General features: G+C 52.2%; 1 protein-coding gene across 1 annotated transcript; it reads right to left on the bottom strand.

The window, feature by feature from the left end:
- Positions 1-26,209: 26,209 nt before the first annotated feature.
- SMAD6 (SMAD family member 6) lies at positions 26,210-64,839 on the bottom strand. The gene is made up of 4 exons (XM_064389334.1): positions 63,262-64,839; positions 60,602-60,658; positions 58,852-58,929; positions 26,210-27,168 (listed from the first exon to the last, which is right to left on the bottom strand). Exons 1-4 carry the CDS (start codon positions 64,016-64,018, stop codon positions 26,627-26,629), a joined length of 1,434 nt encoding a protein of 477 aa, XP_064245404.1. The 5' UTR covers positions 64,019-64,839; the 3' UTR covers positions 26,210-26,626.
- Between the last annotated feature and the right edge of the window lie 6,325 nt (positions 64,840-71,164).

The following is a 71,164-nucleotide window of genomic DNA, read 5'->3' as shown; positions in this document are numbered from 1 at the left end:
AGCCAGTGAGAACAGACAACCCAGCTCTTGTTGCTCCAACACCCAGAATAGAGGGAAATTATAATCCCAGAGATAATAAAGAGGCTTTATTCCAGCTGTCAGTCAATCTGCCTCCACTCCTCGCCTGCCCTCCGGAGAATACTTTTAAAGGCCACAGCCTTGTAGGTGATGATGTTTTATTACATCTCAAAAAGAAAGAGGGCAAAAGGAAAAAAAAAAAAAAGACCAACACACAGAGGAATGCAGTTTCATTTGCAGTTTCCTGAAACCTGAGCAGAAAGTTTATAAAAACTTTGGGCTGTGTTTGGAGTTAGGAAGCAGAATGAGAAATCGCTCTCCTTTTCCTCTTTCTGTTTGCTGAGCAGCACCACCAATCCCACAACCTTCCCTCCACTTCTCCCTGTTTTTCCCCCAGCAGCATCAAAGTTCCAAGCCTGGCTCTGTTGGCTTGGACCTAAATCAGCAAGTGAGGGGCTGAACAAGATCCTTCTTGTAGTTCACACACCCTCATTAAAAAAAAAAAAAAAACAAAAAAAAAAAAAAAAAAAAAAAAACCAAAAAAAACCACGGGATTAAGAAAGAAATTTGATTCCCACTTCCTAAGTCTGAATTGTCTGAAAACTGCTGTTCCATGAGGTAAAAAAAAAAGAGAAAAGGAAAGCAGAACCCACCCCCCACCCCCCTTAACCTCTGAACATCAAAACAAACAAAAGATGTTTTCCCTAAAAAGCAGGGGCTGGTGGAAAGGGAGGCAGGAGCACTTCCCTACATCCACCCAAATTCCCCTCAGCACATCACCCCCATTCCATGGCTACACCAAGAGGAGCATCCCCCTCCCCAGCCCAGCCCAGCTCCACGATGCTGCCAAGCATGACAAACAGCAGAAAAAGGCCAAACGGCCTCTTCCTTCCATCACTTCTTCCACTGGTGGCCAGCAGCAGCAGAGAGAGGAAACCAGGCTGGGTTATTGCACAAGGAGGCTGAAAGAAGTTTACAAAAGCAGCTTTATTGTACTATTTCCCAATTTTAAGACCTAAACTCTGCATCCTTCACATTCTTTTTGATAGAGCTTTTTTTAAAGTGTGGTTTTAAAGCAAATGCTTTGGAGGCAGCGCTGGAGTAGGGCCAGAGAGGCTGTGCTGGGGTGAGCACATGAAGGACCTGTGATATTTTGTTTTGGGGAGGAATGTCACACTTCTCCTTCAGGCCAGGAGCACTTCATTCTGGAGACTGATCTGGCCAAGGAGGCAGAGCTACTCAGGAAAATTAATTTACTATTTCTTGTTGCTAAGCCTGGAAGGCCAGATCAGCAGTAGCCACGAGCCCAGAGCTGGCCCAGTGCCACCTGCTCCAGCAGCCAATCTTTTAGATAACAAGTCAAACTCAAAGATGCCAAAACGCCAACTTTGGGAAACATTAGCTTGGAAATCTTTGGTTTTCCACTCCAGCAAGTCACCAGCACTGGGACAAGTTGCTGTGCCCCAGGGCACATGCAGTTCACTGACCCTTGTGGGGGATTTATGGCCTCAAGTCCCATAGCACCCCTGAAACCCCAATTTCTGGTGCTGCATGACCTCAGCCAGGGCCACATGAAATCCCAGCCAGCCTATTCCAGCAGGTGCCTTTGGATTTTGTCCCATTTTGCCACATATTCATGACCACTTTACATAGAGAGAGCTAAGAGACTTTAATGACTCCATGATCACTTAGTCCACAACCCATCCTTGTGGTTTAAAAAAAATCTGAAAATAATCAAGAAACTGTGTGCCACAAATGTCCAATCCAAGGAACTTAATGATCCCTGTAAGAAAAATGTCTTTTCACTTCCTTTCCCTGCAGGAAGGTGCATCAGGCTGGCTCAGAACCCACTCCTTGGCACCAGTCCCACCAGCCTGGGCTCATCTTTGCTTTCCAGCTTCCTCAGGTTACACCCAATTTCCTCCCACTTTCCCACCCTTGCCAGAGGAAAAGCTGGGCCTGGTGCTCAGGTTTCTGAGGGACATCATAGTTTTAACTCCGAGGAAGCCAGGCCAAGCTCAGCTGGAGAGCTCCTGGACACTGGAGAAGCAGAGGCAGAGCTAAGCCAGGCTGGGTAATTGCAACACAACCTCCTTCAAATCACCCCCTGAAGCACCACCTCAGAAAAGTCAGGATGCACCAAAATGTCCATGTGCCCAAACACCCACAAGAGGCTCCAGGAACATCCAGTTTTTCACACTGGGGGACCTGAACTCCATGAAAACTCTTGGAGCTGCTCACAGTCCCTCTTTCCACAGGGGTTGAAAACCTCCAGCTGGTTTTGAGTAGGACCAGCCAAAATCAGATATCCATGGGGGAAAAGCAGCATCCATTTCTCAAAGTCCATATTTTTTTATTACCACCCTAACACCCAACCCACCAATGCAAGGAGCAACAGGGAAATGAAACATTTCCATCTCCTCCCCCAAAGGCTGCACTACCCTTGGCCCCCGTGTTGACTCCTGGGGATTTTCCAAGTGTTTTACCATGTAGGGTTGGAAAGGCACTCAACCAGTGCCGTGTGCCTCGGATTGCTGCTTTCAGATGGACCACAGCTGTCTCCAGGAAACGAGGCAAAACCCAGCGTGTCTTAAATGAAAAGTGTTTCTGACATGACAATATATTTTGCTTTTAATTCGTTTTTCGTCTCAGATTATGAGTTGCCAAAAGTTCTGCTGCCTGAACAGGTCCAACCAGCTTTCCCTGCATACCTCTCCTGAAACCAGCTCGGAATGGGAATGGTAATTATGTGTTGAGGGCAGAGGAGATCATTAAAATAAATGACTTGGATTCTGAAGCCTATAAACTGTCCTCCTCTGCAATTAAAGTAATTTCATATTTCAGTTCACTTTGTCACCTTGTCTATCTTTCCCCAAGTTGTAAATTAAGCTCAGGAAAGTTCATTAAAAGCCTGTGAAGTTCTCTGTAATAAATGGGATTTAGCATTGGCAGGAGGAGCAGATACAATGCACGAGTCACGAGTCTGGGGGCTGCAAGTCCCCTTGCTCTCGGCAGCTGGCACAAGGGCCACCAAGCTGCTGGCACTGGCCCCTGGCCTCACCTGAAACTGCCTCACTTGCCCCAGGAACATGGTAGAGAATGTTAATCTGCACCACCCAGCTCCATCTCAGAGCAGGGATTCACCCCATCCTCCACCCACAGGGTCACAGGAGCAGCTTGCACCATAAACAGCATGGAAACTGCATGGACATCTCTCCAATCTCATCACTGGAATGGGGGACCCGGCAACACTGAAAGGCATTAGGATGCACAATGGCATTAATGATGGATGGCTGCACTGCTTCAGTGAAGCCTGAGAGAGGGTTTGAGCAGGATAACGAGAACCTCAAAGCACCAACTAAAATGGCATCTGTCACCGGCCCTGTCCATAGCAAGGGGCTGGAACTGGATCATCTTTAAGACCCATCCCAGGATGCTATTTCTGCTGGCTTTGTGTGAGAGCTGGTTGAGGCCACAAAGGTTTCCCAAAAGGCCACAAAGGTGACCCAAAAGGCCCAGGTTCTCCAAGCTGGATCCCAAAGCTCCCACAGCGGCCCTGACTGCCTGGAGGAGGAGCGGAGGCCTCGGCCCTCATCTGCCCGCGCTGTGGAAGCCCAGAGTAAACATTTGACATGCCCTGGCTCGGCTCATTCATGCCACCACAACACATCCCTTATTGTCCGCCGCACAAGCCGCGCTGTGTTGGCTTTGCCCGGCCTTTCCAGGAGCCCCCGGTGCCAGGCCGCCCCGGGGCCGCATTCCCGGCCTCAGCGGCGCTTTGTCATGGCGGGCCCGAGCGGGCCGTGCCACAGCCCCGCCGTGCCACAGCCCGGCCGTCGCCACCGCGGCACGGCCCCGCGTGGGCAGCGGCCACGGGGGTGCCCAGACCCCGCCGGCCCTGGGGAAGAAATGCCCACGGGTCTGAATGCAATCAGCAGCCGCGGGCTGGCAGCGTGTCCCTGGCATTTATTGTTCCAGCACAAGGGTTCTTTGGGGAGAGGAGCTCTGCGGAGAGATTAGATCGGTTCCCTGCTCTGCTCGGAGACAAAACTGGCCCTGGCGCCGCCTTTGTGTGCTCCGGCCCCCACAGCAGGGAAAATGAGCCCATAGTTTGCAAACTGTGGGCTCATTCTCCCCATGGGTGACAGCCAGGCTGCGGCTCTGGGGTGGCACCGAGCAGTCATGGCTCAGCCAGAGCAAGGGTGACAGCAGTGGTGGCATCTGAACCATCTGGGAATCCCTCCCTGGGAGAGGGCACAGGATCCTGGGAGAAGGCTGCAGCCTCAGGGGGACACTGATTCAGAGGATCATCAAGATTTAATTACTTTGGAGCAGTCACAAAGGTGATGGAGCTTGGTAGCTCCTACTCAGTACATCAAAACTTCTCCCTTGTTCTGGGTCACTAACAAGGCAGTGATAAATAATTTCAGCCATTTCTTTTCTGTAAAACAAGCGTATCACTGACCTCCTCCATGGAGAGCCATCACAAAATCCACTTGAGAGCTATTTTTTGGCTCTACCCCCAGATGACCCTGTATTTAGCACACGCTGATGGAATAGAGCACACATCATCTGGGACACACCAGCCCAACTCCAGGCCTCTGCAGGGCCCACAGAGGCAGAAGGACACGAGATGAGACCAAGAGCAGCAGGCCCAGAGAGCAGAGCCCTGCCAGGAGCCTGCAAGATCCATCTTGCTGCCACCTACCCCACCACTTATTTTCTCCTTTCATGGTTTTGCCATTAAAAGCAATTACAGCCCAGTCATATTCACAGGGCACCCCGATGAATTCATCAAAGCCGGGGCTCCACACAAGCCCAGCTCAAAGCCACTTCCCTGGGTTCCTGGGGTGAGCACGGGGAGCTTGGATGTCTGCAGAACAAAAGCCCTGCACACAGAATTCCTGCCCGACTTGAAGGGCAGCCCCGGGTGCTGATACAGTCTCAAACGCAGTAATTATTGCTGGCTTTGAAGCCTAACGTGTGCAGAGTGCACTTTCCACACCTATTTCACCCAAACGACAGCACTTACCTCATCCCCGGCGTACCTGCTCCTCCGGAGCCCTTTGTAGTCCTGCCAGGGCCTCTCATTTCTGCTCTCAAGTGCTGCTGCTGCCTCTGGAACAGGAGACAGGGACTTTATGCAGGGGAAAATGCAAAATGAAAAAAGCCTGCCCTGAATTACAGCTTGCATCTCCATGAGAAAGCCTTTATTATATTATTTCGACCTGCTTGATGACGGGAAATTAAAGGATTAAGTTTCCAAATGGGTGTCTATTGCTCACAACTCCCACATGTCCAGCCCCGGCTCATCCTTGACCTGGCACCCTGAAGGACCTTTCACTCCCAGGCCTTCTCCCATGTCTTCTCCAACCAAACCCTCTGTTTGCTTTGTCAGTGCCACTCAGACAAATCCAACCCAATTCCTTGAGGAGATGAAGACCTCTTGCCATTTTACCACGGAAGAGGCAGATCCAGAGCAAAGCCGTAAATCCAAGGTGGGCTTTCCCAACATCAGCCTTGCAAGACAGCAACCAGACACAGAAACCCCCCCTGCCAAATCCCTGAGGCGATAAGGAAGGTAAACTAACTCGGAGATAACATCAGAAAGCCCAAATAGCTCCGAGCTGGTGAAGAAGCAAAGCCTGTTTGCCCAAGAAAATGCTCCAAGGATATCCTAAAGATGGCCTCAGCCACGTGGAGCTGAGTGTCAGCAGTGGAGATGAGCTCTGCAGGGCAGGCACAGAGCACCGGGCAGCCAGAGCAGGGCTCAGCAGCCTCTGCTCAGCAGCACAACCCAAATTCCTTTCCTAGAGCCTGCTCAGGGCCAGCTGATCCCACCACACTCTGCTCATCCCCACCCAGAGCACGTCCACACACACGGGGTGGCCTCAGCAGACAAGGTACAAGAGATAAAAGTTCCTTCATCAGATAAAACTGGACAGATAAGTTTGGTGTATCTCGTTCTCCAGGAGCTGGAAGAGTCCTTCACAAAAGACTTGGCACCCACGCACAGCCAGTGCCACCAGAAAGGGCAGGAGGTGACACAAAGACCCTCGGGGAAGGAGAATTTTGGGATTCTGGTTAAAAAAAGAGCACCACCACTGCCCAGCTGGTGCTGGCAGAGGAGCTGCAGTGCCCGCCTGGCACGGGGCTCAGTGCAGTGAGCAATGCTGTGTCTGTAAAGCTCTGACAGCGTGGGGGTGACAAAGGAACAGCACAACCCCTGCAAGTATCTCAGATTTTTTTCTGGCCCAGGGAGCCCTGGTTAAGGAATAAATCCCACAAGGGTTTTCCTTATCCAGGCTGATGTCTGGCAGAGCTGAGAGGTGCCCAAACACTGGGGCTGCACCAGCTACTCTGATTGTGAGCACAGCAAATGTGCCAGGGCAGCTGTGCTTAGGGGGCTGAGACCCAGGACCCTGCAGGGCTCAGCCCCCTAAGCACACAGGGAGAGCACAACACTCTTTCCAAAAACAAGAAAGGGAATTTGGGGGAAAAGCACGTAAATCCCTATTTAAATGGAAAGCACTCCATACAGTTTGTTGTTTTTTCTTTTTTTTTTTTCCCCTACACTGGGTTTTTTGAAGATATTCAGAAGAGCAAAATAAATTGGGATAGAAGGGACCTTAAAACTCTTCTCATTCCAAACCCTGCTATGGGCAGGGACACCTTCCCTGAGCCCAGATTGTTCCAAGCCCCACCAACTCCCACAAATTATAAAGAAGAAAACAAAACAGATGCTTTTCGTTACCATCATCTGTCCCCAGCATTAACAGCTGCTGGCACATTAATGAGCCTAATTAACAGAAATGCTGCCCATCCACCACTATTTGGCTCTACATTTTCAAGTCCTCATTGATTGGATTTTAGAGCATATCTAAAACCCCTCCTAAGCCCATACACCAAGAAAAGTGTCTTATTCCAAGTAGAAAAATAGCCCTGAGGCACAGGTTGGTTTAACATTTTAGGGATGGCACCTTGAGCTCTCAGAAGTCATCCCTGCTCCCCAAACCAGCTCCCATCCCTGCAGCTCCCACCCACACTGACCAAAAAGCCCTCTGGGTGTCTATCAGTACAATTTCAGCCTTGATTACAGAGCATTATTAAGTAACACTATTGTTCCCTGACAAACCTGGCGAGTTATTTATTAGGGAAGGATTTGGCAAATTGAGCCAACTGCCAAAGCTTTGATAAACTGAATGATTCAGCCTCCAGACCACTCCATTCTTTGAACACTTTCAGTTATGAATTTCTCCCACCCCATCAGGGCAGAAATGCCTTTCCCCCTCAGCCAGTGCTGGGATGATGATGGCATTCCTGAGTGGAATCCCTGGCGGTTGATGCAGTCAGCATCCCATGAGGAATCCTGCAGTAACTGTCAGGAAGACAAGTGGAAAAGGCTGGATTTCCCTCCCTGCACTGCCCAGGACAGGGTGGACCCTGATGGGCAGCTCTGCTTCCACACAAGGAGCTGCTCTCGCTGCCAACAGCTAATTCCTAAGCAAATTCTTTTCAAATGTTAATTACAGTCCAACATGCTTGAATTTTACTGACCCCATCAAATTTGACAGGCAACTTCTCATGTTACCCAGAGCCACTTAAAAGCAAAATCAAGCTGAATATATCTTCAGGCTAAAATATTTGTTAGTCTAAAACCCTGCAAGCTTCAACCATAACCTTGCAATTTCCCTTGCATGTATCTCTGTTGATAACAGGTTCAGGACAGCAATTACTGGGCTTGTAAACACAGGCAAATCTCAGGTCTCAGGGCCAAAGGCTGGAACCAGAGCATGTCTGGTGCTCAGAACACCGGGAACTGATTGTGCTCAGCGACACACAGACAAAGGATTTCCCTCCTAGATCAAGGCAAAGTACAGGGTAAGAAGTTGCCTGAAGATCAGGCAGTAACATTTTTAAGAGGTTGCTCTTGGAATCAAATCTTTGCTCTTTTAGGAGCCAAACCCCCACAGGGTCAGGCACCTTCCCTCGAGGGCATGGAAGGGGCAGACAGAGCATCCTTTTGGGGCTGTATTTTTTAAACAAAATTTGCCCTCTAGCCACCTGCCCATTTAACCACCAGCATCTCACTGGGCTGTGAAGATTCCATAGGACAAATCTGCAGGAAATACAGAGGGTAACCAGGACCTAACAGTTCTTCTGAGATTTAGATCCATTAGACTGCCCCAGAGAGAGAGAGCAGGTGCTCCAGGGACACTCCAGTGCTGTACAAACAGGACAAGAAGCCTGTCCCAGCCTGACAGCAGCGGGTGGCCCAGTCCAAACTGGTCCAGATGGGCCCTTCCCATTCCTCAGCACTGGCCACACAGGCAGCTCTCCCACCACAACCCCCAGCATCACCCTACAAACCCCAAAACGCCCCCAGGAGCGTCCACATTTGACACTCCTCCCACCTGCCAAACTGAGTGCCAGAATTTCCCCTCCTCCTTTCCCCGTCTGTGGAAGAAGCTGCTCTGTGCAACCCCCCCAAAACCACCCCATGACCCCGAGGCTCACCCAGAGCTCCCCACACTTTGGAGTTCCTCCAAAGCCTCTCTCCTGCTCAGGGTGCCAGATCAAACCCCAAAATCCCAGCTGCAGACATGCCCTGTGTTTCACCCACATCTTTCACCCTTCCACAGGACAAAGGGTTCTGCTGCTCCCCCAAACCCCCACGATTCTGACAGATGCAATAAATCCCTGTCCAGTAAATCTGCCCCAGAGCAGCCCTGCAGCTGAAGTGAAGTGACAATTCCTCATGGAAATCCACAGCTGACAGAGGTTTGGGAGCAAACAGGACATGACATCCCTGGAAGCAGCTCCTCTGACTGCCAGCTGCAGATCCCTCCATTCCCAGTTCTCATCACTGGGGTTCATGTGAGGTCAGCCATGAGCTGCTGCCCCATTCCCAAGGCTCTCCCACCCCGAGGGCAGCACAGGGAAGCTTTTCCTGCTGCCATCCATCCCCACTTCTCTTCACTCCCATCTTCTCAGAGGTAAGAGCTGCAGGTAGCTGCCATGACCTTCATCAGGCAGGTTCCTCCTGATGATGGGCAGAGCCCCAGCAAAGTTCCCGATCCCAGAGCCCAGGAATGCCCCTCTCCCAAAGGGAAAAGCACCAGCTTTTGTGACATGGAGATTATTTTTCCCCCCAGCATTCCCAGAGGCTGGCGACCAACATCTGTCAGGGCCTGTGGAATCCCACCAGCTCCAGGCTCTGCAGCACAGCTCCAGCCAGGGCTCCCACCTCACCCTCCCCATCTCATCAGGAAGAATTCAAACCATCTGCAAAGGCACTGGCTGTGTGCTAATGGCAACTGGCAGAACACGTTCCTGTTTTATCTCAAAGGCTTCTGCTCTCAATGTGAGGCGTTGGATCCACCACCAGAGCTTCCCACCAGGCTTCCTGCACTGCCTGTCACTGCACAGAAAAGCTTTTCCCACCAAAAAGGCAGCCCAGCCCCTCCTCTGCACACCCCCAGGCAGGCTTTGCTCTGCCCCCTCCACAGGGAGACGTTTGGAAGCATCAGGCACTCACTGCTTCACTTTCTGATCTCCCCAAAATCTAATCCCAGCCTAAAATCCCTCCAGGCCCCAAAGGACAACTGATGACTTCAGCCCACACTGATTTAAATAAGTTATTGCAACTTGCACACGGAGGCGTGGCCTGAAAATGGCATTTTTGGCTTTCTGACAGGAAAAGGGAAATGCAAACCATGAGATGCCTTTTTTTGAAGCTTGATAGGAACAAATTTGGGAGTGGTTTATCAGACATATGCACGGCACGTGGCCTCTGGGTTTTCCCCTGGCTGAATCCTTTCTTGAGGTTTCTGGTTCGGGCTGAGCAGCCTTTGAAGCTGCTGGCTGAGGCTGCTCAGCAGGAGGAAACGTTCAGGACCCAGAACCTGGGGGAGCTGAACCCTTTCTGTCAGAGGAAGCCACATCAGACACATCCCAAATGCCACTTCCATCATCCCTCAGCCCTTCAGCACAGGATGTCTCTGCCACCAGCGCTGTCCTTGTGGCAGAGTGCCTCTCTGGGCACTCAGTGTCTTTATCCAAGCCTCCCCAAGGAGAGCAGGATTTCCTAGAGCTCATTTCCAAAAGGTTTTTCAATGCTGACCACAAGTGAAACAGGCCAAGAACTCTCCAGATTAATTCTGGCTGGTTTAAGTGTTCACTTAAGGAGAAATAATAAAGTTTCCAGTTTCCAAGCTCACCTACTGCCCCCATCACTTACTGAGCTAAACGTAAAGAAAAAAAATTTTAAAAAATCAAGATTTCAAGCCCAGCTCAGGTGTGACCCCACCTCTCCTGCCCACAACCCAAGAGCTCCATCAAAGCAGAGTGATGGGCAATAACCACGGTGCTTGTCACCAACCCTGCCCTGAGCCACATCAACCCCCTGCCCCATTTATTCCATACCCACTCTGCAATCAAACACCTTCAGGCACTCCTGCTACTCAAGGGTTAAAATATTTGCTGCTCACACACCTGATGAGGTTAAGACAGAGGCTTTGGTGCTGATTAATCATTAGCAGTTTCCTCAGCATTATTTCAAAAAACATTCACACCCAAGCAGCTGCTCTAAGAGCTTTTGTGGTGCTTTAAGTAGCGAACATCACAGGTGCAAAAGCAGCTTTTTTAGGATAATTTAAACCGTGTTAAACCCCCTGCAGGGCCACCTCAGGTGCAGCAAAATTCAGCTGAGATAATGCACCTTGCAGCATGTGGCTGTTTGCTCCAGGAGGGATTTTGCACATGGATTCTCATGGTGATTTCTGCATAAAAATGCTGGGAAATGATTTTTTTTTTAATTGATGTTGTTATTAATTGCTGGGAAATGTTATTGTTATCAATAACAATATATTATATTGTTATATATATTACATATGTTGTTATATAAAGTTATATATATAGTTATATACATAGTATCAATAAGAAATGATATTGTCAAATTGATATTATCAATTTGACAATTTATACTGGCTGCAAAGTTGGGTGTAGCCTCCATCCTGGCAGGGATGGTTCTAAAAAAAGGGCACTTTGCCCCTCCAATGCCACAGGCTGCACACCAGGACAGAGCTGGAACATTTACCTGTCCCTACAGGCATGGGGAAAAGGAGGTGACTGATCTTATGAAATCTGCTAATTAATGTTTGTGATGATTCCCAGATGAGAGTCCCTAATTATTTCACAGCACACCCAGTTCCTTATCAAGGGACCTGCTCATAACCCCACAGCCCAAAACACTTCTCTGGTTTTTTCCAGCCCTTTTCCAACCAAACTTGGGAGTTCCCAGGCTGGTGCAGTGCAGAACAGGACTCAGCCAAGGCCTTGAAGAACAAGTCAGGGTTTTAAAGCCCAGCCTAGGCAGGAAGGTATGAAGAGAGCTGGGACACAACTCTCCATGAAGAGAGCTGGGACACATAACCTGGCTGATCCCATCCAAACCCACCAAACTCCTGCACAGCCCTTTTATTTCCAGTGCCACTGATTAAAATTGTGACAAGTAAGGTTAAATTCAATTCACTAAGCCTGGGTAGTCTCCAGTTTTCTCCTTGAGCTACCCAAGCACAGGGAAAACTGAGGCCAACTCATCATTTCACAGAATGACCAGGCTGGAAGAGACCTTCCAAACTGAGTCCAACCCATGCCCCAACATCTCAACCAAACCATGCCACAGTGCCACATCCAGTCCCTTTTTATCCCCAGCCAGCTGCAGCCTGCTGGGACTGGCAGCAATTCCACTGTGGTGCCTGCCCTGGCATCCCTGGAAAACCTGCCAGCTCCAACCCCAGCAGAGCCTGGAGCAGCTCAGCTCCAGAGGGCCCCAGCAAGGACAGAGCCCATCCCTGCCTGGCATCTGCTGCAACTGCCAAGGGAGGAGGGCAGAGAGCAGGATCCTGCACAGGGAGCATCACAGTGGGCTCCCAACCTGCTCCATGCTCTGGGGACACCCTGGGATGGACACCTTGGAATGGACAGAGCACCAGGTGATTTTGAGGGGAAGGTGGTTGCTCAGGTGAAGTTCCTCATTCCCCATTAATTTTTCTGGCACTGCTCAGCACACCTCTCCCTCTGCTCTTGGGAAAAAGGCAGCATCAGATTTTCCAGCAGGACAAGCGTGGTGTGGAACGTTTTCTTTCAGCAATGTGCTAAAGAAGTGCAAAGGGTCACGGGAGCTCTGGGATGACATCAGCCTCTTTACTATTAATCCTGTGTTGAATATTATCCAGGAGAGAGTAATTTTTAATGGGGCCCCGGTTCTTCTTGTTTAAACTTGCACATACCTGAGCTACTTTTAGGCCTAAACCCGCTGAAAAGAAAATAATGCAGCTTGGCTTTAGTGCAAGCAAGAGAAGTGCTAATTCCACCTTCTTTTATCTCCACATTTACTCAGTAGTACAGAGTAAATAGACCGAAATGGAGATTGTTACGTTAAGGCACACCTAATAATACTACACCATCCTTAATGCCAATTAACTCTGGGGCCTTTCAACATTCACTCACTCAGAGCACCCTTCAGATAACACAGCTGATAGAGGAGGTGAAAAAACTGGTGTGATCAGCAGCAGTGGGGAAAGCTGAGCTTCCAGGAGCAGAATGAAAGCCTTTCTCCTGGCAGCACACAGAATTTTTTGTCCTGCAGGTCTCCAGGGCTTTATCAATCTCTAATCCATTTCCAGCCCCTCCATGATGTTATTAAATACAAGAGATGAGCCCCAAGCTGCAGGAGAGGAATTCAGGAACCCAGTTTTGGTGCTAATCCCAGATTTACAAATAAAGCTGGGTGTAAAGGAGCTGAGCAGCTGCGCTAGGCTTGCCCAGAGGGTCACACAATCACAGCCTGGGTTGGGGTGGAGGGCACCTCAGGAATCAGCTCATTCCACTCCCCTGCCATGGGCAGGGACATCTTCCTCTGCCCCAGGCCCTGTCCAGCCTGGCAGTGAGCAAAGGGGGGAGTCAGGCATCCTGTCCCCAGCACAGCCCAGAGTTCTCTCATTCCACAGGAGCAGAAACTGCCCAAGGAGCCACAAGCCTTTGTGTGAGCAAAGCACCCAACTGCAGCCCGTGTGAAGGACACCACAAATGGGTTTTCCCTGCCAGGGTGGAGGCTACACCCAACTTTGCAGCCCATTTGTTTGCAATGTACCCACACAGCTCTCTGAAGGTGCCCCAGAAAAGCCTCCAGGAAGTGTAAAGTTGCATTAATGATCCAAAGAGGTTCTAAAGAAAAATCCTTTTAAAATCATCTGTCTGCTAAAAATGGCAGAGTCTCCCATGGAATTCAGCTCCAGAGCTGATGCCCAGTGACACAGCTGGACACCAGCAGAGGAGACTCTTGGCTCTCAGGTCCCCATGGCTCCTTCCAGACATTCCTGCCCCCAGATCAGCCCAGGATGCCCAGACTGAGCAAGAGGAACCCCCAGCCAAGTGGGGCAATCCGAGCTGGCAAGCAGGAGGCTGCAGGGCCTGAATGCTCCTCAGTCACAGAGGGAGTTTTTAATTTTCATGCTCTAAATTAAGTCATCATTGGTTATTCCTGAGATGGAAGGTATGATCTCCCTTTCTAAATATACACCTGGAAGGCTGCCAGGGGAGCACAGCCTCCAAAACCAACAGGCAAGCCAGCCTGGAGGAGAGGAGAAACCCTTGGAGACCTCGGGAGCTGCTGGAAAAGTTTTCCACAGCAGGGAGAGGAAACCTTGGTTGGATTGTGGATCAGGAGAGCCCGTGGTCCTGCTCAGAGGAGCAGGGAGGAGCTGAGGAGGCAGAGCAGCCCTGAAGCTCAAAGGGGCTGCAGAGCCCTGGTTGTGTGGTGGTGTTTGCCAATGGCTGGACCCTGGGGGCAGAGGGCTCCTGGCACGGTGGGATGGTCCTGAGGAGGGCAGGAGGAGCTGGAGCTGCTCTGGATGAGCTCAGCTCCTTTCAGAACTGCTCAGGGCAAGGCCACAGCTGGTGCTGGCTCCCCAGGGGGACAGGAGGTGTCTGACAGGCTCCAGGCTGTGACAGAACCCACGGCAGGATGACCCAGGATCCTCCCAAGGGTGGGATGTTCCAGGAGCCACATCCCGGGATCCACCACACCAGGGCAAGGCAGTGCTGTGGGCACTGCAGGAGTGCACAAAACACAACTCCCAAATTCTTCCTTGCTCATCAAGCCCAAAGAGTGACGATTAATTAGGGCAATGATCACTAATGACACCACCCTACAAGAACGCTTAAATTCTAAATATCACCTTCATTTTACAGCTCCTTAAAAAGAAGGGACTTGCCTGAAACCAGATTTAGGATTTGGACCATAGCCCATTATTTCCCAGTTTACCAAACTGGGGCATGGCTCACTCCAGATTTCAGCAGCTCCCCTTCTTCTGTGCTGCCAAAAAAATTCTCCTCCACACTTGAAAATGAATTAATGTAATGAAGAATACATCCACATTTCCATTTTAAAAATGATTCTCCCAAATGATGGCTGGGTGTATAAAAGACTGCCCCAAACCCAGGTAAGAGACAGGCCCACTCCTGCTCCCTGCTAACGGGGTGCTAAATTATCCCAATTACCGGGGCTGCAGTGTCACATCTTTAGCTCTGTAACAAGCAGCAAAATCTTGGCACGGCTTTTGGCCAAAGGCAATTGCTTATCAAAGCCAGTGCCAGAGAAGAATGATTACTATTTCCTAATGCATCAGAGGAATGCTGCAGTGGGATGCAGAGCTTCATTAGCCGGAGACAAGCCCATTGTGGCGGGGTGGCTTCCACCGTGGCAGGGAGGTCTGCGGGAAGGGGCTCCTGTTGGAAGGAGAGGAGCAGAGCCCAGCCAGGGCCACTGGGGCGTGTAAATTCACTCCCTGCTCCTTCTGATCTCTTTAGAAAGCTCGGGGGCTTGTGTTCCCCGTGCTGAATTCAGAGAGAGGCCAGCAGCAGCACGGAGAGGATTTCTGAGGGGAGGATTTATGGAATTATGGAATCCTTTAGGCTGGAAAAGACCCCTAAGGTCAAGTCCAACCATTAACAAACACCACCAAAAGCAGCCTGGCTGCAGGAGGAGCCAGCCCAGCTGGGATGGGGGTCCCAAGGGCCGCTGTCTCCAGCATCAAGCTCATCCCCACCTGAAAAAGGAGGGATAAAGGTCTGCTACCCCTGAGCAACACCCAGACCTTTGCAGGATACACAGCACACCGATTTCTCCTGTTTGGAGGGCCAGGAGCACATCAGGATTGCTCTAAGAGCCCCAGATTTAGGTTAGACTTGTCTGGAAGTCCTGCAGCAACAGCCCTGCATCCCAATCCTGCTGGAACCTGGATGAGCAGAGCCTGCACTGAAGGGGAAAATAACACGGGGGGAGGAAGAAAGTCAGCTGAACTTTGTTTAACCCCACAACGAGTGCAAAGGGATTTCTTATTTTCTTCCCTCTGGTTTGTCCATCCCTAATTAGTATCTCAGAGAAAGCCATGTCGGAGTTGTGTAACCCCAGCAGAGTGGGGAGGCTCGGCCAGGACTGCCTGGGGCTGCAGAAATTCAGAGTTTTTGCTCTGTCCTCCCAGGCCAGACCACGGGGTGTGCCAGGGACCGAACTGCCAGACATCACAGCACTCTCTGGCCCAAAAAGTCCTCAAAGAGTGACCAAAATTGGAATGTCTGGAGGCTGGAGCTCCCTGGCCCGAAGCCAGCACTGGGAACATGCTGGATTGGACCAGGCAGGAGGGATAAGGACTTCACCACCCAAAAACTGGCCCATAAAAGATATAAGTGCAGCTCCCAGTGGGGATAATTCCCCCACGTTTGGTCCATTTAATCTCAAGGGTGAGGAGCTCAGCTCTGGAGTTGCAGTGGGAAGGATGCAAGCCCCTGCCCATCCCAAACCCCAGGGCCAGCAGCTGTCCCAGGGGATGCAAATATCAACTATCAATGACTGAAAATCAGGATTTCTCACCCCACTGGGTATTTATGGGTACTTCCCAGGAGCTCTGAGGCAGGAAATTGTGGACACTGCCTGGAAAACTCAAGGAAGGCCGAAGTTGGATTTTAAGGTCTGTTTCCTGGCACTGGGTGTGTCAGGAATATTCATAACAGCTAATTCACACCAAAAATCCCAGCCTTGCCATTAGATACCCACAATAGAAATCATGTCTAAGAGCTCAGCCAGGCCAGGGAACAAAATCAGTGCTAAAGGATCCATTATCCAGCCAAGAGAGTTAAATGAAACCACCGTGACTTCCTAACAAGCCAAAATATGGGACTGCTCACACAGAAACCTTTGATCCTGGAGGACAACAAGTGCTTAAAAGGAATCTCATCCATTCACCCATTCCTCCCACTCAGGGGCTACCAAACCTGGCCAGGACATTCCTTTGTGGAGAGATGAAGATTTTACACCAGATGTTGGAGGCTGAGCTGCAGAGCCCCAGAGAGCCTGGCTCAGCAGGACTTGGTGCTGCCTGGAAGGTTCCAGGGGTGTCCCTAACCCACATCACCCCCAGAGCACAGCCACCACAGCTGGCTGCTCCAGGAGCCACCAACAGCCAGAGGAGGGGGCTCCTTGGGAGGGATTTACTCCAAAGGAGACACATCCTCCCTGATAATGTGTTCCAGCTTCCTTTTCCCTGTTCACATCTGGGCTGTGTTTCTAGGTAGCCAATTTAGCTCTGTGGTTCCACACATGGCACAGCAGCATCTCCCTCCCCGCTCAGAGAAAACCCTTCCTCTGCTGAGAAACAACCCCCAGCAGCTCCCAAAGCTCGACGAGGAGTGGCCAACATGAAGAAACAACAGAGCAGGGGGGAGGAAAAAAGAATAAAACACAGAATAAAGCGGTGTGACAGCTCTGGAAAAAACCAAGCAGAAAGGATCCCGTTTGTATAAGATATTCCGAGAGCCGGTGTCAGTCCATCATGGTTTGTATTAAACCCAGATGGAGATCATCTCCTCTTCAAAGAGAAGTGGCTGTAGTTGTTACAGTCGGCCAGCTGGTTCTGAGCTCCCCTTTTCCCTGCAGTGTAATATATCCCGTGCTCGTTGGAGCTCACGTCCCATGGAATATCTGTGCAATTTGTAACCAGCACACAATGCGGCTCAGCTGTAATTCCATAAATCACCCCGCAGCCTCCGTTTAAGAATAAATCTTCTGATGGCTCTGCCTTGCAAAGGACCGAGCAAAGGTTTGAAAGGGTTTGGTTTTTTTTTTTTTTTCCTCGCCTTTCAAAGGGGAAAAGAGATCCAAAGACATTTGCAAAATCCACAAGGGGTCAGTGTCTTGGCAGAAATCCTCCTCCAGCGCCGAGGAACACAGGCATGGCCCCAGCTCCAGGATGTTTTTAATACTCCGAGACAAGGGAAGGATTTGTGGGGGCAGGGGGTTGATTTTGATGTTTCTCCCTGCCTCCTTTTTTAATGAAAAAAAAACAACTCAAGCAGCAATTCTGCTTTGCTGCACTGTTTTTCTGCTTGGGCACGAGTGACCTCTGAGGAGTGGGCGAGCCCTGGGGGGGGATGCTGACCTTGGACCTGCCCTGCTGGGGCCAGGCAGGGAGGGGGCTCAGCCCCAGCAGCTTTCCCAGGGCTCAGGAACATCCCCTGTGGGGCCAGGGTGGTGCCACAAAGGGACAGTGGGATCACAGCCCCTCCGTGGCCAGCTCAGGGCTCTCCCTGGTGCTCCCAGGGTGGTGGTGTCACCCCCACCGTGCCTGGGGACATCAGCCAGGCAGGTGAGGCTGCACAGCAAAGGCAGAAGGGTCAGCAACACCCCAAAGCTCAGCCCAAACCCACATCCCACCATGGGGCTGGTGTTGCACTGAACCTGTGCACACACAAAGCCTCAGAGCCCTAAACAAAACCCAGTCCCCAAATCCTTCCCTCTCCTGATGCCAAAAGGAGGTGAAAGGAGGGATGGAAACTACAGCATTTTCAAGGTCCTTTTCAACCCATCCTGGAAGGGCACAGAGCATTTCCCAGCCCTCTCTAAACAATGGCCCCAGAGGTGTTTCTACAATAAATAAAGAACATGTCCAGTGCTGCTGCTGAAGTTCATTCATGACCACATAAGAAGTAGGCTGAGCTTCCCAAGCCCATCTGCTGCATTTTCCTGCCCACACAGAGGATTCAGAACTGTTTTCTGATTTCCCCCTGACTCAGGGGCTGCTGCTCCAAGAGGTGATGCCCAGGGGCCTCACAAGCCTTGACCTGGTCTCCCTTTCTCAGGTGTGTGGCACAGAGCAGCCCAAAGCCACAGGAGGGGTCTAGGTTGGTGAGAGAGGAAGGATTGCCCAAGTCTTACTCAAGGAGCAGCTCTGACCTCCCACCCTCCCTCCACACACCACCACTTACTTATCTCAGAGGAAACATTTCACAACATCACATTAAAAAAATTCTTTTACATTTAATAAACCAAAGTTTATGATCGTTAAGCTGCTATCAAAAGCCTTCTGGAAATCTCATCTCAGCTTGACTAATTTCAGGCTAAAAAGCTCCAACCACATTGGTTAACTCCAAAAATCAGCACAAACCTTCTTTCATCTTGCTTGATCCCAGCTCACGTGCACATTTTTGTGAGAGGTTTCCTAAGCAGGAATTCAAGGCTATCAAGGTTTTTTTAAAGGGAAAAGCAAAGCTGAGCTCAGTTCCCATCAGGACACCCCACATGAAGCCACCTCAAGTGCAGGGAGGCTCCTGCCCGAGTTCCTACAGCTGCACTGCAATCCCAAGGTTACTGATCCCAGCAGCAGCAAAACTCCTGCACTGAACCCCAGCTGGGCAATAGCTCCAATTTCAGGGACTGATAAATCTGGGAAGCAGAGAGGAAGAAAGTTCTGCCATCACGTTGCCACAGATGGAGGGCGATGTCAGATGTTCCCTCCAGCCTTTCTGGAGAGCAGAGCTTGGATCCTACCAGGGATTTCTCTGCCAACACAACCAGCTGGAGGAGGGGAGGATTTGCCCTCGTGAAACAGCTGAGGCCACGAGCAGAGGGGATCTCGTGCAGCAGAAACACAACTCAGCAGGGACTTTCCTGGGGGAGGCTCAGAAAAGCAGAACAGCCTCTGTGACCACCCTCATGGACCTGCACCTTCAGATCCAGCAGCAAAGCTCACACCCAGAAATCCACACCTCTGGCAGCTCCCAGAAGCAATAATGGGTTAATTATGGACTTGCCAAAGCTATTTTAAACTGCTGCTGTGACAGAAGAGCTGCAGAAGCTTCCCTGGGCTGATGGTCCCACTCCATCCCCACCATGAGAGCTGCACCAAGGGCTGGCTCAGAGTCCTCAGAAGAAAGAGAAAAACATGCTGAATTCCCCAGCATTTGAATCACAGAAGTGTTTGCCAAGAATGGGCCTCCCTCCTTCCAGTTTCATAATTCCTCAACGCTCTCAGCCCCGCTCAGACCCCGTTTGGGTAATAATTAACTGTTCCCAGCACAGCTCCAGCTTGGCACACAGGCCTTCAAAATTCACAGCACTGAGGAGTTTATTTCTGTTAATTACACTGTTTTGGAAGGAGAAGAGGAAGGAAAGCAATTTTCAGGGACGTGTGGGGGTTTTCTTCTCACCCTTCCCCCCGGCATCCTTCGGGAGAAGGCGCTTCACACCCACCCCGGAGCTTCCCCAGAAAAGGGCTGTGGTTTCCATCCTGCATCCCCAGAGCGAGCACAGATCCTTGCTGCCAGCCCTGCTCCACACGCAGCCTCAGGGGGTGGTGGTGGTTCAGTTCCCTTCCTGGAGGGCTTTGTGCCACCAGCCTGGAGAGCCTCGTGTCCCAAATGCCACCCATGACCCACCCAGTGCTGGGAGCATCAGAGAAGGACAAGGACAGAGGATGGTGGATGGATGAGACCAGCAGGGACCAAGCTGAATCTTCTCCCTCCAAAACCTGTGAGGGGAGCCCTGGGGACTCCTCCCATCCCTGTTCTCTCCCACTGCCCATGCTTGTCCCCGGGATGCCAGGCTGGAGGGCACACCCTGGGGACAGAGCCAGGCTGTGACCTGCTGCCACCATGACTGACTCACACAGGTCATCAAAAATGTTTTGTGGCCACTTCATTTGGTTCCTGCCCCACCTTGGGGTGCAGACACACTGGGGGACCCAGCAAGTGCCACTGTCTCCTGCCCCACAATCACACATCCTATGGCAATGGAAAACCCATCCTGGGAAGAGGCAAGAGGTCAAATACACTTTATTATAAAAAATAAGATTAAAAATCAATCAATAAAGAAATTTCTGTGAGTGCTTAATAGGAGAGAACAACCTCCTTTCCTCTTCCCTGTGGCACAGGTTGGTGCCCACTCTCTGTCAGCACAGTGGAGTCCCTGGACAGTCCCACCACCCCTGGCACGAGGCCACCAGCTTGTCACCCAAGGCAAACTGGCAGCTGGAGGGTGCTGAGGCTCCCAGCACTGCCAGGGCTGTGGAAGGAAGGAGCTGGGAAGCACCAGCCTCTGAGGAAACTGCTGGCAGCAGTTTGAGAGCAGCAAGGAAACCCTGAGCTCTGGGGCTCCCCTCTGGCCACAGCACAGGGAGATGCCACCAGCCCATGGCACTCCCAGTGCCAGCCCCTCCCACAGATGTGATCATACCAAGCACAATCCCATAAACAGCATCCAGATGTGCTTTGGGAGGCTCCATAAACCTTCTTGATCTCCTGACAATGGTGCCCAGAAGGATTTGGAAAGCTGACAGAAGGCTTTGAAGTTTTTTATGTGATGTGCTTTGGACATCCACAGCAACAGCTCCACGGTCCCCATCCCAGCAGGCTGAGCACCCTTCCCACATCCCCAGGTGCTGCTGGGGCAGGAAACACCAGCCTGACATTGGCTGGATTCAGGAATTGGGGAGCCTGGAGGCTGCTCCACCCTTCATCTCCACCCCGGGGGTCTGGAAACCACTCTGGCATCACCCGAGGAAAGCAGCACTTAGGACACTTCCTCTGCTTCCCTGTCCAGGCTGAAAACATTGTGGGAAAAATTATTCCCAGGGAGAAATTTGGTATCTGCAAGCCTGGCAGTGAGCAGAAAGCAAGAGGTGGGAAAAGCAGAGGAGCAGCTCTTCCCAAATCCAGAGGGGAGCCGGGAGGTGTGTGCATTTCCAGTCAAGTTTCCTATGGAAACTTCCCCAAGGTCCATTTGCAGCTCTGTCCCCCTCAGCCCCGTGTCAGGGCTGGAGGAAGGCTCTGAGAGTCACATTTCCCCAAGAAATTCCGGGAAAACCACTCCAGCTTTTAATGAGAAGACTTCCCCCCCCCCCCCGCTCTCTTCCATAGCCAAGCTAATAAAAATGGAAAGCACTAAGAAATTCCAGCAGAGGGGAGGTGCAAAGGGAAGATCCCACTCATTTAAACCTATCCTAAGCAGAAGATAATTAGGCACATATATCCCATAAAGAATAGCAACAGTATATGCAATTATTGGGAATGCACACTTTAAGAGCATTTGCCAAAAATGCCTGCTTTTATTAAAAAGGAATGGTTTCACAAAGGCCCAACTGTAAGAAAGGTTGTAATTTGCCCAAATAAAACTTAATTTGATCCATGAAATAGCTGTGGTTTATTGTGTAATATATGTGCTATGTGTTTTAATTTAATAGAATCCAATATAATTGTAAGCCAGTTGAGTTTCGGAGCAATTTTGGGTTGTTCCCACAGTGTGCAGAGCACAGATGCCACTTTGTGCATCACACCAGCACATCCATAAAGCAGGAATATAGGAAGGATTATCCACAAAGCAGCAAGTAATGCTTCATCACGCTCCAGACAGAAAATAAGACCTTTGAGGGGAGCAGAAGGAGTTATTCACAGGAAATAAGTCGGGATGCTCTGCACTCAGCCAGGCTCCTGGATGCAGTTTTGGGGTGTAGGTATCACCCAGTGATGCCATGGGCCCCCCTGCAGAGCCCCCAGCCCACCCCAGCTGAGGGCAGATGGAGGTGAATCTTTATTTTTGCTTTCTAGGAAGGTCTGCTGGACACTCACAAGAGCAGATCCTGCTCTCCCCACCAGGCAGCTCCTGCTCCCAAAGCTCAGGACACACTGAGGGGAAGTACAGCACCTCCCCAGCACAGCTCTGCAGCATTTCCCACCTCCCATTTCCTCCAAAGCTGAGCTTAAACCAGCCAGGGAGCAGCACATTCACCACCAGCCTCCCCCAAGCCCCCTGCCATGCCCTGCACCGGCTCCCCTCAGCCCTGTGCCCTCACCAGCTCCCTCCATAAGGCATTGGGATGGATAACAGAGAAACATTTGATTTTTTTTGTCCTGGTGTTTGTCAGGGAAAGCCCCACAACCCCCCTCTGGCTCATCCCACACCCCTGAGAGGCAGCAGCAGCTCCATCCTCTGAGCCAGCACCACCCTGGGCAGCTGTTAAAGCTCTTCCTCCACATCAGTGCCACCCCAGAGCAGGCAGAGCCCCAGCCTGGAGCACCCAGGGCTTTGGGAAGCACAGGTTTGTGTGCGAGCAGCTCTGCTAAATGCATTAACCCACATCCCAAAGAGCTGGAGACCTTCCACCGCTCACAGCCCACGAAGCCAAGCAGCATCACACCCCAAACCAAACCTCAGCTCCCTTCTCTGCACCAACAGGGATTTTTGTCTTTTCCCTTGGTAGCCCACACAGAGCCCTGAATTTGAATTCCAGCTATGAATTAGGCACTGAACAAGCCCCTCCACTTTCACTGTGGAGATAAAGCCCTGAAAAGGAGGATTATGGCCCAAAGACTGGCAGCCCCCATAAAACTGTGGCTAGACCTGTGCCACAAAGGGTCTCAGCCTCTCTTTTTAAGTAGAGTTGAGAGTGGATGAATTTAGCAATAATTTCTTTTCCATTCTGGCTGCTGAAAAGCATTTCTCAGTCATAGCAGCAATGCAGTCAAGCACTGGGATGATGAATGTCTGCTCACAGGAGGAGCAGCAGCCTCTGGGACCCACCAGCAGCAACTGGCTGCTCCTCCCCAGCCCAGTGCACACTTTAAAACCCATTATTGCTGAATTAAGAGGATCCTGTCAAATAAACACAGTCCACACACCAAAGCCTGCAAGGACTCAGGTCCAATATGAGAACTACTAATTCAGGGCTTCCACTGGAGTGGACTTGGGGCACACTTGTAACTCCAGGAGAATCCAGCCGATGCCTCCAGCCAAGCCTTGGCACTCACAGGAAAAACTGTCCAGTGAATTTCACTGCTCAGCCTTCAGCTCAGAAGGTGTCCCTGTCCCCCCAGCCCTCAGGGGAGGCACAGCACCCACGCCAGGCTGTGCTGCAGCATGGAGAGCCCACTGCTCCCTGCCAGGGCTGCGCTGGGGCGGCTCCACCTGAGCAGCCGCTGCCTTGAGGACACCTGGAGGGTGACAGTCACACGCTGAGGCACCAAACCCACCCAAAACAGCCCCATCCTGCAGTAAAACCATCCTCTCCCACCCTCAAACCAGAGGGGCTCGGGGCAGTGCCCAGCCGGCCCCTCAGCACCAGGACAAAGCTGTGTTTGCCCCGGGATCCCTGCCCGGGCCTGAGGGTGCTGCACACCCAGCCTGGGCACCACAACAGCAGAGGCTCTGCGTGTTCCAGCACTGCTACAGGGAAAAAACCCCTCATTTCCCCACCGCCCTGCCCAAAACAAGCCCCTGGTGATCCATAACCACAGGGGTGAGCCAAGAGCCTCCTCAGACAAAGCTGAGCAGCTCCAGCTCAAAAGGAGCCACCGAGGCCCACAGAGCAGCCCAAGCACAGGCAGCACCCTCCTGTGAGGGGGCTCCTCAATTTCTACCCTTAAAATGTTCCAACACCACACAGACCCAACAACAGGGAACATTCCACTTACCTTGGGTGGTAGGAGAACACAATTCCTGCAGGAAAAAAGGAAAATCCCACTCAGAGAAGCTCAGGAGGCTGCTCAGAAAGGAACAAAGCTGTGACCATCCTGCTTTTATAGGGCTGGGGCAACCAGCAGCAGCTGTGGGAGCTGCACAGCAGAACCCCATCAGCTCCTCTCCCAGCCCCAACCGTGCCCAGCTGCTCCTGCAAACCTGGCAGGAATTACCCCCTCTTTGCCCACGGGAGTGCCCTCCACCACAGCCACCCCCGGGGACAATTCCCGGTCCGAGCCTGCTGCAGGGAAGGCTCCAGCTGAGCTCTGAGAGGGTCCAGTGTGCAGCTCAATGGCTTTGAAGTCCTAAAGCTCCTCTGAAGAGTTCTAACTTTCAATGATTATAAGGTACTAAAGGGGCAAAACGACACAGAAAAGGATACTTGATGTCTTATTTTGTTGCCTCACCATAAAATCCTTTTTTATTCCCTTTAAAGCCCCGCTGTCAACTGAAATAAAACTCCAGATTTATTCCTGGGGAAGCGAATGAGTAATGAAAAAAAGGAGAATTAAGCACCATCAGTGGATTGCACAAGGGAAAGCCCAGACTTAACCCTCAAATCCATCCATGGTGCTGTTTTGTCCAAAATTATGGATGAAGGGGGTAGAAAGTGGAAAATGGTGGCACTGCTGCATGAGGAGAACAGGGAGCAAAGGTGTGAATGTGGTGGTGGGAAATGCTGGGGAAAAGTAAAGGAAACAGGGAAAGCAATTTTTGCTAGTGCTTCCCAGGTAAAATGAGGACAGTATTGAGAAAAATCTCTTTTAAAAGCCCCCAAAACATAAAAATGGCCTCTTGATAGACTGTGTGAAAGCGATACAGCAAGAGAGGTGGGTGGTTTGGCAGGACCCACCAAACCTAAGCCAAAGGGATAAAAAAACCCCTGCAAAGCTCTTGAAAGCTGCTTTAAATGAGAGTGACATGTTTTGACACTGTTCCCTAAGAATGGCTGTAACACAAACAAAAATTAATGATGTCAAGTATTAATACTGATGCTGCAGGAATTCAACCAATGTGGTCCCAATTAAACATCAAATATGGTTATAATTTGAAAAATGACTGCGGGAATGTCATTGCAACATTCCCTGCTCAGATCTCTCCAGCATCCACCCAGGTTCCTGTGCTCCCCTGTGGGATGCAGCCCCCACCTTCCTCCATCCCTGGAAGTGTCCAGGGCCAGGCTGGACGGGGCTTGGAGCACCCTGGGGTGGTGGAAGGTGTGCAACAAGATGAGATTTCAGGTCTCCTCCAACCCAAACCATTGCAGGATTCCACAATTCTGATTCCCCATCCTCACTCGTGGCTGTGGCAGGAACATCTGGGCCAGGTGCCAAAATGCAGGACCCTGACGTGCACCAGGAGGGCTTTTGAGTGGTCAATTTTACTCTTTAAAGGTCTCATTGCATCTTTTTCTCTGCAAATATGAAGGTGACAGAAACATCCTCTGCAACCTTCAAAGCTTCCCAGTCACTGGGCTCCAGAGGCTGGGGTTTTATGGAAATCAAAGGCACAGATTGGAACTGCAGCAGAACTCCAGGACTTGGCAGAGCTGCTCCCTGGCAATAAATAACTTCCCTGACCAAGCAAAGCCCGTGTCCAACCTGCCCCTGCCAGGCCCAGCACAAGTCAGAGCAAAGGAGCTGATTTTATCCAGGATTTCCAGGCAGAGTAAATCAGCCGAGACAGGCACATCTGACCAGGACATTTTTTTGGCTGCAGCTGCTCCTCAGAGTAAATATATTCTTCCCAAACACTCCTGGATCATTTATTGCCTGGATGACACACTGGGAGATCCACAGGACAAAGCTGCTCATGGCTCCTCCGAGGCACTGGAGACGTTCCCAAAATCCAGGCCATGCTCCAGTGGAGGATCCACCCAACCATGAGTTGTCCAAAACCTCCATTTGTTTCTCAACCATCAAACACGTCTGGGACGTGCAGGGCTCACAGACAACCCCTGGGAAAGGCCAAAAATCCAAACTGGTCCTGCTGGGCAGCTTTGTGGCCATGCAATATTCTGCTTTTCTCCAAGACCTACTGATTAGCACTGCTGATGATTAATCTGCACAACGTGGACGTGCACCCTCATCCTCACCATGTTCTGTGTTACCACAGGTCAGACAGCCCTGAGTGAGAAGAGCTAGAGATCTTCCTCTCACCTCCTCCCAGGGCTCCCTGCCTCGCTCACCCTCCTCTTGGAGCCAGCTGCAGCCTTCCAACTCATTTATTGCTTTTCCAGGGTCCTGGCTGAGATGGGAGACAGCAGCTGCCCCCCGGAACCCCCCTGACTGCTGCCAACTTCAGCTGGGGGGGGGAAGAAAAAAGACAAATCCCCCCCCATAATGCGAATACTTTATTATCAATGAGTGACTGGTATTAGCTTTTTGTCTGGGTATTAATAATATTTCAAAAAACCATACATCAAAATTAGGGCTTTCTCCTATTTTTGCTGTATAATTTTTGTTGTTTTTTTTTCTTTTTTTTAAAAATCTGTATTGAAAGAATTATATAAGCCAAAGTGCATTTTCTGTTTTTTGTCCATATACACATTGCACCATACATAAATAATTACATTGTAAAAATGACTCCATAATTACAAGTATAATATATATTTTCATATAATATATAAAACTTTATATTAAATCTAGGTAGATGATATTTGGGATAGTCTGTGTCTTTTTTTTTTTTTTCTTTTTTTTTTCTTTTTGTGTGTGTGTGTTTTGCTGTTGCTGCTTTCCTTTCGTGGGAGGCTGACCGTTACCGGTTGTTGCTGAGTAAGATCTCCAGCCAACACGGACACGACGTGATGAACTGTCTGGAATAACAGGGCCCCCAGCCCTTGGCGAAGCTGATCCGGACGCTGTTGGGGTCGTAGGGCCCGTCTGCATAATCCAGCTCGGCCGTGTGCTGCAGCAGGCAGGACTTCTCGTAGTCAAACACCTTGATGGAGTAGCCCGGCATCACCTTGCGCACGATCAGAGTCCTACAGTTGGGGATGTCCAGTGTCGGGGAGTTGACGAAGATGGGATGCTCGCTGCGGTTGTAGGCCCACACCCCGTCCGGTTCCTTGCTCAGTAAAATCCCGTAGCCGATTTTACTTCGAGTCCTTCTCACAGTCTCGCTCCTGTTGTCCAGGTTTAGCTGTCCGAGGCAGAAGCCGTTTCCTTGAGGTAGGTCGTAGAAGATACTGACAGACTGTTCGTACACTGTGTAGAGGCGGCCCACGCGCGTCCGGTGCTCCCAGTAGGCCACGTTGCACCAATGGCTCCTCTTCACGGCATCGGGCGACGTGCTGGCGTCTGTGGGGACAGAGAGCGAGTCAGGAGTGCTGGGATCACCTGGGAAACCACAGCGCTGGAGCCTGGGAAACAGCTCCTCCCACCCATCAGCTCTGCTCAGCGAGAGCTTGAACTTGTGCTCAACCCAGCCCTTGTGTCCAACACAAACTTCATGTTCAACCCAAAGACGGTGCTCAACCCAAAACTTGTGTTCAGCACAAATTTTATGGTCTTCCCAAAATTGGTGTTCAACCCAGAGATGGTGCTCAACCCAAAACTTGTGTTCAGCACAAATTTCATGCTCTTCCCAAATCTGTGTTCAACCCAAAGATGGCGTTCAACCCAAAACTTGCGTTCAAAACAAACTTTGTGTTCAACCCCATATTTGCGTTCAACCCAAACTCGTATTTAACCCAAAATTTGCGTTCACTTCCAAAGTTCTGTTTAACCCAAAGTTTGTGCTCAGCCCTGAAATGTGTGCTCAACCCAAAGTCCATCTTCAACCCAAAGCCTGTGCTCAACCCAAATCTTCAATTACATCAAATGCCAGCAAGACTGGCAGCTCAAGCCCAGGCTGGAGACAGGACACCCACCATCTCCATGAGCTCAGCATATCTCCCTCTCCAATTTAATGTCCAACCCTGCATCCACAGCTGGGCCCTCAGGATATCTGCATTCCTCCCACTGGATCTGGCATGGACGCTGTCCTGCTATCCTGAGCCTGGTGGCCCCCCAGCACCCCTGTGCTCCTGCAGCCCCACCTTCCAAGCCCAACTTGTGCCCAGCTGACCCCAGGGATGTCCAGGACGTGCCTGGATGAGTGACCCGCCAGGGTCTCCTCCGTGTAATATTCTCTGACAGCGACGCTGATGTTCCCACGGGGAACATGAAATCTGAGGAAGTGTTTCATGCCAAGGGGGAGTAGCTGCTATGAACTATACATGTCCTTCTGAAAACCCGCTGGAGCTCTCTCCAGACAATGAGAGACGTCTCTTCTTTCTAGGAATTACACTCAGGGAAGACGGGAGGGACGCGGGCTGCCAGAAATCTGTTTAATCTATGATGCCTCCAGAATTTATGATCTCTCCAGAAGGAAGACAGGAAAAAGAAGGAGCCCCAAAGAGGGTGAATTAACCACTTGCTGAACATCATTCCTGCTCCTACCTCACCGGTTAACGGAAAACCGCCGTGGAATTTCCAGCAAGGAGCTCTGCTCCGGGCCAGCATTAAGCTCCCTGACAGTCCCTCACGTGCCCGCGGCCTGCTGACCCCGGTGCCTCCGTGCCATCATGTCCCATTAACTCGCCCGCGGGGTGATGCCATTATTTTGCTCCAGAGCCCCCATTGACACACCGGATTTCAGGCACGGCCCTCCAGCCCCGCTTCTTTTCAGGCTCAAATTACCCCGGAGGAGACCGGGCTCCCCTCCCCATTAACCAGCTTTGAATTAAGCGGCTTTGTTGGAGTTTAACTGGAGTTGTAACTATACAAATTTCAGGGGAGGGCTGTGGGGGAGGAGGTGGCGGGGCAGGCGGGGAGGCAGCAGGATGCCCTTTGCTGTGGGCAGTGCTCATCAGCCTGAAGCAGCCCCTCCACCCACCACAGGTCACATTTTGGGGGACCATGTCAGTCTCTTCCCCTTCACCCACCACAGGTCACAATTTGGGGGGGGGACCATGTCAGTCTCTTCCCCTTCACCCACCACAGGTCACAATTTGGGGGGGGGACCATGTCAGTCTCTTCCCCTTCACCCACCACAGGTCACAATTTGGGGGGGGACCATGTCAGTTTTTCCCCCTTCACCCACCACAGGTCACATTTTTGAGGGGACCATGTCAGTTTTTCCCCCTTCACGCACCACAGGCCACATTTTGGGGACACCATCTCAGTCTCTTCCCCTTCACTGACCACAGATCACAGTTTTGGGGGAAACATGTCTGTTTTTCCCCCTTCAAGCACCACAGGTCACATTTTGGGGGACACCATCTCAGTCCATCCCCCTGCCATCAATTGGGACAACTTCCACTAAACCAGGGTGCTAAGAGGCCCATCCATCTTCCACAGCATCCAGCTTCCACAGTCACTTTTCCCCTGGGACATCCTACAGATGCTCCCAATGCCTTCCCAAAGCTCTCCCCAAACACTGAACTTTGCTGTTGTCCCACTCAAGTGATCTGGGGGCTGCACACCAGCTCAGGGCCTTTCATGTGCCGGGGCTGGAGGCTGGTAGCAATTACTGAGCTCTGCATCTGTTTAACCTCCCAACCTCCTCAAAGCCCTCCATGCCCATTAGCTATGTTGGTTTTGTTATTACATTTTTGAGAAACTACTGCTCAGCCCCTGCATTTCCCCTACAGATTAAGGATGGGACAACTTCAAACCTCCAGTGTCCCCAGCAGCTCCATTAATCAGGGGAACAGTCAGCAATAAACATTTAAATAGGAGTTTCTCATGGTTTAGTGCAAATTAATATACAAGGGGGGAAAGTAAAGGTGGAGGAAAACAGTGCCTTATCCTACAAAAATATTTTGCTGGAGGTGCCAACAGCCCTGGTGCCATCTCTGCTTTCCAGGAACTGGGAAACATCTAAGCAAAATCATGCATGAAAACAGGGGAAGGAATGCATTTCACATGCATGTGAAATAGATTTATTAAAAGCATTTCCATGCAACTTATGGCAGGAACCTCCCTCCATCCATCCATGAATGCAGCCCCTGCCTCATCTCTGTCACCCCACAGCCCCTGGCTGGCAGTGCCAGCTCTCAGCACTCCTGGAGGAGTCCTGTGCTCCTTCAAGCAGGCAACGACGAGTTTCAGGTACTGCACCTCAAGAAGTGAGAAGTTTCCTTTCAACCCACTTCTTCTGGCCAGAGGAGAGGAAAGTCTTTAAAATCCATAAAAAAGCAACCCCCAGGGAATTAGTCCCCTGGGAGGGGACAGCTCAAGGCTCATTGAGCAGCCCCTGCCTGCAGGAAGCTGTCGCAGGGTCCCTCTCCCAGCGCTCCCCGTGCTGCGGTGGGCTCCTCTCCCTCCTTTTATCTCCCAGTGCACTCAACCAATTCCTGCAAAGATGAACTCATCCCGCAGGCCTGACATAAAACAAGCACTTCAGCAAGCCCCCAAATCAGGGGGGCCTGTGCTGTGTCTCATCCCCTGCCAAGTATTAGTTTCGCCTCCAGCTATTAGCCACTACCACTCTGCAGAGAGCAGGGGCGGCCGGCACCACCACCTCCTCCTCTGCCTTTTAAATAAATATTCCACTTTTCCCTCCTCTTTTTTTCCATGCTGCCCTTTATGCACAGACAAGAAAATCCACTTTTTGTTCTGTTTTTTCCCCCCCTCCCACTTCTGCTGGAACAGAGGCGGGCTTGTTAGCGTTCTTTTTGAAGAAAGGAAAATATTTGAGTCCCGCAGTGGTACAGGAGGGGTTTTTAACAACTATCATTGTAGGCAGCTACAACTTGTAGCAGCTCCAGAGGGGCTGGCGTCAGGGCTATCTCCTCCATCAAAGCCACCTTCATCCATCAGATGGAGGGGCTGCAACTCTGCCTGGTGTTTACTCCCTCCTCCACTGCTGCTTCCTCCATGGCAGCAGACCCCAAAGTGAATTCAAACAATTAGAGATAAAGGAACAAGACAGGAGAATCCAACCCAGAATTTAAAGGGAAAAGGCTCCGGCGTGGCTCAGGCAAAAGGAATCTGGGTCTGGGAATAAATGCAGAGAGCAAACACTGTAAATCCTGCCAGCGTTAGCAGCACTGCTGCTGTCGCTCCCTGCAGAGTGTGGAGGTAAAGAAAATAACTTGAGGTCTGAGACTATTTGTGATTTGACAGAGTAAAGTTCAAAGGAGTGCTTTAAGAGAGAAAAGAAAGATGCTTTTTTCCAAAACAAAACGCTGCACAGTCCCACTGCTTGATGTTGCACTTGAAAGCAGGGTGGAAAACATGGGCAGATCACGAAGCACATGAAACAAACGGCTCTGATTCACTCCCTGGCTTTTCCAAAGCCACCAAACCTCCTCCCAGCAGGTCAAATGGCCCCCTCAATACATGGCTGCAAGGAAGAGCTTCTCAAAACACACTGAAGAGGTGCCCATAGGGAAGGACCACGCACATGAAAAATAAATCACTGCACTCTCCAGATGTGATGGGGACTTGAATGCACATCTGGGCAACCTGGAAATGAAGCAGGATATTCAAAAGTGCTCCCACCACAGAGCCCACTCCCCATTTCCATGCCCCTCCCTCCTGTACTCCTGTGTCACAGGGCAGCCTCACACTCCACAGGCATGGAGCTCAGTTACCCTTCCTCAACACGTTTCCCTTCACTTTTACTCCACTTTTGGAATATTAGACCCATGCTCAGTCTTTTTCCTCCCCCCTGCCACAGCACAGATCTGTATTTACACTGCCCAACACACAGGAGCAGGGAAGCAGGAAGGTGACAGCCATACACAGGTCACTGTGAACATGGTCCAGATAAAAAGCCCAGCACAAAGAACACACACATTTCCCCAAAATCTATTAACAGTTCACTGGGGAGCCATCAGTTAAAATAATCCCCCATTAATACCCCTGGAAACAAGCACGGGGTAAGGAAGGGGTTAAAAGTTTCCACAGCAGAAATGGAATTTTTATGGCCCTGCAAAAAAAAAAAAAAAAAAGGGAAAAAAAGGGAAAAAAAGAAGAAATTAATTGTCAATCTGCCCCAGCAAAGCTCCCAACCATTTTCTTTAAGCCAATATACTTAAAATACCTCTGCCATACAAGTCTCAGCTGGAATGCATCACTGTGCCCCCCAGAGCCCCCCTGCCACCAGCACCAACCCTGGCATGGCCCCCTGGGCTGGGGAGAGGCTGAGAGCTGTCCCCAGCACGGGGGCCCCTCAGGGGACACAAACCAGCCCCTTCTGGCTGCCCGTCCCCAGGGGAGCCGTGGGTGGCACCCTGGGGGCACCTCCAGGCCTTGGTGACCCTGCCTCGGCCCCAGCAGGGCAGAGCTCCAGTGCTGGGCACGCTGTGTGTATTTAGGGCAACATCCCAATCCCAGCAGGGAGCAGACACAGGAGGCTGGGCAGGAGCTTCTGCAGGTGAAAATTCTGGTGAGGACAGCAAAGTTCAGTCCCCATCCTTGGGTTCTCCAGGGAAGCTGCTGAGAGGAAAAGGCAGGTGGGTGCAAGCAGGACGTTGAGCAGCCCTGGTTCTTCTCCTGGATGTTTTCCTTAAAGCTCATCAACAACAGAGGATCCTTCTCTGTCCCAGCTTTCACCAAGAAAAGATTCTCCCTGGTTCCCAGAGGCCCTGAGAAGCAGCCAGCAGCTGCCCAGGGACAGCCAGCACCTTCCCGTGCTGCTCAGCACCAAACCCCCTCACAGATTTCTGGGTTACTCCACTGAATGTAAGGATTCAGCTCCTGTCTCAACGATAAACCAAGAATGTGATTTTTTATTGTCATTAATCTGGTGCCACTGCGGGGTCCCAACCCCTCCATCCTCACAAGGCACGTTCCTCATGCTGCATGTGGCTGCTGGGCAGCCATGGACACCAGTTCAGCTCCTTTATCCCACAAAAACCACGGGAAGACAGCTGAGAAGAGCCCTCCCCACCACCATGCCCCTCATCCTCATCCTCATCCTCATCCTCATCCTCATCCTCATCCTCATCCTCATCCTCATCCTCATCCTCATCCTCATCCTCCTCTTCCAGCCCTCCCCTTGGAGCAGAGCTCTGCTGCTCCCCTGCCTCCTCCTCCTCCAGCAGATTTAATTTGTTAACCCAGGAGATGATTAACTCCGAGGAACACTTGCGCTGGGTTAATTAATTAAATTAGTTCAAAAAAAAGGGTCTGATGAGCACCAGAGCTGGTGCAAGAGGTGTGTGGAGAGGCCTGGGGGGAAAGGGGGACATTTCCATGGCAGCCCAAGAAACAAAAGCAACACAGGACAAGGAGCCAATGCCAAGAATGAGGATGAAAACAATTTTCTCTGCATAAAAGAAACCACTCTGCAAAATCATCAGCTCATGCTAATTTTTTTTTATATCCTTCAAAGCAAAACACATGCCATGTTTAGTTCTGCCCGGAAATTTGGAAGTCATCATCAGTTAGCTTATTTTTAAGCTAAACTCAAGGAGTTTGCTTCTAATGGACCTTCCCCGGCCATTAAATCCACAGTCCAGAACATGATTTTAAGGTATTTTAGCACTATTTTTCTCCCCAGCTCCCCTGTTTTAGAAAAGGTTTTTCAGCCAAGGGTGAAAACTGGAAAAACCCAACTCAGGTATTTTCCCCTGACATTTTTATGTGTTCCTTCTAAATGCCGAAGTTTTCAGAGATTTAGGTGACGTTTTCAAAATGTTTTTGAGTCCAACAGTCCCCGTTAACCTCAGCCTGTGTTGCTCAGAGCTTTCAGGCACATCCGTGGCTTTTCCAGCTCCCCGGGTACCTGCGTTACACCTGGCACGTCCGAGGGAACACAACAGTGTAAACACAGCTTCAAAAGGAGCCCCGAACGCCAGCGCCCACGCTGGCTGCCACTTCTGAGAGCATCAGACCTGTCACCAACCACAGCCTGCCTGCCACTCTTACCTCTTGGAAAGCAGCCCTGGATAAACCCAAACCCAGCACAACCCCGGGGTCGTGCTTGGCATCGCCGTGAGCATCCACCCCTGTGCCCCAACCCGCTGGAAAATGGAGAGAAAAACGAGCTGGTGAAAAGCTCAGGGGAAAGGGTTGGCGAGGGAAGGTCTCCACTGTTTGATTTTCTGTAAAATCCAGAGGTTTGATGAAAATCTTCCTAGAGTTGTCTGCTTGGGATTGGCTTTTTCTGCTGCCTGCTCCTGGCAAGGCACCAGCTCCACTCACATGGGAGAAGGTTCATTCCCAAAAGTGCCCTCTGCAACTGGGTGAGGGAAACCAGGACAAAAATGGGAGGAAAACCCCTTTTTTTTCCACTTTTACACTGAGAACTCACACATTTTCAGGTCCTCCACCCAACCATGTGTGCAGTCCCTTTTTTGTTCCCCCAGAGCCTGAAAAACGCTGAGAATCTGGGAGAAATCACCCCATAAATCACGGGATGGCAGAGCTCCCTTCCAGCCACGGCTGTGACGTCCGAGGCTCCTTCCCCCACTGCTCATCAATCCGGGGGCTGCAATCCCAGCGGGATGGGCAGGGATTGGGATGGCCACACGGGATCTCCTGGGCTCTCAGCAGCCTTTGGGAGCCGTTCTGGCTTGGCAGAGCAGCTGTGGGTGCTGCCAGCATCCCCTGGGGGAGCGGGGTAATCCGCCCAGCGGCCGGAGCCGCGGCGCATCCCGCGGCGGGGCCGAGGCGCTGGGAAAGGGGATAAATATAAATAATCATAGTTTTCGCTCCCAGAGAAGTTTCGGCTGAGCGCTTCAAAGCCTTTTAAAAGCAGAAACTAATTAGTAGGTCCCTCAGAAGAGAAACAGGAATAACACCCCTTGCCGCCTCCATCGCGCCGCTCGCGGGGAGCACGTTGGGCGCTGGAGCCGAGCCTGGGAATCTCCTCAGCAGAGGGGGACGGGCCAGAGGCTCTGCTGCACCAAACCAAAGCCTGCTGGTTCACACCAGCACTAATTCTCAATCCTTAACGACGGAAAAGACCTCCGAGGAAGGGGTTTCTCCCAGGGTGGAGGGGGCACTGAGTGCTGGAGATGGTTTAGAAGCCAGAGGCCGAGTTGGTGAGGATGTCATGAGGAGGCTGCAGAGATGCTGCTTGAGCCTCCTCATTTCCCACACTTCCCAAGAGCATCAGGACCACTGAGCCAGCACTGGATGCTTTTTATGTCCAGCTGTTGGATAATCCATGGGCACTGAGCTCCTCCAAACCAGGAAGGCTGTCCTGTCCTTCAAAGGCCAGGCAGCCCATCACCACCTCCTTGCACAGCCCAACCCCAAATTACGGCTCAGCTCCCTCCAGGAACAACCCAAATTTGCCATTTCCAGAGGGGAATGCTCAGCTTCCCCCTCATGAGGCCTCCTCATGTCCCAGCTGATCACAGAAAATCCACTTCCCAGAACACCAGGGAAATGGGAACTTTGGGCTTTGGAGCTCACACAGGACACAGGACCCTGAGCAGGCTGTGGCTGCAGCAGAATTTTAGTTTCCTAACCAGAAATGAGTGGAGCTGCCTCCCTGGGAGGAAAACTAAGGCAATACCAAACAAGACACTGCCACCAGATGTATTTTGAGATCCTGCACTCTGCTCCAGCCCCAGCCATTCCCTTTGGAGCAAGAGCCTCTCCCTGCTCTCACACCTCTGTGGGATTTACTCTGAGAAGGAGCTGATGGCTTCCAGAGGTGACGTGAGGAACAGCAAATGGGCTGAAAAACCCAAAGCCACCCTGATTACTCAGCAGCCACAGAGGGCAGACCGAGCGTCTGTCAGCTCCACACCAACACCACTGCGAGTATCAAGGACTGAGAAAGTTTTAGGAAACCATCCCTGACCTGGAAAACAACCTGTGACAGAGGAGGCTCCCCGAGGGGGCCACAAGCAGCGGCCCAACAAATATTTTTGTCTATAAAACTGGGAATAAACTGCTTTGCTCCTCCTTGGCTGGCTGGCTGTGGAGTCTGGTGTGGGCACACATGAGACCTCAGCTTGGGAACTCTGCCTTTGAACCCAGCCCTGTGCCAGAGGGTTCATCCCAGACCCCAGAAAGGCTGTGGGTCCTCTATTCCAACCCAACCCTCTCTCCAAAAGGGCTCCAGCTGAAGCCTCCCCTCATCTGACAATTCTTCCCCAGCAACCCCAAAAAAAGGCTCTTTTCCCCAGCCCGCTACCAGTGCCCTCACATATATGGGAAGCAGACAGGGGCTGCGAGAGGAATGGGAACTCAGGCTTTGTTCTCCCTGGCCAGAGCCCAAGATCCTGCTCCTGATAAAGCTCTCCCGAGCCTCTCTGTCTGCACAGGCACCTCCAGCCGGGAGCCGGGGCCGCGGGGCCGCCACCGCGTGTCACTCGCCCACGGCTCCTGCAAGTCCCCGCTCGTGCCCCATCTGCTGGGCTTTTACAGGGAATTAAAGGATTTGGGGTGCCAGCCTGGCCTTTGCAAGGAAACAAATCCCTCTGGTGTGCCGGCCAAGCTGGTCATGCCGAAAGGCTGAACCTGTACGGGAGGTCTCGGGCTCCTGCCTGATGGAGGGATTGGAAGTGCTGGGATGGGATTGGGGTGAGCAGCCCTGGAAGGGCCTGGTGCAGCAATCCCACCAGGAAGGGAGCACAGGGATGGCTCCTGCCCTCCTACAACGTGCCCAGGGCTGCGTGGGCACCCACACACGCCAGATTTTCCGATAGCTGCTCCATGTATTGTGTGTAAACATCTGCTGGGCCACCCCAGCCCTCGCTCCAAGCAGGCAGCTGGTCCACTCACAACTGCTCGTGGCCAGCATCCACGGGCTCTCACTCCCACTCCAAGCCAAGACTAAACAATGACTTCAGCAACTCGGGATTGAAGGCCCAGGGTCGGTCCCTCACATCCACAGGGGAGCAGGGGATGCCATGCTGGCATCTCCAGGAGGATCTGCAGCACCGTGAGTGCCATGGAAAACAGCCCTTGTGCCATCTGTGTGCACGGAGGGGCCCTTCTTCTGCCAAATCCACAAACCAGCAGCTCAGGAGTGCATGCACAGAGCACCCACTTCTGCTAACCTGGGGCAAGACCATCCCTGAAGATCAAACAAATCTTAGAATTGCAGAATTGTTACAGCTGTAACTCTAAAATCATGGAGTCCAACTGTCACATTTTTATACTCCCTGGAACAGTGCTGTAAAACCTGTTAGAGTGCAGATAAACAGCAAGAAAAAGTGGTGTGATGGAGGGGTGGGGGATGAAAATCAGTGTATTTGCATGAAACCCACAACACTGAAGAGCCACTGCAGCCCAGACCTCTGCAGTCCCCATCTCCCGGAGTCATCTCCCACATTCCTCACCCTGTACTTGCCCATGGAGACTGGAGGTGACTCACACCAATTACCCTCCCTGGCCAAGAAGGACTTGTTTTCATTTCTACAAGCCACAGTTTCTTTAAAAAAAAAAAAAAAAAAGAGGGGGGGAATAGGAAAATGCCAAAATACACAGAGAACTCCATGGAATACATCCTGCCCTGCTGCACTAATATGAATCCCAGACAACTCCAGCTTTGCTTGGGATATTCTAGGAGAAAAGGATTAATGAGTTATCACAGAATCCCGGACTTGTTTGGGTTGGAAGGGACCTTTAAGCTCATCCCATTCCACCATCCCAGGCTGCTCCAAGCCCAGTCCAGCCTAGCCTTGGACACTTCCAGGGATCCAGGGGCAGCCACAGCTGCTCTGGGAAATCTGTGCCAGGGCCTGCCCACCCTGACAGGAAGAATTTCTCCCCAAGACCCCATCCATCCCTTCCTTCTGGCAGTGGGAAGCCATTCCCTGTGTCCTGTCCCTCCATGCTGTGAGTTACAGCAAGGACAAAGCCAGTGGAACTGCTTGGATTAAAGAACTCTCCCACCCTTCTACTAGGACAACCTCTCATCCTTCTTGGGAGCTGAATTTTCAGGCTAAAAAAAAATAACCTTTTCAGGGTTGCTCTATGCAGGGTTTGTGGCTGCAACTCCTCCACGAGCTGTTTTGGGGCTGAAAGCAGAGGCTGAACTCAGACACTGCAGAAGAAGCACCAAATAAATGACCTTCCCAGGGGAGGAGAAGGGAAGGAGAGGAAGGGGAGCAGGTCGGGCTCTTTGTACATCAAGGCCAGGGAGATTAAGGCAGCACGTGAAGGCATCCTCAGGGATAATGAGTCCAACACTGCACTCCCTCAGCTCAGCACTGCAGGAGAAACACCAGATTCCTCCCCTCCCTCCGGGGAAATCCGCTCTAAAAAATAAAGTGAGGAATACTGGGGGAAACACCAGGCATTGCACATTAAAGAGGCAGCTTGTCACCAGCCTAAACCAGACCCATTTTTTTCCCTCATTCCATATATATCACACATACAAAGAATCCACACGGATTTAGAGACTCCCCCTGCAAGAAGCCTGAAGAATAACTGGGTGTAAAACCAGGGCTGGATACTTTTCCAGAAATACATTCACAAAGCTCACACAAATTCCCACTTTGGGTAATTTTTGCCTGTTATTGCAGCATTTCACACTGTTTCTGATGGGGCTGTGCATGATGTGGAAGTCTCATTGTCCAACCCCACTCCTACATGGTACAAACAGATATTGGTGTTATAAACTCTGTCAAGTCCTGCACTAGAATCTTTAAATTGTTAAAAATAGGAAAGAAACTGCACAGTTCACATATTTTATAAAGCTGGGTTAAATCAACATCTGCAAAAAATATCCCCGTTAAACGAAATAGCAGGATTTCATTAAGTAAATTGCAAGTTGGCAAAAATTCTGAAAGAAAGGGAAAAAGCCACAGCCAGCCCTGTAATTTAAACCTTATTTTAACTGTGACAGCATGGCTGTGAGAGGCTGCATTTCCAAAGGAAAAAATAAAATGAAGTTTAAAAAAAGTACCTGTTCCCCCTGTTCGTCACCTCAGCGTCTGCAGTCGTTACTCAAACGAGTTTTTCCACAGGGAGATGAAGAGGGAGCAGGACAGGCTGCCACCTCTGCTTCCTCTGTGTCACATCTACCAACCCTGCAAAACTCAGCGTTTTCCAGCACAGGAGCACCTGGATGCTGCTGGGTGATGGTGGCTGCAAAGCCCTCGGGGCCAGGAGGGCTCAGCACACCCCAGGGAGGCTGCAGCCCCCGCTCCACCCCTTTCCCTGGAAGCTGAGCAGCTGAAACCCGGGATGAGATGGCTGCAGAGCTGTGAAGCAGCTCAGCCCGGGTGACACTTCATCACCTGGTGTGTTCTAAACACATCCTGCTCCCCTGCACGAGCCTGGGGTGCCCCAGGAGGGGCAGGATGGGGCTGCTGGCTGTGCACCCCAAAGACACCCCTGGGGGCACAGTGCCCACCCTGGGAGCTCTCTGGGCTCTCCTCTGGGATGGCTGCTTCAGGGTGGTCGTTTTCCCACCTGGAGGGTGCAGCTTTGGGGCACAGCTGAGCCCTGGGGCAGGCAGGGAGTTTCCAGCCGGTTTTCCCAACCTGCTGAGCCTTTCCCTGCCCGGGGTGACTCAGGCAGGCTGGGCTGGGCTGCGTGGGGAAGCCGAGCTCTTCCCACAGCCCCGGCCAAGGGCCCTGCAGGAGCCACCCCTGCAGGAGCAGGGACAGGGACAGGACACCCTGGGGGCACCGCTCGGGGCCACCTCCTCCAGGCCAACACCCGGGGTCCAGATTTCAGCTCCAGAACTCCAGTAACTCCAGCTTCCCACCCAAAAGCTCTGCGTGTCCCAGGGGAATCACCTGGAAGCGGCACTCTGGGATCAGTACAACCCATCTGGCACATACTGGATCTGTTTGCTTTGAGAAGAATTGCAAAACCTCAAAACAAAACGTGAAAAGAGCAGCTCTGATCTGCAAACTTGGAGCTGAAGAGGAGCCCTCTCACAAAAAGGCCAATTATTTGCTTACAAGGTTTTGGCTTCGCTGTTTTTCCTGGCACTTACGCCACTGGAGTTATTTTGAAGGGCTGTTTGCTCCAGGAGGAGCCGAGCAAACAGCAATCCCATTTCCTTTCGGATCTAAACATCCGTTTGCCGTGCGAGCAGGAGGAAAAAAAACCCAACCCCGAGTGCCTCAGGAAGCACAGGGGAAGGGGAGTGGGTGCTGCTGGGGAGGGCAGCACTGCACCCACCCAGCCAAGGGGGTCCCCACTCCCTGCTGGCCTGGAACGACAGGGAAAGGTCACCCAAGGGCTCTGGGATGCTCTCCTCAAGCAGACCGAGCAAAGCTCCAGGGGCTGGACCTTCCCACCTTCCTCAACACATCCACGGGGGTTGGATTGATGATCTTCACAGGTCCCTTCCCAGCCACACCAGTGCAGGATCCCACCCTTACAGCGGGATGGAGCAGCTCCTGAGGGGGGGGGGAATTCCAGGCAATTTCACAGCCTGGATGAAGCAAGGAATAAAAGGGGGCTGCAGGGGCCCCTTGGAGCTCCCTGGAGATGCAGCACCGCTGGGGCCTTGCAAGAGGAAATTTGGGAGCAGAAGCAAGGTGGTTGTGCTGGGAGAAGTGCAAGGCAAAGAAGGACATGGAGCTGCTGCAGCAATTCCAGAGGAGGCCATGGAGATGCTCCAAGAGCTGGAACCCCTCTGGAGCCAGGCTGGGAGAGCTGGGAATGTTCCCCTGGAGAAGAGAAGGCTCCAGGAGAGCTCAGAGCCCTTCCAGAGCCTAAAGGGGCTCCAGGAGAGCTGGAGAGGGACTGGGACAAGGCATGGAGGGACAGGACACAGGGAATGGCTGCCAGTGCCAGAGGGCAGGGCTAGGTGGGACACTGGGAAGAATCCTCCCAGCTATGCCTTCCACCCTTCAGTGAGCAAAGGGCCAGCTCGCCGGTGTGTTCCTAAATTTCCTGGCTTTTGAGGACACAAGCCAGGTCATTAACATTATTTATAGGTTCCTGTGTATGAGTTTCCATTTGTTTGCCTGCTTAAAACCAGTTAGGTGGAAAAAAAAAGCAATTCCTGGAGGTCAGACAGTTAAAAAACCCTCATGTCCATGGTCTGATGGACCCAAAGGATCAGGAGCTCCTTTAGAGGCATAACTGTTTCCTTAAATGCTTATTGTGTAAATATTTAAGCTACTTTATAAAACTTTTACAATGTACTTAGGAAGCATAAATCTCCCCAGCGGAGCACGGCAGGCCCTGGCCGTGCACGCTCAGGAACACAAACAGGGACATTTCCAATGCTAATGCTGCACCCAAGGGGCCCTGAGGTCACAATCCCAGGAAAATCATTACTAAGCTGATCCCCTGGGCTCACCCCAAAAGGGAGCGTGGTTACGTGCACTGAGTCATTGCTACGGGGTGACTTCAGCCTGGCTGCCTTTGAAAACAATCAGGGATTGATGGCTAGTGGGTGGTGGTGTGCATGGAGCCCTGAGGTTTTTCCTCTTCAAAGCACAGCTCTTACACTCCAGAATTATGTAATTCAAAAACAATCCACTAATGCTCATCCGTTTTAAGAATGAAATGAATTTTTTTTTTTTTTCGCTGCCTGTGGAAGGTTTGAAGTCAAAACCAAACTGCTGCATCCCTCACCAGTCCAAACCAGTGGCACCCACCCATGCCAGCCTCTCTCGTGGTGCTTTTTGGGGAGATAAACTTCCCAGAGGTGAATATTGCCTTGCACTGGGAAAAAACCCCCACGTGCTGACGGACACATCTGTATCCAGGCTGGTTTCCACAGGGAAACTGTGCAGCTCTGTGGGATTTGCTTGGACACAGCACTCACCAGCTCCAATTCTTCAAAGGAACGAGACCTTATTTAACATAGGAAATAACATGTTTAAGATTTTTTCCCCAAAACAGCTTCTCTACTGTAATTTAGGTGCGTTTGAGGCAACAACAACAAACGGAATCAGGGAACTGGAAGTTTATTCTCTTTGCAGAGCACAGCTTGCTGTTGTATATGATGAAGTACATAGAAAGCCTGGAAAAAACTTGGATGGGAGTTCAAACACTGATGTTTTAAAGATGAAAGGGTGTTCTGCGATTAAATGTTTAAATAAAGTTTTCTGGTACTAAATCATTTAAACATTTTCGCATTCCTCACATTTCTAGAAGCGCCGTTGGCTTTTATTTATTGTCATAACCCAGTGCCCTCAGCAAGCCACCAGGGCCACTTGAGGCAACCTGCTTTCCAAAGGGAAAGTTCTTTCCGGATGGTAAAAAGTCAGGAAGAACAAGGGAGCCTGAGCCTTATTCTCCACCCCCCATTTATTCTCCAAGCCCCGTCATATTTTCCTTTTTTTTTTTTTTACAAATAAATCCTCCCATGCTGCACATGGGCACAGCCAGGTTCTGCTCCAAATATTGACCAGAAATTCAAAGTAACTCCACAGACTTCACCGTGGTTGTATTCAGACAGCTGAAAATCAACAGAAATTGGCCTGGGTGTTCAAATTGTCTTTTTTAGCAGCTCTCAGGCTGTTGCAGGGTGCTGTTAGTGATGAAGTCAGAATTGCTCATGGGGACACAGAGCAAGGCTCCACCACCAGGGCCTCAAACAGCCCCAGGAAGAGGAAAACCTGAAGTCCTCGAGCTTTTTAGGAAGGTACAACTCATGAAACCACCAAGCCCAACGCTCCAGCCCAGCAATGCAAGGAAGCTCCGACCTGGCCTCTCCCAGCTCTGCCACAAAGCTTCGAGGAACTGCAGAGAGATCCAGGAAAAATGGGGATAAACCTGCCACGAGCCAATTAAGAGTGGAAGTGCTGGCGAGGTTTTTCCTGCAGGACAACGCAGCAGTAGCAGAGGAACAAAAATCTGAATTTCTCCTGTGACAGAGCTCAATAAACAAAACGTGGTGTGGTTTCCAAAGCCAGAAGATAACTGGGCTCAGTCACCCAGCACGCTGCTGCCGACCCCGATGTCCTTCTTTCCTTGTAAATCCATCATTAAGGAATAAAAACAACAGCCCAGGCTCAAGGGGACATTCATGAGTGGCGAGCCCTGCTCGGGATCCCTGGTGGTTCCATCCCTGCTGCTCTCCACTGAACCTCTCCCCAGGAGCTCCCAGGGCTGTTTGGCTAACACGGCCCAGGATAAAACTCCCTATTTATTTTGGCACCCTGCACTCCCAAGGCCCTAAAACCCAAATAAAGCCCGTTCCCCTCTGTGTGTATCTCCAGCTATTGACACTGCTCGGGACCAATTTGCAAATCCAAACAAACGCTCTGTTGTGTAATGGGGCTGGAAAAACAATCAGGAAGGGGCTGGGGGTGTGCTCACAGGTTCCTGCTGAGGGAGGGCTGGAAGGGATTACAAGAAATTCAACTTTTACTCTGATAACAACAGGGGCTATTTTCTGCCCATGACATCACGCTCCCAACCTGCCACGGAGCAGAGATGGTGCTGGTGGAAGTCACGGAGGACTTTGCTGGTTGTGCCAGTGGCCAACATCCTACAGTTCCCTCTTAAAAATAGTGATTTTTCTTTTCTTTTCCAGTGCCTCGCAACCACCCAAATCCTCTCTGCTGGCTCAGCTGATCTGAGGATAAATCACAGCATTCCGAATCCATGTGAACAAGCCCAGACCCTCCAACCTGCAGGGAATGATGGGGGCACAACTTTTCTGCCCTGTTCAGTAGAGAGAAGATGAATTGTGCCCTTCAAATGGCTCTTCTCACTGCTGGCTGCAGTTAAGTATCTAAAAAAACCATCTCAGACAGGGACATTGCATTATTCTGAGATTAAGTGCAAGAATTGCTACCCAAACACCATCAAAATGGTCCAAAACATTATTAGCTCTTTAATCACATACAAAAGCAACATCCCACTAAGGGAATGTCATTGCCTGGATGACTCTGGATAGGAAATGGAGCTGGAAGTGGATTGTGAGAATAAATACATTGGTGTGTTCTACCTGCAGACACAGAAATGATGTATAAGTGGTGGCATTAAGCTACACCTACAAAACTGAAGGATGTCAGGGGCTGGAAAAGCACAATGCTGTGCAGGGCAGGGTGAAGTTAAAACTCTTATTCATGAGTCCATTATTTCAGAACCAATGGTTGAAACTAAGAGCTGCCACAAACTTCTCCTGCAGCTTGAAGGACCAACCCAGAGCCCCATTGCAGCCACCACAGGGGCTCTGCTCAGCAGAAAAAGGGTCTCCTTTCAATGCAATGGAGAAGGCAGAGCAACGACTCTATTTTAGCTCTGTTGCTATGAAATGTCTACAAAAATAAGTCCTGCTTGTGCCCTCCCTGAGGCACATCCCTGTCCTGCTCCTCTCGCAGCCCTGTCCCAGCCAGAGCCTGGCCTTGGCCAAACTCACCTGGTTTCAGGTTTCCTGACAAACCCCGAAACATAAATACATCCCTAATTCTGCTGGGGAAGCTGAGCCAAGTTTCTGGCAGGGCTGTGCTTGGGATTGAAACAAGGGGGGGAAAAAACCACTGTGGTTTTGACCCAAAACCAAGACCCCCCCCCACCAAACTTGGCAGTTCCGACTGATTTTTATTTTGACTCAAAACTCAGGGCTCCAACACCTCACTTGGGGAGGGGGATTTTCAGAGCCCTGCAGGACATCCAGCTCCCTGCCAGACACTGGATATCTTGGTGGAAGTGTGCTACTCCAGTGCCATGGAGAGGAAATCCCAGCTTTCACTGCAGCACAAACCCCAGAACACGGGAGGCTGCTCCTAAACCCTCCCTGCAAATCTCATCCGTGCCCAGAGCCCAGCACTCGGAGGCTGCACACAAACAGAGCTGCAGGCATCTTTCCGAGGGCTGCAGGGGCGAGTTTAAAAGCAGGATGTTTGGCTGAGCTGCTCTTCCCTCAAATAAACACCCACGGCCTCGCTGGAACAGAGAGGCACCGCTCTGGGAGCGCTGCAGTCGCTGCATTTCCACAGAGCCAGCCTCGAGCTCCCCTGGCTCTGGGAGTGCCACCAGCCTGGCTGGCACCTGGGGAGGGCAGCGACGGCCACAGCTCTCCAAGGGCCACGCTGGAATTCTGGCATGTGGAGGGAAGGGTTTTCTCATCCCCCCTTTCTCACGGACCTGCTGGGTTGAGTTAGTCAGAAAAACTCTGTTTTGGAAGCTGTGAAATGCTGAATTGGTGAGAATTTCTTTCTGCATCACAGTCTGCTGCATCACAGCTCAGGGAATCAATCCAAGCTGATGCTCCCATTCTGGGAGTGGATCTGCATTCACCACTCACTGTTGCCTTTGTAGTCTGGAGACCACCAAACCTGCAGTGTGTGCAACTGCACCACTCAGCAGGAGCCAGAGTCTCACCCCTGTGCCACCACCAACCCAGGATAAAGACACAGCACTTGGAGAAACATTTCTGCTGCCTGCTCTTCATGCACCCCACACGCTGCTTCAGCTCCTTCATGTGACACAAGCACTAAGCACAACTACAAAGGAGAAATAAGGAGTAGAAGCTCCAAGATAAGCCTGTGCTGTTTCCCTCGGGTGGCTGCATTCACCCAGGCACTGCAGAAATGCCCCTTCTCTGTTAAACCATCCTGTGCCCACCCTCACCACTCTCCTGGGCTACTGAAGGCTGGTTGTGAGGAGTTTGGTACCCACTGCAGCTGGCACTAGTGAGTTATTAATGCCTGAACCAATTTCAGTCACCTGCCTGCCTTGGAAGCACCCCCTGAATCCCTAAAACCTTCCTGGGTGTTTGAACAGGGTGGAGAACACAACTCCAAATCCCAGGGGATGCTTCTGTGCTCACACACCAAACACAGCCCCAGGGACGTGCACTGAGGCAGCCTGACCGACAGAAGAGCTCGAGAAACAAATAAAGCCAAAATTTAACAACCTCTAATCCAAGCACTGATGGCTGGAGGTGGCAGGGCCACGGCACACCCCCAACCCCAGTGCTCCCTGTGCCCCACCCCACGATGCTCCAAGGTGGGACGGCTCCAAAGGCAGCCCCAAATCCCAGGAGTACAAACACCACTGAGGGAGCACAGAGGCAGGAGGAAAAGCTCTGGGGGCTGGGGGAGAGGCAGGCAGCCACGACCCAGGCGGTGCCAGCTTCGCCCCGGCCCGGCCCCACTGCGGGGGAACGGCTTTGGGAGGCAGCTGGTTCTCATTGAGAGCCTCTGCAGCCTGCATGGGGGGAGAGAGCCTGCAGGGAAGGGCACGGGGAGGGGCCAGAGGATGGGGATTAAAATAATATTGTGTCGAAATCTCAATGAGAGGGAGGAAAGGGGGAAGAGCAGAGAAAGCGGCGCTTTCTGCGAGGCAGCGCCGGCGATCCAGCCCGAGGCTGAGCTGGGATTATCTGCTGGCTCCCAGCAATGCTCTGCTGCTGCTGGCTTTGTCCTCATTTAAACCTGGATTGATCCTACTGCACGTACCCAGCCAGGGCAGCTCCTTCCCTGCAGCCCAGGGCTCCCACAGTGGACAATGCACTCACAAAACCTTCCACAGCTTGGTCTGGGCACAGACAGCCCCTCTCTGGGACAGCCCTTCCATCAGCACCTTCTGTTTTATGGGGTTTTCTACACTGTTTCTGTGTTTTAAAATGATCAGTTCCACAGTGCAGCCCGCTGGGATGTGCATGGATACACCAGGCTGGAAGGGAAAGGGCTCCAGCCCCACTCCAACAAAACCTGTTTGGTGACAGACCTGATCTAAACATGCACAATCCAGGATGTGAGACAGGTTCTCCCGTTTTCCCTTCTGAGATTCAATTTCTTTGGAAAAAAAAACCATTTCAAGCCAAGAATCAAGAAACTCCACAATATTATTTTTACTGTTCACCTTTGTTTGAATACTAGCTATAGCCCAACTCAGTCTCTTGTGCTTGGTTCTCACTGCCAAGATCTCAGCTGAGTTTTCTGGGACCAACCATTCCCAATTCTCCAAGCATACACAGGTTTCCTCTCACCCTTTTTCCTCTCACTTCCTTGCAGGGAAGGGCCATGGAGAGAACCATCCTTGGGGCTGTACCAATGACACACAGCAGCACATGCAGCTCCAGCACCCGTTTCCTACAGGAATAAGCCCTGGGCATCCAGTTTCCTTGAAAGCTTTGAAAAGCCACGCTCAGCTTTTCCTTCCTGCAGGTTTAACATGAGCTGACGCTTCCCAGCGAGGCAGCAGAGCTCGGGGGACTGCAGGGCTCAGCACATAAAACACCCAGAGCTGCAGCCTTTGAAGCAGAGCCCTTCAAAGACAGGCACATACCAAATCTACTGAGGTTTTCTACACAAACAAATTCAGCATGGCAAGAGCAAAACTAATTTGCAAAGATCTTTTAATGTTGGAAGTCTCAAATGACCGACCCTTTCAAGCACAGCTGAATTCAATCCTGCTCTGAAGGTCTGCACTGGCGATTCAACATGGAAAAGACACGGAGATTTCAAAATATGTGGCTGTGATTACTGGGGAATAAAGAATGACTCCAATTTTCTTGTTCCAGTGATGAAGAAGCTGCCCAGTGTGCTCCTAGTCTGTAACCTGTGAAATGAGTGACTTTTTTTTTTTAAAACATAATTCTGCTGACATTTCCCTTCCATTCAAATAACTCAGCAATGGGGGAAGAGCAGCTCCCTGTACCCACAGGATCTTTACCTTGGTTTGTATTCTGCCAGGCATTTCCTTGTTCTGCTGGGGGTGGAAGTCCCCTCAGTCACACACATCCCTTTGTGCAAGCACTGAACAGGCCCAGTGCAAATGGAAGAGTCAGACAAATTCCCATGCTGGAAACCCCTGTGGCATTCATTTAAAGATGAGCCAGAGCAGACACGGGCCCGTTCTGGGTCTGGCCCTCCACACAGCTCCTGGAACACCACCCGGGGGTTTGGGGGGCTGGGATGTCCCCACCAGAGACAGGAGCAATCCCACAATGGGTAAGGCTGGGAAAGCCCTCTAAGATCAGCAGCTCCAACCACTCTACTCGTCCCCAGGTGCCACAGCCACATGGCTTTTGCATCCCTTCAGGCATGGTGACTCCATGTGCCAGGGCTGGACAGCCCTTGTGGGGTAAAATTTTCCCAAATATCCATCCTAAACCTCTGCTGGCACAACACCCAACAGCATCCAACACCCCTGAACTGGCACAGCCACACTGACCCAGCTCTTCCCCAGGAACAGATCCAACATGCCATGGATGCAACTCCCACCCACGTCCTCACCTGCCCCCTGCAAACCCACAGGAACGCACCTGAGCTGGAGCGGGGAGCCCCCAGGCAGGGCTTGCAAACTGCAGAGCTGCCACCCAGCTCAGGCCCCAGCCATAAAACGAGCTCCACAATAGTGTTATTTATTTTTTTGGAGTCACAAATGATTTCCAGCAGCAGGAGGGTGAGGGATGCGGCGCTGGACCCGGCACCCGGCCAGTCTCATAAATGGTTGGCAGCCAGCAGAGCAGCAAACCCATTCCTATTGAAATCAGCTTGTTACTACTAATTTTTACTGGCTTCCTGGTCGATTCATAAAGTTTTGTTGGGGTTTTTTTTTGTGTTCTGTTGGGGTTTTTTTTGCGGATCTCAGAAAGCAACTCCACGACACTTGAGGGGAGCTGAGCCCTGGCCATGCCACCAAGGACTGCTCTGCACCCAGCCAGGCACCCACAGCCTCTCTGGAAACACAACAGTGTTTCCAGGGCTTCATAAAACCTCAGCAGAAAGTTCTCCAGAGCAGGCCAAAATCCAAACCTGCTGGATTCAGTTTGACAGTGATCAGAGCAGCCCGAGCCCTCAGGGGCAGCTGCAGGCACACAATTCCCAGGGAGGGATTGGGTCTGAGGCACTGAACTGCCCATTTTCACATCTGCCCCTTCTCTGCACAGCTGGATACCCCGAGCTGCTGCACCAGACAGACCCAACCAGATCTAACCTTGGAGCCTGAGCTTTTTATAAGCACCAGTGACTGTTTGCTGTGAGACTTGGCAAAGCTTTGGATCATAGAACCATGGAATGGTTTGGGTTGGAAGAGACCTTTAAGATCATCCTGTTCCACCCCCTTCCACGGGCAGGGACACCTCCCACCACACCAGGTTGCTCAGAGCTCCATCCAAGCTGGCCTTAAACACTTCCAGGCTGAGAGCTCCTGTTGGGTTATATCACTACTCCTCTGGATTTTAAGAAGAATGCTGGAAAAAATACTTATAGCTCATTTTTACCTATAGATCTCACTGTAGCATTTAAAGAACAACAAATTAAAAAAAAAATTAAAAAAACAGGCAAAAAATCAGGACACAATGACTGTGTTTGCCACAGAGCTGAGGGCAAGATGCAGCATTGCTTCCAAAGGAGCAACATTTATTCAGGACTAAGGGAAAGCAGAACCCTGGGAGTTCCCAGCCAGCAGAGCCCGTGTTTGCCTTCCTGTGCAGGACAGGGATGCTCCCAGACCCCACAGCCTGACGCAGGGGGGATGAATCAAGTGCCTCATTCTTCCCCCTGGACAAACTTGGCTTTTCCCAGCCGGGCTCGCACAAACGGGGCCTTGTGTGAGCTCCACGCTCAGGAACAGGAACAGGCTTTGGAGCAGCCAGGAGGGGAGAAGAAAGAGCAAAGGCAAGAAAAGGGATGTGCTCTGCACAGCACGTCCATCCCAGCAGGAGCCTCTGCAGACAGAGGGGTAAATCTAAAAACCTCATCAGAGAAACAGAATGGGTTGGAAGGGCTCATCTCGTCCCACCTTCCATGACACCAGGCTGCTCCAAGCCCAATGCAGCACTTCCAGGGATGGGGCAGGCACAGTTCCTCTGGGCAGCCTGTGCCAGGGCCTCACCCAGCACTCATCACCCACCACCTGAGGTACCTTTGTCCCTGATTTGACAGACAACTTTGCATCACTCAGTGTGAAAGCACAAAGCAGCTGGCACTTTTTTTTTTTTTCAAGTCTTTAACATTCTTTGGCTTCTCTCATGGAAAGATCTTAGCAAATGAGACCTTAATAAATGGAAAGAGCTGAAAAATAGCCTTTCTGCTGGCAGGTTCTGCTCCTGCTCATGGAATACACAGATAAAACCAACACAGTTTTGTCTCCCGCCCTTCCGTGGAGCCACTGTGAGAAATCCTGCCCCTGGCATCAAGAGATGCCCCTGCAGCAGCTGCAAGACTCCAACTTCTCCAGCCTGGAGGAAGGGACAGCCTGATCCTTCTGCCACATGCACTTAGGAGGAGGAACATCTCCAAAGCCATAAACCAAACACAGGAGCAGGAAGGGCAGGGCAGCTCTTCCAAGCCCAGGTGGGGACGTGGCCAAGCTGCAGCGGGGCCAGCAGAGCATCAGTGTCCAGCTGGGACAGCAAATGTGACACCAGGGCACTTCCATGAATCGCCATTGGGAAGGGAGGGATGGCTTTGGCCCAGCTTTTGCTCTGGGAATGCACTGGGAGTGGGTGGGGGATGCTGCAGGACAGGAGCACGTGGGCTCCTTGAACCCTCAGCAAAGACCTGCATCCCCCAGGAGCACAGAACTGCTGTGAAGGGAAAACAAACTCTCCACACATCCCTCTCTCTTGCACTGTTGGGAATTTGACTTTCTGGCAGGTTTCATACATGGGCTTTTATAACCTGAAAAGCAAAATGCTGAGGGCAGGGAGCAGCATCCCAGCCTGAGCCTGATCCCTGGCAGAGACCGCATCCCTGTGGGGAGGCAGGGACAGGCTGTGTTTTGTGAGGGTTTTCAGGCCTGGGCATCAGAGGCAACTCTTATCCATTTAAAGAATAAAATTAGGAAAATACAAGAAGAAAAAAGAGGGGGAAACCTGGAGTGTGGGGCTGATCAAGGAGATGCTGGGGCAGGAGAGGAGCTTTGGGTTTAATTCTGTTTATACCCTCTGATGCTGGTGGCTTTTTCCCCATATCCAAACCCTGGGATGAGGAACCAGCTTCTCCCTGAAGGAGAAGCTTCTCTGGGAAAGGGGTGGTGGGATGGGACAGCAGCACAGTCCAGCACTTCCAGGCCAGAGCTGTTTGATCCCTACTCCAGCCCCAGGAGCTGCAAAGGCCATTACCAGTCAGCATTAGCAGCCCTGCCAGAGGTCAGCCAAGACAGGCATTTCCATGTGAAATGTTTTTGTTCTTACAGAAAAAACACACCCAAACAGGAATCCAACAGTCCTGAGCACCCCAAGCCCAGACCCCAGTGCTGCACTCTCCACTCTCCCAGCACTCTGCCCTGGGTGATGCTTTTCTCCAGCTGAACACCCATTTTCTGGGGCTACAAAAAACCTGCAGAAGGACTTTTGACAAGGTGGGGAGACCCTGGCACAGTTTCCCAGAGCAGCTGTGGCTGCCCCTGGATCCCTGGAAGTGTCCAAGGCCAGGCTGGACCAGGAGCAGCCTGGGATGGTGGGAGGTGTTCCTGCCATGGTGAACAGGATGAGCTCTCCTCTCCCTCCCAACCCAAACCAGGATTTGATAAATCAGCCAAGGGCAAGGCACAGAGCGGGGGCAGAGCAAGGGCTGGGACAAACCCAAATCCCCAGGAGCCAGGTGGGACCTCAGTGAGCCAATGTCCCCCCGCTGCACCAGCAGCCAGGAGCAGGACCTGGGGCACTCTGCAGGACAGAGCTGGGAATCACAGCCCCAGGCTCTTGGGAAGCACAAAGAGCTGAGTCTCCTTTGCCAGTAAACTGAACCTGAGCTTCCAGGGGCTCAGGACACTTCAAAGCCCTCAGCAGCACTGAAGGGATGGACTTTTCAGCTGTGGAGCAGAGCAGCAAAATCCACACAAACAAGCAGTGTTCCAGAAAACCAGGTTTAGCCATCAGCAGCTCCCAACGACAGGGGGGATGTTTTTCCTGAGGTTTTTTTCCCCCCTCCTCCTTCCAGTTTGCCCTTTTTTTTTTTAAATTTCTTACTAAAAGCCAGCTCGAGCTCCCACACCACACAGCCCACTTGGGTCTGAGCATCCTCCAGAGGTAAAATGCTGAGTTAGGCCTTGGAGCCCGGGGAAGGAGGTGCCTTTGATGAAGAGCAAATCTCCAGACTTCAATGGCTCCGGTGAGCGCCACACATTTAATAAGTTATTTCCGTGGAAAACCTTGGTAACTCAGTTATGAATCAAGCCTATAAACACCTCTCACTCATCAAAGTGCCACAGAAAAATCTATTACTGGGACTGTGAACACAAGCCTCTCTCTACAGGTCCACTGTAAGAAGCCAAAATTCCTCCTTCAAAACATTCACCGTTTTCAAAGGTCATAAATACACTGTGTCCAGTATTCAGCAAATCCCTTTAAAAAGCAAAACACAGGCACAGGGAAAAAGGAAAGTTCAAACAAAGCCGGATCCATCGGATCCATGCTGCTTAAAGGACACAACCAGAGCTACATCAAAGGAACTTTTACTACCTAGAAAGTTGTATCCAACCCCTAATAGGGTGCAAGAATGTAATGTTTAGGCTACAAAGATTAAACTAATTTACTTTTAAGTAACTTGCTTACTTCCTGATGTTTCTTTTTTAAAAGAGTGATGCCTAGGTGCTCGGAGAAGTGAGGGATGTGATTATTCTGTGATTCAAGGCCAAACATCATAACTGCTCAATGAACCACAGACAAAAACATATTTTATCTGGGTCTTGTACTTTCTCCAAGAACTTGTAGGTTGAAAACATCCAGGCTAGCTGTGAAAATCCATCCCAATCCTAGGTAACAGAGGGAGAAAAAGCAACTTCAGAGTCTTGCCTCCAAGAGAACCATGCTCCCCAAATACTGCCCATGGACCCTTCACTTCAGGGCATCATCCTGCCTGGATCCCTGATGGAAAATTCTCCTTTGGGGCTCTGTGTGTACACACAAATACAGAGGCATCATCTGCAGAGCAGCTTTAATCTCTGCATCAGGCACGGGGTTTCACCAATATTGGCAAAACCAACCTTCTTCCACCCTTGTGCAGCCTGTGCCACTCCAGGCAGATGATCCCCAGGCTCTGGCAGCCAGTTTGGATTTTCCCCTTCCTTCTTCTGAACAAAGCCCAACTCCAGCTGCCCAGATTGTTTAGGGACAGCTCTCACTGTCCTCATTTCTAAGTGAGGCTGTTGGGTGGTTTTAGCAGCAGAGGGACATTCTCCACCTCCAGTCCAGCAGACACATGCCCTCCTGTCAGGCTGTTTGGGAGGCTGCTGCTCCTTGCTGCACAGGATGCAAAACCTCACAGGAACCCTGATGTTCCTCTTCAGGAGACCCTCAGCAAAAACCATCCCTTCCCACCTCCAGCAAATTCCTCAGCCTGTATGAAATTAATTTCCCCATCCCACACTACTGTCCTGTCTGAGCCCTGCACTAATCCCAAGACCAAGAGCCCTGCCCTACAAACCCATTTTATACAAGCAGCTGTCTCTGGCTTGAGGAACACCTCCACAGCTGCACAGACACTGCCAGAGCCCATGCTCTGCACGGATGGAGCCACCTCTCCACACAAGACACGGGTACAGGTGGCACCACCAAGGTCCACTGCCACCAAGGCATGGCCACCCACCAGCTCAGGTACAGCTCACTGCTCCAGCTCCTGGTTTGCTGGCCCAACATGAGTTATCCCACAGGGTTTTCATGGAAAAAACAACCACATGGAGGAAATCTCTCCCTCCAGCTTTGACCTAGGGTGCTTCTCTTCCATTGGCAAGTTGTCTAACTTAAAAAAAATTCTTGCTGCTTGCTCAATGCTCTGAACAACTTCTTCATCTACTTATGATTTTCCCAGGTGGAATACTCTCTGCTGATGGATGAAGCACTGCTATCAACAGGATTTGGACACAAATGGCTGGCTCCAGAATCAATGATCCCTTCACCTTCTGCTCCAAAGGAATGGCAGAACTCCAGGAGCCCCCCACCATGGCAAGCACAAACGGGATGTGGAAAATCCCCCTGCCCTCCATAAATCCCCTGGCTCCAGGGGTTCACCACCACCCCAGACAGACACCTTTATGTAAAAGAAAGGAGCACGCCTGCACCTCTGTGAAAGGGACAGCCCTGAAAGGCCAGGGAGCAGCTCCCAGAGCTTCCCCACCTTCCCTTCCAGGGATTAATCCATGATTCACCCCACAGCTGGAGAGGCTGCCCTTGGTGCCAGCCCCAGGCAGGGCCAGAAGCTGCACATGAGCAAAGCCCAGGGAGGGCAGGGTGCTGCTCTGAGGCTCTCCCAGTCACCCCAGCTCTCCCAGGGGGGTTCCAACATCCACAGCCAAGTGGGAAAAGCCTCCACAGCGAGCAGAGAATTCCTCTCTGAAGCACACTGGAAAATAGATGCACTTTATTTCCCGTTGGCAAAGTGAAACTATGGAGGAAAGCTGTTTAATATAAAAACATCTGACAAAGCACCTCCAGGATGTATTTTTTTGCATCAAAGAAGTAGCTCTTGGCAACAGGCTCGTTCCTCCGACCAGGAGAGGTTTTTAGCCAAACCCTGATTGTTCTAGACTGCACAGGGGAAGACAAGCCAGCAAACCTACAGTTAAATAGGAAAGAAAAAAAAGAAACCAAAACCATTACCGGCCCAAACAAACATCTGTCTGTGATTAAACTGGATGCACAGATACGTTGTGTCTTTTTTAAAGGATTTCTTTCTGCAGGAAGGGAGGGGAGAAGGGATGAAAAGGCTCCAGGGTGGTGCTGGGTCAGACCCAGCCCCCAGCCCAGACCTGTCACTGGCACAGCAAAGCCAGAGCCTGTCCTCAAAACCCAGCTTTTCCCCCCAGAAGAAACTGCTGTCCTATTACTGACAAAAATACCCTTTTTTTCTATTAACAGGTAATTCCAGAACCTCTCCCCCAGCCCGGAAAGGGCAATGTTTGCCCAGTTGCCACACACATCCGCCTGACAGATTTAATGGGCTTTTTTTTTTTTCCTACTCCTAACACACAGGATCTTCATAAATTTCCTTGTTAGCATAAATCCTGCAGCCTGTTATTTCTGGGGGGGAGAGGAAGGGAGACGTTCACTTTCTCCATTCAGTGGGTTTTAAAATATGCTTCCTTAAGTTCATCCTAAATATTGCTGGAAGCAGAAAAAACCCTCTGGCTCTCTCCTGGAGCCATGGCATCACCTCAGCAGGGCTGAGTCACCAGCTGGGATGGATGCTCCTGCCTTCTTTCTCCCTTTGATGGTACAGAGACCCTGCTCCCCAAATCCAATGCTCCCAGCCCCACCACTGCCCTGCAAAAACTTCCCCATCTTAAAAAGAAAAAAACCAACCAGAAATAATTTAAATAAGCTTCTGCCCATTCAGTCTGTTTTTTCTCTCTGTTAATTCTCAGCTTTCCTCCACCATCATCAGTCACCAAGCACAGCTCATCTCCACGTGGAGCTCAGCACCTTCTGGACATCAGCAGAGCTGCTGGGAATAAATTCAGACCCATGCTTCCACTCCCAGGTGGAAAACACCTTCCTGCTGCTCTGGAGCACGGACAGAACTCATCCCTCCTCCAACAAAGCACCAATTCAACACTTCTTCTTTAGGATGCACATTTTCAGCTACACATGGGTTCACCAGAGCTGAAACTCAGAGTTTTAACACATGGAAGTGATTTCGAAGTTTAAAAAAACTCCAAAATAACTATTTTTGGAAAAAACAATCAGCACCTTCCCTGGGGATGGTCAAGTCAGCACAGAGACCTAAAGATGCAAGGCCACCTCTTGCTCTCCCACCTGCCCTCCCCTATTTAAAGCCACCACTAACAAGAAGTTTGCCCAACGCTCATCACGGTGCTTTTTCAACAGGAATGGGGCTATTCCATGGGTTTTAAGAAAAAGTCCTTCCCAGGGCCAGTGAGGGAGAGCCTGTGGGACTCAGAGGAAGGCAGGCAATCCCAAAGCCCATGGCAGCTGCTCCATCCCATCCCACCCCATCCCTGCAGAGAGGCTCAGCCCTCCACACGCCTGGCAAGTCTAACGGGTACAGCAGCTTCTTGGCATGTGCTGGAGGAGCCAAGTCTGAGGGGAAGGGGAAAAAAAAAAAAATTACTACAAATGTTCCACCAATTATGAGTCACGAGGCCGAGCTTTTGTTCCTGCCTTGCTGGATTTTGCCCTTTCCCTGGTATTTCCCCAGCCCCGGCCGGCAGCCGCGGGGACGCCAGGACTGGCCAAGGCTCTGCTGGCTCCCGGGGGACAGACAGGCTCAGCCCAGGCCAGGGACCCACCTGGGCTTAAAACACAGCCCCCAAACAGCAGTTCTGCTCAGCTCTGCTCCCCAGGCAGGAGTGAATGTAAGCAGGAAAAGATGGAGAATGTTTGTGCTGAATGTGGCGCTGCCTGAGCTCAGGAGGAGGAACCTGCAGGGTCAGACACCTCCAAGCGCCTTTTCCCACCAACCCAGACCTTCCCAGGCATTGCACCTCACTGGGAAAGCAGGAGCACCCCCATTCCTAGGGAAAAGCTGTGGCTGGACACTGACCCTTACACAAACAACTTTGTTCCAAGACCTAAATGCTGTGAACAGGAGATGAAGAGGGCTCTGGGGTATCATCCATGGATCCAGGTCACATCCACCCAACCACCCACAGCTTGTGCTCCCCGTTAGTGCTAACTGTTTCTCTGAACTTCACAGTGAGCCTGCCACTTCTCTCAACAATTTCCCTCTTTTTAAGGGCAATATGTTAGCCATGGAAGGTTCTACTTCAAAAAAAAAAGGGTTTGTTATTTTTTTAAACTAATACATATGACAGAGATCATCTTTTGCCTTCATGCTAAAACCTCCTGTTTAGAAGTTCATCAAGTAAAGGAGAAATAGGAGAAGAATAGCTCTCTTTGTTACACAAAATTGAATTTTGTGGCTTTAGTAGGAAAAGCCTTTTTGATGATCAAAGCTGGAATAAATAGCAGTGGCTTGATGCTAGATCCAAAATGTACTTATTTTTGGAAGACAAGTTAAATGCACACTGAGTACACAAGAGGAGGCAGGGAGGACCACGTGCCTTGTGTATCACTCCCACAGACCTACACTTCAAGCAGAGCTATTAAATGAGTTGAAATGGAGAATAAACAAACTGAAATGTGGCAGGTAGACTGGAGCCTAAGTGGGTTTTTCCCTTGTACTTCCCCGTGATGACATGTATGGGTTAACTTCAGCAGGGCTCTTATCCTCTTTCAGCAATCGTGAGCACTGGGGAAAAATAAATCACCCAGCCCCAGACTCTTATTAAAAGTTACACCATTGGAAACAGCACAGGGGAGAGGAGGGATCTGGTTTCAGCACAATCTTGGTCACATGTTATCATTATATTATTCAAGGAAAAGTTAAAATCTCTCTTCTTTCCAGCAAACCCACCAGATGTCCCATAAAGACTGAGCCATGAGGGAAGCTAAACCATTACACCGTCAGGAACCCCGCTTTTCCAACTTGGCTGCTGTAATTAATGCCAATTATCAAGTTAGAACAAAAGCCACGGGCACTGGGAGCTTTAGGGATGTGCATGCAGCCCTAGGACTGTTTGTTAGGAATTGCAGAGATATATTTATTAAAGCACAGGGCTAAATGATCCCAGTCCTGCAATCAATTGTTCCCCTGCCCTGGACACTTGGCAGCACAATAAAAGCCTGTGGGCCACCACAGGGACACCTGAAAGGACAAGAAAGGAAAATCCCCAGAGGGAAATGTGCCACTGTGCCAGGATACAGACTCCGTGCTGTTTGAACACCCTCTGGGGTTGGGATCAGCCTAAGCATCCCGAGGAATGCCCAAGTCTCACCAAACTTCTCACCAAACTGATCATGAACTCTTGCAAGGAAAGAAAAATAAGATAAATGCCACAGCCAAGGGACCAGTACCCCCAAGGTCCCCTCCAGCACCCCCTGGACTCACAGCATCCCCCAGGTGAGCAGCAGATCCCATCCATGTGCCCAGCAATCCAGCCAGGAGCCTCAGAGGTGTCCAAGCTGCTGAAGGAGGCACGTGGGGCTCCACCAAAACCCACGTTTGTCTGCCTTCATCCCAGCCCTCAGACCATGAACCAGGCAAAGAAATTAAACCTGGTCCTACAGCCAGGCCCCTCCTGTCCCACGGTCAACCCCCAGCTGGGGTGAAACACCAAGGACAGAGATGTGGGAAGGACAGAGATGTGGGAAGGACAGAGATGTGGGAAGGACAGAGATGTGGGAAGGACAGAGATGTGGGAAGGACAGCCGCAGCCCTCCTGCTGTCAGTAAAACCACCCCGGGCCCTGCAGAGCCCCATTAAGCGAATGAAAGGTTGCAGGGTGGGGCAGAGCAAAAACCAGGACCTAATTAAGCCGAGCTTTGTTCAGGATCTTCAATGGCTCCGTAGCTGGGAGCCTGCTCATGAAAGCAGGGACTGCAGCCCGGGGCCAGGGCCCAACAGGTAACACCAGCCCGACGGTCCCGGCAAGAACCTCCCAGAGCAGCAGCTCTGGAAGGGCCCTGCTGCCATGCCATGGCAATGGGGAGAGCCCAGACACGGCCCCACAGCAGCTCTGAACGGCCCCGCTGCCATGCCATGGCAATGGGGAGAGCCCAGGCCCAGCCCCACAGCAGCCATGGCCCCACAGCAGCTCTGAACGGCCCTGCCATGGCAATGGGGAGAGCCCAGAGCCCAGGGCCCAGCCCCACAGCAGCCATGGCCCCACAGCAGCTCTGAACGGCCCTGCCATGGAAATGGGGAGAGCCCAGAGCCCAGGGCCCAGCCCCACAGCAGCCATGGCCCCACAGCAGCTCTGAACGGCCCTGCCATGGAAATGGGGAGAGCCCAGGGCCCAGCCCCACAGCAGCCATGGCCCCAAAGCAGCTCTGAACGGCCCTGCCATGGCAATGCGGAGAGCCCAGGCCCAGCCCCACAGCAGCCATGGCTCCACAGCAGCTCTGAATGGCCCTGCCATGGAAATGGGGAGGGTCCAGAGCCCAGCCCCACAGCAGCCATGGCCCCACAGACTGGGATCCATCCTGGGGCCTCCACACAGGACACCGTGGCCCTGTGGTCACCTCCACACGTCCCTGCTCACCCCACAAACAGCATCTTATCTCAACATGCAGAGCACAGACTTCTGTGAAAAAAACAACTCAAATAACTGCTCTTTTTGTCCTTCTCTTCGCATCCAGAGCACAAACCAGGAGCAGGATCAGGATCCCATCCCCTCCTGCTGTCCTGCCCCACAACCAGCCCCCCACGGCAGGGAAAGGCACCAACAGCTGCCAACCTGAGAAATCTCCGGGCGTGACGTTGGGAGAGTTTGTAGCCTCTGTTTCAGTGTAAGACAACGTGGAATCTGATAGATCTGAGGGGGAAAAAAAGGGAAAAAAAAGCACTTTTAGTCCTGCTGCGTTTGCCAGCACTACGTGAGCACCCGTGGCTGCTGGGCTTCCCACCACCTCCCCAAGAGAAACTCTCCTCAGAGCCAGAAAGCAGCCATTAACTTTGTAGCTCCACCACGCAAATGCAAAGTTTGAATTGCCTCGACCACAAAAATAACTCCAGTTAAGTTGATCAAACAAGTAGGAACTTGGTGCTTACTGGATAAAGTTACATTAAGCCTCTAAACAAGTCAGAGTTACTATACTTAATTATCACCATTAAAATTCTTGAAGCTGTTTATTCTTGCTTCCTTCCTTCCTCTTTGCTGAAGCGAAGGAAACTTTGTTTTAACAAGTTAAGAGTCTTTGTTATTCTCTCTTGCTTACACCCCTCTAATTAAGTGCTCAACTGTTTGCTCACAGATTAACTATTATTTTTCCAATCAAACAAGCCAGTGAAGCAAATTTCAACCCCTGGCTGTTGTTTTAATAAAGTCACGTGTCGCCCACTATCATCTCTCCCTGCAGCACAAGCAGTTTCTAAAAGGAATTAACTTGGAAGGGGGAGTGCAGGGAGGGACAACTCCTCTCTTTTGCCTCCATACCTAACAAAAAAAAAAAAGAAAAAAAAGCCACCAGCAGCCAAGTTGGCCTTGCAGGCTGCTCTGGTCACAGCCCTGTGGCGATGAAGGCGCCGGGCACGGGGTGCACACATGGCTGAGCTGCTCCCAGGCCTGGCAGGGCAGGGGCTCACCTTGGCAGGGGCAGCTCCTGCCTTCCCCCGGGGCTGGGTGGGACAGGCAGGCACTGCTGTCCCCTCCTATCCCTGCCAAACCCCGTTTGTCTGCTCCCTGTCCCTGCCCCATGGCAGCAAAAGCAGCTCCCCCTGGTCATTAACGCCGGTAAATCACTGAGGAGAAAGGCTCCAGCTGCACTGATCCCGGCAAGAAATCCAAGAGGGATGTGGGATTCCTCCCTTCCCTCCCATGTTCCCAGGCCTCTGCTTCCCATTTAATTGCACAAGAAGCAGGATGGCGAGGATGCAGCGATGCCAGCTCAAAACATCTCCAGGCCCACGTGCAGCACACAGGAGCAGGATCCAAGGCTGCCAGCACCCAGCATCCTGCACTCCACACCCAGCCTGGCCAGCCCAAAGCTGCTCTCACCCACTCTGCTTGGAAAACCTTTTACAACTCCCCAGGAAAAGTGACACCCCGCTCAGAAATGACACAGCTCCGAGTTTCAAAGGCTTTCCATCTCTTTGTAAGGAGCAGAGGAAGGGTAATAGCTGGTTCCTCCATGGAGCAGCACAGCCTGGCCCGTATGGAAATGGCACCCAGGAGCTCCCACTCCCGCAGATTACACACGCAGACAAAACATGACGTCTGGTAACCTTTCATTACGCCTTCATTAAAAATAGAGCTTCATATTATTTTGGAAAATATGCATGTGTCTACACGGTAATTTGGTAGGATAAACTGGCATCCATTTACTTCTTAAAACCGTCAGCTGATGCTTGCTCAGAAATAATGAGCAGCCATAAAACCCCGACTTGTTGGCTTTTGCCTGGCGTGCCAGGTAGGGCTGCCTCAGAACCAGCACCAGGGCTGCACCATGAAAGAGTTCCCCAGAGATCAAAAGAGACAAAACACGTACCCAGTGGCTTTTGCTCGTCATTAGGAGACAGCCGAGAGTAGGGAGGTGGTGGAGACTCTGGAAAAACAAAACTTCAGGTTAGTGCTGTCTTCGGTTTATCAACAACCCCTCTCGCTTTCTCTTTTGGGGTAGGAACTCTTCCAAGGTTATAAACACCCAGTGGAAAACAAAACACTTGGAAGCAACTGGAGACCAAGGCTTCCGTAATTTTTCAACAATGGGAGTTCCACCTTAAACTTTCAAAGTGGGCTTGGCTACTGAAAATGCTGCACTCCTGTGCCCCACATCTGTGCCTGGACACCCACAGACTGAGTCACACAAAACATCAAACTGCTCCCCAGGAGCCCCATTTCCGTCATCTGCACTGGGAGACAACCTTACAACACACAGGGCTCCCCAAACACTTCCCAAGCACTGAGAAGAAGGACTGGGTGATGAGAAGGCTCCTCCTGGCACACAGGGCTGGTACCCCTGGCTGGCTTCAGGCACCAAGCCATCCCAGTAACTTCAGTCCATCCCAAAAGGCCTCGGCACTCTGTGGCTCAGGAGCAGTGACCCCGATCCTGAATCCATCCCACATTGCTCCTGAGCTCGGCTCTGAGCAGCAGCACTGAGCAGTCCTGTGCTCCATGTCCAGCAAGCGCTCAGAGGTGCTTTGCTGGACCAGGTCATTCAACCAGGTCTCACTGTTCCTAGAAGGGTCAACACCATGGGGAAACTCCACGCCCTGATTACAAGGGTTTCTTTGCCCTTTTCATAGTATGACAGTGATGTTTCTTCAATGGTAACTTGCCAAAACTGAGTGTGCAGCCTGCTGGGCTGTATCAGCGTTGAGCAGGCACCGACTCCAGTGAGAAATTGCTCTGTTAAGTCCACCAGTGGCACCACACCGACCCCAGAGCAGGGAAACACGGGAGTGCTCCTCAGCCCCCACCCGGACCTGAGAGCACCCAGCCAGAACTGCAGCTCAGCCCGGCTGGGCTCCCCAAAAAGCACCTCAGCATCCCCCGTGTGACAGCTCTGGGGTCATCTACTGCTTCTCAGAAAAGCTTCCCCACTCCCCCTTAAGGGAGCAGGGTGCTCTTCTCACAGGGTTCTTACAGATCCCAAAATATAAAAAAATAAAGGTGCTGCTGTCCCCATGTGGAGGTAACAGCAGGACGTGGCTGTGCTGGTCCCACTCCAGACCTGCTGTCACCAGGGACTCGTTGGAAGCACCCCAGAACTTTCACACCCCACGGCAGATGGGGTGGGAAACACCAAGAGGATGATCCCTGCAGGGAGCCACTTGTGGAAAAAGGGCACCAAGGCCTTCTCCCGGCTCCTGTTACCAGCGCCCAGCCGGCGCGGGTGGGTCCTGGCACAGTCACCCGTTATCAAGGTGATAAGGAGCCACTTGATAACAGCTCTGCTTTCTACTACTCCCAGTGAGGGCTGGCAGCCGCTCACCGCTGGGAAAGCCACCACGGCTGCGGGAAAGGCACTGGGAAACTTCTCCCGTTTCATAAAAGAAATGCCCCGTTCCTAAAAACGCAGCTCAACTCCAACTGGAGCAAAAAAGCTGCCTCCAGCCTCTAGCGACCTTGGGGAGAAGCACGCCCAGAAGAGAAGTTTCTTTGAAAGAAGTGATGCAAAGCGAGGCAGGAGCCCAGATTGCAACAGAAATAATAAAATCAGAGTTCTTGCCAAAAAGAGGGACAGTCAGCATAGAATCATAGGATGGTTTGGGTGGGAAGGGACCTTAAAAATCATCTCGTTCCAGCTCTGCCATGGGCAGGGACACCTTCCACTGTCCCAGGCTGCTCCAAGTCCCATCCAACCTGGCCTGGGTCAGTCCCAAGGATCCAGGGGCAGCCCCAGCTTCTCTGGGCATCCTGTGCCAGGGCCTGCCCACCCTCCCAGGGAAGAATTCCTTCCCAATATCCCATCTAACCCTGCCCTCTGGCAGTGGGAATCCAGCTGTCCATTTTCATTACAGTTTTTGTGCAGCCTATTATTTCCATTTCTGCACCTCAAATTTCAACACGTCTCTGCTCCATGTAACCATGCCCTGCTGACATGGACACACGATCGAGTACTGCTGAAAGAAACAAAAAACCCCCAGCATGCCCAAACCCACGCCTTGAAAACGCTCATCTCTGCGCACGATTAAAAACCCCAAAAATAAAATAAAAAAAAAAAAAGAAAAAAAAAAAGAGAAACCCTGGAGAATTGCAGGAGCCCCCGCGGGTCCGGGGATCCCCGCGGCGGGGACATCCCCGCAGCCCCCCCGAAGCGCCTGCGGCTTTAAGCCGGCGGCGGTGACCGCCCGGCTCCGATACGAGCGAGCCAGGCTGGCGCCAGCGGGATGGAGCCGCCGATTATCGCCCGTCCGGCTCCTGGAGAGCGGGGAAACTCCGCGGGAAGGGGAAAAAACCAATAAAGAGAAAGGGCTTTTTACGCACAACTGGAAGCGCTGGTTCCGAGAGAGGGGGGATGCCCGGCGGGGACCCCGGAGCGGGCGCGTCCCCCCGGGCATCCCCGCAACCCCGCGGGCCCGGGGCAGCGCTGCCCACCAGGGCTCGGATAAACCCAGCAAGGGTCACAAAGCCCGAACCCCCAAATCGGTGCGTGTTTTTGCGGCGGGGAGGGGGGCACGGACCCGGCTCGCCGCGGCTCACCTGGCCCACAGAGGCGGCTGAAGTGGTAGGGGTTGCAGCAGACCGTGGGTCCGTCGGCGACGCCGAAGCTCTGGCACTCGCAGAGGGGCTTCAGCTCGGCGGGGTGCTGCAGGTCGGGCCAGCGGAACAGCTTGCCCAGGAGGAGGTGCGGGGGCGCCGCCAGGCCCCCCAGGCGCACCTCGGTGCGGGCCACCAAGACGCAGCCGCCGGGCATCCCCCCGCGGGACTCCACCGCCTCCAGCAGGCTGTCCAGCGAGCGCTCCTTCAGCCGCTTCAGCAGCGAGTAGGTGACGGCCTTCAGCTCCTGCTCCAGCAGCAGCAGCCGCGCCCGCGCCTCCCGGCCCCGCCGCTCCGGGGAGCCGCCGTCGGCCGCGCCGTCGGGGCCGGGGGCGGCGGCGGGGGGAGGTTGGGGGCCGCCCGGCTCCCGCTCCGAGAAGAGGCAGCAGGTCACGGTCCGGCCGTCGCTCTCCGGCGCGGAGCCGGGGGCGCGGAGCCGGGCCCCGCGCCGCTCCGCCATGGGGTCCCCGCGCGGCGCCGCCTCGCCCGCCGCCCCGCGCCGCTCCTCCGGCTCCCGCAGCAGCAGGCTGCGCGCTACCGCGCGGAGCTCCACCGAGGGGCTTTTCTCCGCGATCTTGCAGCTGCCGGTGGCTCCGAGGTCGTGGCCGCTCCTGGCGCTCCCATCTCCGCCGTCCCTGTCCGGAATGACGCGGCTCCTCCAAAGTCGCCGCACCAGCCCTGAGCGTTTGGACCTGAACATACGACCCGCGGGCGGCCGGGGGTCGCGTCGCTCTCCGCCGCCCCCCGCCCTCCTCCGCGGGGCTCCTCGCTCCGCCGCCGGCTCTATCTCATCGCAGCCCCGGAGCAGCCCGGACTCCCCGCGGCGCTGCTGCCCAGCGGATCTCGGACGGCCCGCGGCGGGGCCGCACCATGGGGGGGGCGGCGGGGCGGCGCGGGCATAGACGGCGCCGCGGGGGCCGCTCCCGTGGCGGCGCTGGGGCTCGGGCGCGCCGCGCCGTGCCCTACATCGGCTGCCAACGCGGGGCCGGGCGGGGAGCGGCGGGGGCGAGGGCCGGGGGGAGCCCGGGGCAGCGCTCGGCTGCGCCCCGCGGCCGCTCCACCATACAAGGTGGGGAGGAGCGGGGAAGCGCGCCCGGCGCGGGGGTGCCGCCCGGCGGGGAACCGGCGCCGGGGGCCGCTCGGAGGCGTCGGATCCCTTCAGCCAAAAATAGTATTAAGAAAAAAAAAAAAAAAAGTAAAAAAAAAATTATTAAAAAAAAAGGGGGAAAAAATTAAATCAGAAAGGCGAAGAAGCAGCAGCAGAGCCCGCAGCGCAGGCCGGTTGTCAGCGCGTCCCTCGTCCGCATCGCAGGGCGCGGCCCCGGTCCGGCGGGTCCGTGCGCGGCTCCCGGGGCCGCCGCCGCCGCCCGCTCGCGCCCGCCCGCCCCTCGCCGGCTTTTGTGTGGCCGGGGCGCGCGCGCGGGGCCCCTCGCGAGCGGCGCCGCCATTGGCTGCCGCCCATCATGTGCCAGTCTAGACACTCCGGCGGCTCCGCGCGGCACCGGCCCTTGCGCAAACACCGGCTCGGGTTTCCGACCGCTTAAAGCGCCCCGCGCCCCGCGCCGCCCCGCGCCCGCCCGCCGCCGGCCCCGCGCGGCCCCGCGCCGCCGGCGGGCGGGATGGGGGGGGGATCGCCCGGCGGGGAGCGGCGGAGCGGGGCCGGGGGGGGCGAGCGGGGCGCGGTGAAAGTAGGTCACGGCAGCGCGGGGGTTAACGCGCCCCCCCCCGGGCCGCGCGCCGGACACACCCCCGCGATGTATCAACTTGTCCGCCGTGGCAAAAGTTCAGGCCCCGCGCGCTCCCATTGGCCCGCGGCCGCGTGACGCGCGGCGCCGCCGCCTCCCATTGGCCGGCGGGAGGCGCGGGCCCCGCCCCGCTCCCGCCCCGGCGTGGCCGTGAATGAACGGCGGCGCCGGGAGCGCGCGGGGCCGGGAGCGGGGAACGAACGGGAGCGAACGGGAACGAACAGGGGGACGAACAGGGGGACGAACAGGGGGATGAACAGGGGGACAGGGACCGGCCCGGCCCGGCCCGGCCCACCGGGAGCCGCGGCCTCGTGTCGCGCCCCGCGGCTCCCCCCGGGCCGGGGATGGCACCCATCGCAGTAACCCTGCCCCGAATACCGAATAAATAAATAAATCAATTAATGTAAAGCAGCCGTTCCCGCGCGCCCGGGGCAGCGAGGGCCGGGGCTCGGAGCGGGGCGGCTTTGCCCGTCCTCGCTCCCATCCCGGGGATGCGGGGAGGGAAATTCCCCCAGCCTGGGATGGGAAACTGCTGGAGGAGAAGCTTGGGGCCAGCCTGGAGGCTTCGCTAATGAGCAAAAATTAATCTGGGCAGTTAATCCCCCGGCAGCTGATCAGTTAAGGGAAAAACACCCGAAACCAAATCAATGAAACTATTTCTACCAACAGATCCTGGGCAACCTGAATGTTTATAGTTTTTCTCTTGGAATCTTTTGGGTGGCTTTTTCCATACCTGAAGGCTTCTGTCCACATTTCCCCAAACCTGCCCTAATCCACTCAAGAATATAATTTTAATCTACTGGATGAAGACTACCATTTTTTTTAACAGCAAGCCTGATCAGTGCAATATCAAATACTCCCATTTAAAATCCATAGGTGTGTGCCACCAATGTTTGCACCAATGTGAACACAGAATGTAAATAGACCTTTCCATTTTGGGGTCACTTCTGAGCTGTAGGACCAGGGGCCAAGCTCCTTTTCCCTGCCATTTTGGGGTGGGGTTTAGGAAACGTGCAGCTTGCCTGGTTAAGGATATAAAAGCTCCCATAAAACCTGAGAGGGACCTGCTGCCCCTGACAGTGCAGCCACGTTTCACACAGTTTGGGCTGAAGTCACCTAACACCCCACTGTGGGAGGGAAATGCCTTTTTTCACAGTGAAAAGGCACAAAAGGGCTATAAAAAAATAAATTCAGGTTCAGACACGGAAGTAGATACTGGAATAATGCAATGGTTTGGGTTGGAAGGGACCTTAAAGCTCATTTGGTTTCTCCCCTTACCATGGGCAGGAACACCTTGCACTGTTCCAGCTTGCTCCAAGCCCTGCCCAGCCTGGTTTTGGGCACTTCCAGGGATGGATTTCCAGCCGTGGTGGGATCCCTGCCCATCCAGGCTGCTCCAGAGAGGTCCCAACCCTTGTTTAAAATCCCGACAGATCACCCTGCCCTGTGTGACCCCAGGATTCACCTCCCTGCACGCAGCTGATGCTTTTTGTCCCACCACTGTCTTTCCAAGCTGTCACCCGAATTACAACACGTCCCCAGTGTGCAATCCCCAGCATTTAAATATATATAAATCTTAAATATAGCACTGCAGGAGCTAAGAATAGGTCATTATCCCGAGCAGCGCTCACCCAGCGCTCTGTAATCACGGAGTGTGCAGGATGGCAGCAGAACAATGGGGCTTTCACGGCATGTGGAGCAGCCCAGCATCTCCACGGGCACAGGTATGCAGGAGCAGCCCCATCCCACCCGCAGTGCCACCCATCCCAGCCCCTGCAACAACAGCACATTGTTCCTGCTGCTGCCCCAGCGTGGGCAGCCCCAACAGAGCCCTCGATTGTGCCCAGCACAATGCACGGATAATTTATAGTAATGTTGGTTATTAAGGGATTGCTAGTGATTAACAGCAATGTCCTCTTTCACTGCCTTTTTTTTTTTTACCTCCTCCCTTTTTAAATTCTTTTTTGCTGTCATAATAACAAACATTCCTGGGAGATGCTCTGGAACACATCCTATAGGTCTTGGCAGGGAAGCTGGAGAGAGGCTTTTGAAAGCCTGCCAGTGTTATCTGACATGGATCTCCCAGGTAGGACAGAAAGCCAAATCCTCCTGGGTCCAAGAGGACCGTGGGTGGCCAGGAGGGCACCAACCTCTTCCCAAAGCCAAACTGCAGCTGGGATGGGGAAAAAAGGGGGACAGGGACCAGCCCTGCCATTGCCAGCACCCTCAAAGGCATCAGTAGAGCCCAAAGCCTGACTGTGGCACTCCAGGTGTTCTGTAAGGAAAATGAATACCATAATTTTCTGCTTATTTTTTAAAAAATCTCTAGTATTTGATACATTTCTGATAAAACAAAAGAATGCAGGGGTTAAAACACAAAATGAATAATTGACACTTAAATAATGTTGTAGGGGCTTGACTTGTAGGTTATTTTAATGTCTTGAAACTGGGGGGCAGATGGGGACCCCCAAGGGGTGGGGAGGACTGGGGGACACACTGCACCCCCTTTTCCCCCCAGGAATGGGGGCTCAGAGTGTCTGAGCCCAGCCAGAGGAACCACCACAGACCTGCTGCGCCAGAGCCAGGGGCTCTGCCAAAAACTCAAATGCCTCATAAAACCCTGCTGGTTTTGCTGGAAGCTGATTTTGAAAGGAACCAGAGAAAAAAGGTTTTGACAACATCAGAATGTCCCGTTTCCTTTGTTTTCATGACATTGCCATGATTTTCCAGTTCAAACTGACTTTTCTTTTTGCTCTTGCAAATGTTATACCCTGTGTGGTAACACACTGTGATAGGACCTTGGACCCTCTTCAAAATGGAAAAAGCTAAAATCAGAATGAGGCATTTTGATAAATCCAAAGTATTAAAAATATTGTGTTTGAAGAGTTTTCCTCCATGGAGCATTTCCCAGCTGCTGGACTCCACACTCCCAGAGCTCCTTGGCATCTCGAAACCCTTCGTGCAGAGATGTGATCTCACCTCAGCAGCTCAGGCTGTGCCCCCATCCTGGAGGAGCTGCAGCCTTGCCAAAACCCTTCCCATGGCATGTAACCACACTTTGCCAACTCTCCCGGGGCACAAAATCCTGCAATGGTTTGGTTTGGAGGGGATCTTAGAGCCCACCCAGCGCCACCCCTGCCATGGCAGGGACACCTTCCACTGTCCCAGGCTGCTCCAGCCCCAGTGTCCAGCCTGGCTTGGACATTCCAGGGATCCAGGGGCAGCCACAGCTGCTCTGGGCACCTGTGCCAGGTCTGCCCACCCTTCCAGGGAACAATTCCTAATTCCCAATATCCCATCCATCCTGGCAGTGGGAGCCATTCCCTGTCCCTGTGTCCTGTCCCTCCATTCCTTGTCCCCAGTCCCTCTCCAGCTCTCCTGGAGCCCCTTCAGGCCCTGGAAGGGTCTCTAAGATTTCCCTGGAGTTTTCTCTTCTCCAGGTGAACATTCCCAGCTCTGCCAGCCTGGCTCTGGAGCAGAGGTGCAGCATCACCCCCAGCCTTGTCCCAGTGTGTGACAACCCCATGGAGAACCTGGGACATCAGTGCAGGAGCCTCTGCCTGGCCAGGGAATGCCCAGGTGGGTGCACTGACATCCCAGCCCAGGGGCCAGCTCTGCTCTGGCACCTTTCCTCCAGGTGGGATCCAAGTTTCCCCATCCATCCATCCATCCATCCATCCATCCATCCATCCATCCATGGTTCCATCCATCCATCCATCCATCCATCATCCATCCATCCATCATCCATCCATCCATCCATCATCCATCCATCATCCATCCACCATCCATCCATCCATCCATCATCCATCCATCCATCATCCATCCATCCATCCATCCATCCATCCATCCATCCATCCATCATCCATCCATCCATCCATCCATCATCCATCCGTCCATCCATCCATGGTTCCATCCATCCATCCATCCATCATCCATCCATCATCCATCCACCATCCATCCATCCATCCATCCATCATCCATCCATCCATCCATCCATCCATCCATCCATCCATCCATCATCCATCCATCCATCCATCCATCCATCCATCCATGGTTCCATCCATCCATCCATCATCCATCCATCCATCCATCCATCCATCCATCCATCCATCATCCATCCATCCATCCATCCATCCATCCATCCATGATCCATCATCCATCCATCCATCCATCATCCATCCATCCATCCATCCATCCATCCATCCATCCATCCATCATCCATCCATCCATCCATCCATCCATCCATCCATCCATCCATCATCCATCCATCATCCATCCATCCATCCATCCATCCATCCATCATCCATCCATCCATCCATCCATCCATCCATCCATCATCCATCCATCCATCCATCCATCCATCCATCCATCCATCCATCCATCATCCATCCATCCATCCATCCATCCATCCATCCATCCATCCATCATCCATCCATCATCCATCCATCCATCCATCCATCCATCCATCATCCATCCATCATCCATCCATCCATCATCCATCCATCCATCATCCATCATCCATCCATCATCCATCCATCCATCCATCCATCCATCCATCCATCCATGGTTCCATCCATCCATCCATCCATCCATCCATCCATCATCCATCCATCCATCCATCCATCCATCCATCCATCCATCATCCATCCATCCATCCATCATCCATCCATCATCCATCCATCCATCATCCATCCATCCATCCATCCATCCATCCATGGTTCCATCCATCCATCCATCCATCCATCCATCCATCCATCCATCATCCATCCATCCATCCATCCATCCATCCATCCATCCATCCATCATCCATCCATCCATCCATCATCCATCCATCATCCATCCATCCATCATCCATCCATCCATCATCCATCCATCCATCCATCCATCCATCCATCCATCCATCATCCATCCATCATCCATCCATCATCCATCCATCATCATCCATCCATCCATCATCCATCCATCCATCATCCATCCATCCATCCATCCATCCATCCATCCATCCATCCAACCATCCATCATCCATCCCTCATCCATCCATCCATCCATCCATCCATCCATCCATCCATCCATCCATCCATCTATCCATGGTTCCATCCATCCATCCATCCATCCATCCATCCATCCATCCATCATCCATCCATCCATCCATCCATCATCCATCCACCATCCATCCATCCATCCATCCATCCATCCATCCATCCATCATCCATCCATCCATCCATCCATCCATCCATCCATCATCCATCATCCATCCATCATCCATCCATCCATCCATCATCCATCCACCATCCATCCATCCATCCATCCATCCATCCATCCATCCATCATCCATCCATCCATCCATCCATCATCCATCCATCATCCATCATCCATCCATCATCCATCCATCCATCCATCATCCATCCACCATCCATCCATCCATCCATCATCCATCCATCCATCCATCCATCCATCCATCCATCCATCCATCCATCCATCCATCCCAATCCCGCTGTGGCCCCGTGCTGGGGCTGCATCTGCTTCCTGAATTGGGGCCAGAGCAGCCAAATTGCTTCAGGATGGACTGAAATCAAACATCCTCCAAAACTCATCACCATCAGGAGGGAGAAAAAAGAGGCAGAATGCAGCAGGAATTGGGCAAATGCCGCGTTTCAGCAGGAATTCATGTGAACGGGTTAATGGGAACTGCACGAGGCAGGAGCTGCTGAGTTTCCAGGCTTTTCAAGGCCCTTCCCACGAGTATCTGCTGTGGGTGGGGACAAGCTGACTCACAGTTTCCAGGGCTGCAGTAACATTTCAACACCCCGGCGCTCCAGCCTTGGGGACTGATGGCAAAGAGCACATTCCCAGCAGAGTGGTTGGGAAGCTTTTTGACAAAATGTTTTCTTGGGTCAGAAAATGTCACTTTGGCAAAACCAGATTTTTTTCTTTCTTTCTTTTTGGTAGCAAAGTACCAGTTTCCACGAAATGTTGCTTGGAAGGGTTTTCTGGGAGCAAGCCTGGGTTCCTAGTGAAACCCACAGAGGTAAATCCATCTCCCCAGAAGCCCTTGGGTGGGTGATGGCATCCATCCGTGGGGGTGCCCATCCCAGGAAAGG

Source organism: Passer domesticus, chromosome 14, assembly GCF_036417665.1.
Source record: "Passer domesticus isolate bPasDom1 chromosome 14, bPasDom1.hap1, whole genome shotgun sequence".
NCBI classification, from domain to species: domain Eukaryota; kingdom Metazoa; phylum Chordata; class Aves; order Passeriformes; family Passeridae; genus Passer; species Passer domesticus.
Note: the sequence above shows the minus strand (reverse complement) of the source record. Positions and strands in the feature narration are given on the sequence as shown.

What these genes read in the sequence shown, in the direction of transcription:
- SMAD6 (XM_064389334.1), bottom strand. Translation starts at nt 64,018, where the DNA reads ATGTTCAGGTCCAAACGCTCAGGGCTGGTGCGGCGACTTTGGAGGAGC. An exon ending in CAGCCGCCTCTGTGGGCCAG is followed by an intron (nt 60,659 to 63,261) that starts GTGAGCCGCGGC and finishes TTGTTTTTCCAG; the next exon opens with AGTCTCCACCACCTCCCTAC. An exon ending in CACGCCCGGAGATTTCTCAG is followed by an intron (nt 27,169 to 58,851) that starts GTTGGCAGCTGT and finishes CTGTCCCCACAG; the next exon opens with ACGCCAGCACGTCGCCCGAT.